This window comes from Protopterus annectens, chromosome 12.part0 (genome assembly GCF_019279795.1).
Source record: "Protopterus annectens isolate FY-2018-M chromosome 12.part0, PAN1.0, whole genome shotgun sequence".
NCBI classification, from domain to species: Eukaryota; Metazoa; Chordata; order Ceratodontiformes; family Protopteridae; genus Protopterus; species Protopterus annectens.
The window spans coordinates 555,219,408-555,291,496 of NC_056746.1; positions in this window are offsets into that span (position 1 = coordinate 555,219,408).

Below are 72,089 nucleotides of genomic sequence, written 5' to 3' on the forward strand. Positions count from 1 at the left end.
AACTTTTGGGGTCTTTCCAATTGCTGCAGGTGTCGGGTAAGATACATTCCAAATGGGGCATTGTACTCAATCATTGGTCTGATGAGTGATGAGTACAGGGGAACAATGACCTCCCTTGATCTGGATGTGATTCCCTTCATGATCAGGTGGGCAATGTAGAAGGTCTTCCTAACTACCTTGGCAACGTGAGTGTCGAAGGAGAGGCTACTGTCAACCTGGGTCCCCAGATCCCTGATGACCTCTTCTGTGCTCAGCGGGTTGCCAACTATATGGTAGCTAGGGGTAACCTTGTTTTTCCCAAAGGGTATGACTATGCATTTTTTGGCGTTTAACTTTAGGCCATGGCTCTGGCACCAGTTTTCCATTTCTATAAGACCCTTCTGAAGGATATCTGTGTCTGAAGTGTTTTCAACTATGGCGCCCAGTTTGCAGTCATCTGCAAACTTTGTCAGCCATAATCCTCCTGTGTTTGCTTGTACTTCTGAAAAATAGATGCCGAACAAGAGGGGGCCCAGGACTGAGCCCTGTGGGACCCACTTGTGACCGGCTTGGAATCTGACATAGCGCCTGCAACTCTGACCCTGTGGGTTCTGTCACTTAGCCAGTTTGAAACCCATCTAGTGACGTATGGGTTTACATTTAAGGTGGTGAGTTTTTCAATGATACCCAAGTGGGGTATTGTGTCGAAAGCTTTTGCGAGGTCAAGGTAAGCTGTATGGACTGCCTTGCCCTCATCAATGGCCTTGGAGACCGTTTTGAAGAAGTCAACTAAGTTCAAGAGGCTTGATCTGCCCTTGACAAAGCCAAACTGGGTTGGATCCAATGTCTGTAAGTCCCCTATGTCTTTATTTATGAGATCCATTATGATCCTTTCCATAGCTTTGCAAACCAGGCTTGTTAAGCTAATGGGGCGGTAGTTTCCAGGGTCAGTGTAGGCACCACCTTTGTGAAGTGGGACAACAGTTTCCGTACGCCACTCCTTGGGTACGTATCCTGAGGTGAGGCTAAGATTAAACAGCTGCCTTAAATGCGGGTTTAATTCCTCATTGAGTTTGTGGAGCACACAGACAGGGACACCGTCAGGTCCCATAGATGCTGTGTTTTTTGCCTTGGAGAGAGCAGTTTTCACCTGGGTAATTGAGATGTTTGGGAGGCTGCAATCTGCCGGGATAGATATCTCTCCTTTTGGGGGGGGGGAGGGGGGAGAAGTTTGCACTGAACCTGTCAGCCAGTATGTTGGCAATGTCTGTTGGTACAGTGATTTTTACATTATTATGAACTAATTCTGAGCATATCTGGGAATTGCCTCCCAGGTTCCTAACATAGCTAAAAAAGGCCTTATGATTGTCTTTTGAGTTTTTGGTGATTTTTCTCTCAAAACTTTCCTTGGATGATTTTATGAGTGATCGTAGTTTTTTACTTATGATGATCAAGGGTGTCTTCTCTTTTAGGAATTTTTCTCTATCTTGTAATAACTTTCTCCTTTTATTGTAGAGCTTGTTTATGGCTGGGGTCCACCAGACTGGGCGCTTGCCTTTGGTGGAGAGGGTCTTTGTTTTGTTTGGAATTGCCTGATCCATGCAGTCCTGGAGGTGCTGGTAGAAGGCATTTGTAAGTGATTCAGCGGCTTGGGTAGTGGTTTCCACTGGCTTGGGGGCCTTGAAGGATACCACGCTGGACTTAAGAAGTGTGAAGTCAGCTTTTGAGAAGTTCTTCACTGTGGTCTTTTTTATCTGAGGTGGAGGCGGGATGTGGACTTCCAGTGAGATTAGTTTATGAACTGATCTCACGAATGAGGGGTACACCTCCGGCGCTGAGCATTGTGTCCCCATGTTTGTGATGATGAGATCCAGTATGTTTTCTCCTCTTGTGGGAACGGTGACTAGTTGTTCCATGGCATTAGAGTTTATGAACTCTAGGAACCTTTGGGCTAGAGTATTGGGGCTTAAGTAATGATCCCAGTCAATATTCGGGTAGTTGAAATCACCCAATATGATGGTGTTTGGAGATACATTTAGCCCCTCCAATGTCTTCAGGAAGGCCATGTGAGGTTCCTGAGTTTGAGAGGGTGGCCTGTAACATGCTACAAATTGCAGAGCAGTCTTGCCTATGGTTAATTGCACCTGGATGGTCTCCGATGCATCGTGCGTTGCCACCAACCTGGAGGTGTGGATATCCTTAATGAATATGGATACCCCCCCTCCTTTCTTGGTGTGGTCAGGATTTTGGGGCCAGAACGCATGATATGAGGTGAAACCTGATAGTGCCAGGGTGCTCTCAGGAGCCTTGAACCAGGTTTCTGTCACAGCACAAACATCGATGTTCTCCTTACTGAGAAGGGCCTCGAGTGCGTGCATCTTGAGATTGAGACTTCTGGCATTGAGCAGCATTACCCTTAATTTTTTTTCCTTTTTTGTGTTCTAGGGTGGTAGGTTTAGAATTTGAGCCTTGCCTAAAAAAGGCACTATGGGGGTGGCAAGAGCCTTTGCCAACATCCAGAAGCCTAAGGGTGACAGGTGCAAGCCGTCCCTTGCGAAGCAGCATGGCTTGTCCAGCATGTCATCCCAGACAGACAGACATTGGATCCCCTTTGAATGACACCAGAGGTTAAGCCAATTATTAAAGCTGATCATCTTTTCTCTGTATTGTGGCATCATTCTAGGTGAGGGTAGGATACTGCTCAAGGTCAGGGTCATACCTGCCTGGGCTACATAATCAGAGAGCTCCTCTATGTCTCTTTTCATGTAGTCCAGGGAGTGCCTCAGGTCATTCACACCAGCATGGACAATGACTGAGTCATACTTGTACCTGCTGTTGAGTGACCTGAGTGCTTGCGTTATGTGGTGGATTCTAGCGCCCGACAGGCAGCTTACTGTGACCTTCTCCTTACTCAGTCTGGTGAGTGGGACATCAGTGTGCCTGACTATGGAGTCTCCTATGACGAGTGTGTCTGGCATTGTGTTTGGCCTTAAGGGCTGTGGTTGTTTGGCACACTGACTTTGTGATCTATGTGTTGCATGTGTTGTGTCTTGCTTGGGTGTCTGCTTTGGTGGCCTCTGCTGTTTTGGTAGATTTTTGATCAGAGCCTCCGAGTATGTCTTTGTGTGTTTATGTGTATGATTGGAAGTTGTGATAGTGCTATGTGAGACTGGGTTAGTGGAGTGTGTGGTTACCTTCTCCTCCTTTCTGATCTTGTCAGTCCTGAGTTGAGAGAGCTCAGCCTCCAGTTTGGCTATATAGTTGCATCTCTCGCAAGTATTTGTGTTCTGTGGGAGGAGGAGAGGGTTGTCTGTGTACATGAAGCAATTGTAACATTGCCTCAGTATTCCCAGATTCACCAGTTGGGCAGGAGAGGACGCTAGCAACTGACCCCTCGACATGCTAGAAGGAGAAAAAAATAAAACTTTGTTGTGGGCTTGAGTGTGATAAAAAAGTGCTATATCTAAGAAAAAGAGCTTTTTTGAGCAAGTGCTAGGCTTTTCAGATAGAGAATAGACTGCTTAGGAATCAAGTGGAGCTAAACTTATCAGTTAGAGAATAGGCTGGTTGATTACAAGTAGAGTTAGAGAGGAGCTATCCAAAGGGAAAAAATGAAGAGTGGAATTTAGGTAGCCGGAATAGTTTAACCTAGTTAAACCGCCGCTGCCCGATGGTGCTCTTGTAGCAACTCCGCTCTAATCCACGCTAAACCGCGCTAAAGCTCGCTAAAGCACGCTTTAGCGTACTTTATAGCAGGTGGTTGAAAAGAGCTGGGAATTGACCCCAAATGGCCAATCGACTACTAGTTACTGGCTGATGCCACTCCAAAAATGGCAAAAAAAGACAAAAGCCCAGGGATCAGCAAGCTCTGATACTGGACTATTCTAGCTCAGAAAGGCGGGAAACAAGAGAATTATTATTATTTTTTTTTTTTTAGTAGAACAGAGCAGAAAACAGGCAATAAATGCTTTTAAATGCAGTAAATCGGCTAGCGCACTTGAGTGTGTAGCCTACAGTTATAAATTAACAAAAAACGAAACTTTAAAGTGCAACAACAATCAGATACACAGTAAAAGCTTAAAATGCAGTAGAAGATTTTAGCAAACAGTCAGAAATGCAGTCGCTAGACTGTAACTACCAGAAAAAACACAAAAAGTGTACTTTTATCCAGAAAGATTCACTCTTTCGCTCTCTGCTGCTTGAATCACTCTGCAGGACACCACGCGGAGCTGTGCTGAGTTGATAACAAGCTCAAAAGCACGCTTTAGCGTACTTTATAGCAGGGGGTTGAAAAGAGCTGGGAATTGACCCCAAATGGCCAATCGACTACTAGTTACTGGCTGATGCCACTCCAAAAATGGCAAAAAAAGACAAAAGCCCAGGGATCAGCAAGCTCTGATACTGGACTATTCTAGCTCAGAAAGGCGGGAAACAAGAGAATTATTATTATTTTTTTTTTTTTTAGTAGAACAGAGCAGAAAACAGGCAATAAATGCTTTTAAATGCAGTAAATCGGCTAGCGCACTTGAGTGTGTAGCCTACAGTTATAAATTAACAAAAAACGAAACTTTAAAGTGCAACAACAATCAGATACACAGTAAAAGCTTAAAATGCAGTAGAAGATTTTAGCAAACAGTCAGAAACGCAGTCGCTAGACTGTAACTACCAGAAAAAACACAAAAAGTGTACTTTTATCCAGAAAGATTCACTCTTTCGCTCTCTGCTGCTTGAATCACTCTGCAGGACACCACGCGGAGCTGTGCTGAGTTGATAACAAGCTCAAAAGCACGCTTTAGCGTACTTTATAGCAGGGGGTTGAAAAGAGCTGGGAATTGACCCCAAATGGCCAATTGACTACTAGTTACTGGCTGATGCCACTCCAAAAATGGACAACTAGGCTGCTCAGTGCTCCCCACTCCCACTGGTGAACAAAGAAGCTTCCTCCTTGCCAAAAAAGGATATGGGACAGTTACAGGAACCAAGACAAAAGCCCAGGGATCAGCAAGCTCTGATACTGGACTATTCTAGCTCAGAAAGGCGGGAAACAAGAGAATTATTATTTTTTTTTTTTAGTAGAACAGAGCAGAAAACAGGCAATAAATGCTTTTAAATGCTGTAAATCGGCTAGCGCACTTGAGTGTGTAGCCTACAGTTATAAATTAACAAAAAACAAAACTTTAAAGTGCAACAACAATCAGATACACAGTAACAGCTTAAAATGCAGTAGAAGATTTTAGCAAACAGTCAGAAACGCAGTCGCTAGACTGTAACTACCAGAAAAAACACAAAAAGTGTACTTTTATCCAGAAAGATTCACTCTTTCCCTCTCTGCTGCTTGAATCACTCTGCAGGACACCACGCGGAGCTGTGCTGAGTTGATAACAAGCTCAAAAGCACGCTTTAGCGTACTTTATAGCAGGGGGTTGAAAAGAGCTGGGAATTGACCCCAAATGGCCAATCGACTACTAGTTACTGGCTGATGCCACTCCAAAAATGGACAACTAGGCTGCTCAGTGCTCCCCACTCCCACTGGTGAACAAAGAAGCTTCCTCCTTGCCAAAAAAGGATATGGGACAGTTACAGGAACCAAGACAAAAGCCCAGAGTTCAGCAAGCTCTGATACTGGACTATTCTAGCTCAGAAAGGCGGGAAACATGAGAATTATTTTTTTTTTTTTTTTTTTTTTTTTAGTAGAACAGAGCAGAAAACAGGCAATAAATGCTTTTAAATGCTGTAAATCGGCTAGCGCACTTGAGTGTGTAGCCTACAGTTATAAATTAACAAAAAATGAAACTTTAAAGTGCAACAACAATCAGATACACAGTAACAGCTTAAAATGCAGTAGAAGATTTTTGCAAACAGTCAGAAACGCAGTCGCTAGACTGTATTTAGATGGCATCCTGGGATATTTCCTGGGCCCATTGATGCAGTGTTCTTCGCCTTACAGAGTTGTTACACTAGATGCATGTGTGCTATCTGTTCAGCTTATGCACACACTGCATACATAAGTGTTTGGCTACATTAATTGCATGTACATTATTCATGGCAGTGTGGGTTGTGCCATTGATGCATGCCATGCACACAAGGCAACTAGCCTTTAATGACCATACTATCACATACAGATATAGCAGTGTCCCTCCTAACACCTCCTGCAAACATTAAAGTTCCAGGACAGTGTGTGTGGTTACCCTCATAGACTGTGGATGTATCATGCTAGTTGTCAAGTGTGTATGTGCAGGCTTATCTGTTATCACTCCACGTCACATATGTTATGTCAGAGGTGGTTTATTATCAAAATGTCAAACGGAAAAATAAACCCCATTCAGAACACTGAAAAAAAAATGAAAGTAAAAATATATAAAACGACACAACGTCAAATCTGCTGAATGAAGTCAACAGATTCGACATTGTCGCCGAACACATTACATGATGTCTGTATAGAAGCTCAGGTAAATGAAACTGCTATACCTCACATCAATTTTTTTCAGGGGGGTAAGCCCCTGCTGCACCCCCCCCTCCTGTGGAGGGCTGCATCCCCACATCCCCTGCTAACTATATATTCCAAATATGAGATCATGCTACAGTGAGAAAAGGGATGAATGTCCCAAATCACACTGTACCTCAGTCTCTGTGCAGTACTTCAAGTTCATATCAGCGAATGCACTGCGCATTTGCTGATATGAACCTTCGAACATGATGTTCAGCAACAGAGAAAATAGAACATCCATCTTCTGATTTACCATCTGCAGAGCATCTCCATTCATCAATTCGATAGTAAACTGTCAGAGGCATGGAATTAGTGGTGGCATTATTCTGATATTGTCCATAATTGTGGTTGGTTCTTGTATTGTTTGCCACAATCCTTACCTGTGACCACCTTGCTGGAGGCCTCTGCTAGCAGTACACTCATATTCAGGTATATTTTTCCACAGCTTCTCAATATGCACCCTACCCCAGTTGTCTTTTAGATACCTGATAGATGTCCTCTGCATTATTCATGTAAGGATGCTTATCTCACACAGGCATCCTCCCCATTGTTATGTCACCTTGTGTGACACTCACAGAGAACACATTTTCACAGTACAGTCCACAGTGTACCATATAGATATCTACTTGTTGCTGCTACAACCATCATCCATTGACATGCTCCCCTCTGCTGTACATACGGGAGATTCACCTGTACTATTTCCCTCTTTTCATCCTACAGTTCATCTGTGTGTCCCTATTCAATACACACAATTCACCTGACTGATCATTTTACATGGCAGTCCCATGTCCTGTTACAGATCATTAACACGGCTTCACTACAGAATGCCAGGAATGGGATATCACAATACTCTGCGTGGTAGGTACACTGTTTTGTACTATGTTTGGACCATATACTTCACATTCATAATTCTCAACTGTCCAGATATTCCCAGGATGTCCAGATGTTTTCCTTAAATATGTGGCTTTCTGCCATATTTCTGGAATGATCTCTGGACTGATGCGACTAAATATTACATACATTTGAGTGGATATCTCTCTACTGTCCTGATCTGTGCAGGATGTCCTTTTTGTGTCTCAGATTTGTGATCTCTTCCTCATAACATTTAAAATGAGAGGACTAGGTAGTTTAAGAGGATTGGATGTAAAGACAAGTGCAGTTTGCAGAGCCAAGCGGTAAGATTTTAGATGTTGTTGGAATGCTTCTAGGTCATGCTGTTACTTGATTGCCAGGGTGGATTACATTCCAGAGTTTAGATACATGATGAGAGAAGAAGGAAATTCCAATGATATTTTTTGACTTGGTTATATTTAGTAAGAGTTCTTCATCTGAGAGCAAAGATCTTGAGGGATTGTATATTTTTATCCGATTGTATAGGGATGGACAATCTTTGGGATTATTGATGCAGTTGGGAGTGTAAGTAATCTGGTAGTTCAAGACAATAAAGCTGTCTGTGATGGTGGGCTCTATAAGGGAAATTAGTACAAATTTTCCACTTTGTTGTAACATTGCTTTAGGTTCATAGGTTTATAGGTAGGTACTAGGCTAACTGCCCGAAGGCATTTATAAGCCTAGCCAGAATGTGTTGGTTTTCGCCGCCCCTTAGATTAGTTCCCTGTGCCTCTGTTCAGCAGAGCCATTGAAGTGATCCCTGGGGTAAACTTTCTGTTTCCCATCCACTCGTCAAGGTTTCTCTTGAAGAGGGTTAGTGAGGAGCTCTGCCTAATGTAGATTGGAATCTTGTTCCAGAGCATGGGAAGTCTCTGGGACAGCAATCTATCCCTCCAGCACATCCTATTTATTGTTGTGGTGAGCAAGGGAGCCCGCAGGATTTTTTGCAGGGGGGTGCAAACCCAGAGCCCCACCCACATAGCTCTCCCCGTCCCCGCCAACACAGCCCCGCCCAAGTCCACCCACCCCAAGCCCCGCCCACACAGCCATTCCAGAGTCCCATTACTTCTATTTCTCCCCATTTGCCACAGACACTGTTCAAATCTCTGTGTGCATACTGTTTTATGCTTTAGTTCTACAATGGTTACAGGCAGTTGGATTTAATTTACAACTTTTATTTCAAACATTATCGCCCAAACACTGATAGACATTTACTAAACCTAAACAAAGCAATAGTCTTACAACAAAAACAGTGATAGACATTTACTAAACCTAAACAAAGCAATAGTCTTACAACAAAAACAGACTTGGCATTAAAGCTTCTCTACTTTTGAAACTCACATTCAATGAAACAGCATTGAAACCCACATTCAAAGAAAATGCATCTGGCCAGTGGCAGGTTATTTACCTTTGAACTGTTTTCAAGCAATAGGCTCCTTGCACACTGTTAGGGCCATGTAAAAGTTATTTGATTTACCTGATTGTATTAATTATAATATATAATTGAATTATATCCCTTGCATTATACAGCAACACTTGAGTGTGTTTTAAATTTTTAGTTTTGAACATTTTTCCAGTAAGCAATGAAACAAAATATACAAACCAATAACGACAAACTACCCAATTCAGAACATTTCAACCATAAAAGGCCACTCAATACAATCCACCAATATCAGTCAATACACACAATCTCTGCCGAAGTAAAAGTAATCTGAATAATTCCACATTAAAGATATCTGAAACTAATGAAGAGGTTGTTGCTAGAAAACAACTGTATATTTCAGGGTTTAATCTACAAATTCAGTGCCTGCTTCCGTCAAAAAATAAATTGCCTATGTTAAATTAATAAAAAATGGTAAGCTGGTATATTGCAATAGAAAATGGATGGCAAGCTGAAAAACAGGTTCATAGTTATTAGGCATCTCATCCAAAGGAGGACATCCTCAGGACTGCAGCATACAAATGTACATGCTGTAGGAATAAAACCTCAAGCCTCTACATTAAGATGAAAGTATTCTACTTGTGGTGCTACTAACATAGCTTTAAAACTTTATACCACAATAGAGATACCATTTGCTAAACAAAACAGTTGCACATTGTAAATAGACTTGGCATGAGCAGCAGTAAACTTCACTTCCCTTAAACCTCACAGTTCCTTGAAAATGCACTGGAAAATAAATTCCACCTGCTAACTCTAACTTGGGCATTTCACTGTCTCTCTCTCACACACACACAAACATACCACACCCCTCAAGGCCTCAACCTTAGTGCAAGAAATCTGGACAAAGCCTAAAATAAATAGGGACAGATTATAAATATGGCTCTCAAACTTAGAAAATTGCAAGAATAACAGGATTTGTGTTAGTATGCATTTTTCTAAATGATATGATGTCTAAAACTGAAATGTCTCTCATTATTTAGCAACTTCAATCCTTTTTAGGAGGAATATGGGGCAAAAATCTGGACATTCTGCAAAACCTGGACAGCCGAGGGTATGCTACCTCCGTCTTACACACACACACACACACACACACACACACACACACACACACACACACACACACACACACACACACACACACACACAAATAATTCTGGTCAAACTTGAATTAGTTCTGGGAAGGTTGCATTGAACGGCACCGTGCTTGATCCGAAGTGGGTGAAATCCTGGTAGCCAGTGATAACTGATCTGCAGCTCAGCAATGTAGTGCATTAAAGCATTTTTAGCAGAGCATTGTTTCATCACTACCTATTGTGTTTGCACATAAGCTGTAGTTATTTCAAACATTTGCCTTTTTTGATTACTACAGAGTACATTTACTCACCAGAGCTATTGTGTTTTGACTTCAGTGTGGAGCTTACCTAGTTGTTGCAGGGCTTGGCTTTTAAGTAAGGTAGCAATGCTTATTTACCATATACCATTAAAGCCACCCAACTACAAGTGTACTAACACACAGACACTGCTATAAGACACTGGTCTCCAATAAAATGTAATGAGCTTCTGAAAATACTGTAATCCTGTCCTTTTATTACAAATACTGTCATATGCATTTCAATACCCAAGGCTTAAGCATTATCTAGTTATGTAAATATTCTCTGCATGGCAACAACGAAAAGGCTTTCAATGCTGGTAATTCTTTAACAGTATGCTTACTAAAGCTTACTTGCATCTTACAATCTCCGACAAGCTTACCTGATGTTCATTAAACCATGGCTACTTAAACAGAGCAACAGGGCACTGTGACAGCATGCAGTACCTTGTTGACTAGGCTTACATAGGCCCTTGGGCTGATAGCCTAGTACCTACTTATGAACCTATGAACCTGGCATTTTCCATTTGGGAGACTTTCTTTACTTCATCTCTTTCTCAGTAGCAGTTACTTCATTCCAATCCAAACCTTCATTCCAATCCATATCTTCTACATCACAGTCTCTTAATTGTTGTTTTACTTCTTTTATCCACTCAGCCTCCTTATTGTGCTTATCTGGGTTCTCATATATTTCTCCAGAATATATTGATTTCCTCTGTTCTTGATGGTGTCTCAAGTATTGCTGTTTTCATTCCTAGCTCCCTGTATAATTTATTTGGGTCATCCATAAACTGTTTGTTTTGTATCCTTTCTTTAGCTTTCTCAGTGTATCTCCTAAGTTTTTCAGTCTGTGCAGAGATTTCTAATTTATTGCTAGAGATAATATAACTCAAATCTGGATCAGTTTTGTTAGTGTATTTTTGCTTTAGCTCATTTACTTTTCTATAATTTTAGATTGATATCCTTGTCTGTATTCTTCCAATAATGATACTTTTTTAAAAAATTTTCACAAGTGTTTCTAGTCAGTGCTTCCATGGTGGGGATCTATTTGCCTTTTTATTTTCCTTTACTAATTTATGCTTTCTTCATAATACCATGTCTGTTATTAGTTTTGTTGCACAATAATGTATTCTGTTAATTTCTGTTACATCATGTGGATCTGTCTTTATAGTTCCAATTACTTTATTAATTTGACTTATTAATTTTTGACAATCCTTGCAAAGTCTGAAAACACAATGTAGAATTGCCACATATGATGACAAACAAGATATATATATATATATATATATATATATATATATATACACACATACATACATATATATATATGTGTGTGTCGTGAAATAAGTAAAGGTAATTGAATAGCAGCCCTATAGTTATTCTAGAAAGTAATTAAAAAAGCTGTTTGAATATCTCATTCTCAGTAGTTCCAAACAATTGAAAAACCCAGGCCAGATCTTGTTAATGCTGTCACAGATCACCTGATGTCATTAGAAACTGTTGCTGATACATCTGAAATCGGTCCATCCCAGCTGTACCTTGACACCCAAGTTGCTATCTACTCACAACTGTGTTTCTGCTTTAGGGGAAAATACCCTTTAAAATAGTTCACAAAGATGTCCGAGTCCCCGGGATGACTTTAGGATCCACAACTGGAAAAAGTAATTTTGGAGTAATTCTGGGGGCTAGGAAACTAGCTTGTAGAACAAGCATGGGTTTGGAGCACTGCTGGCTGGGCCGGTAAGAACGATGTGGAAGGGGAGCACCAAAACTAAATAAAGAAAGAAAGAAAGAAATGCAGTTTATTCTATGATATAATAATGGCCTGACTTAACCACTTTGATCTTAAACAGGTTCTGTATATTGCAATTTGGAATGTCTAAATGGTACCATGTGATTTTCTACTTGATTGTGTAACATTTCAATATTTAACAAAATTCTCAGTTCTTCATCACTGAGAGCTTGATAAATGAAACAAATTCTTTCCCACAGCCAATGGTAACTAATAGAAAATAAATAATTTTTTCTACATGTTCTTAATAAGTAAGGATTTGACAACCAATATTTCTCCTTGCAAATTTCCTTTGGATGCTCCTAAGCATTGTGAGATCTCCCTTTGAAAATCATTAGAATAAAGAGATAAATTCCATTATCAACCTTATATAAATAGTATATAATTTTACAAGAACAACATGAAAAATGCACATTAGTCCTGAGGCACTGACTAAAAGTGTGAAGCTCTCAGGGACATTCTGTGAAACCAGGGACAGTTTCAACTATGTTTCACACAGTCACCCAGGAATATATATTCCATTGTATTTGGTACAAATATACACTAGTCCTATAAAGAAAGATTTAAAAATAAGCAAACAACAAGAGGATAGGTTGCTTTCACCCACAGCCACTCCCTTACTTAGTGACTACACTTATCAAGGATTTGCCAGAAAACTACATAATTTGTGAGGCACAGACCAACAACATAAAGCAAAGTCAGGGACATTCTGTGAAATCAGGGACATTTTCAACTATGTCACTTACAGTCACTAGATAATAAATATTCCAATGTAATTCATACAAATGCAAGCTATTCATATTGTCAGACATTAAAATGATCAATCAACATGCAGCCAGACTTTAAACTGAGCAAACAAGTTGTTTTCATCCAGATTTAAAAAAACAATCAAATAACAAGAGATTAAGTTGCTTTCGTCCACAGTATGACCCCCCCCTCTAATTAGTTGCTGTAATCCTCAATGATTTGCCAGAAAAAAATGTGGCATAGACCAAAATAAGAGACAAAGTCAAGGACAGTCTATAAAATCAGGAAGAGTTTCAACTTCATTTTACACGCAAGCTGTGACCACAAAGCAATGTATTCAGACTTTAAACTGAGTCAATCAGAAGAATTAGAAGTTGCCCTCATCCACAGCCAGCCTGCATCCCCCTTATTTACTGACTGCAACTATCATTGCTACATCTGGTTGCCTGCCAGGATAAAAAATACCCTCATGTTACTATGACCCTCTAGAGTAGTTAGTTTCTGGTTGTCTCAGGCCTGTTCTATTCAAATGTATATACCATTAGAATTGAGGTTCCACAGCATTGTCTTTAGGGATGATCCTCTTCTCCTTGCTTACTACTGACCTAACATTTCATCTTTCAAAAATGGAGGTGACCATGAATGCAAATACCCTTCTCATTAAGCCAGGCAAAAACAACTTCAGCCCTCCAAAGAGTTGCAAAAAAGATTTTAGCAATGTCTGATAGTGGATGAATCAGAATAAATTAAGCCAGCTCTAGAAAGATTTAAATAACTAGCAGTAGTTTGAATCTATCACTAATTTAACTTTACCATTTCCAGACTCAACAGTAAAGATACCTGGGGTCTGAATCAACCTAACCATTTCTTTTTAAGTTTCATGTTGGGATATTTACAGACTATGTGCTAAGAGATAGTAACACTAACACACACACACACACACACACACACACACACACACACACACACACACACACACACACACACACACACACACACACACACACAGTCCCATCTTCCGTCCAACTACTCACTCTGAAAGTGTCCCATCTTCCGTCCGTTTCAGTTTCCGCTCGCTCCTAAGTATCCGTCCATCCCGCTTGCGAACCCGAAACCGTCCGTGTCCCGCCTCCATCTTCAGTGAAGTCCGTCTCAGTTCCCGCTTGCGAACCCGAAACCGTCCGTGTAAGTTCCCGCTCGCAAACTTGAAAATATGAGCACTGCGCGATGAGCGATGATGTCAGCACACCCGCGACTGGACTTCTTTCTTCTTAAAGAAGAACGCGCCCAAAAAAAAAAAAAAAAAAAAAAACTTTTTTTAAAACTAACTAGTCAGCCGATTCCAGGGGGGTGCAAGTGCACCCCCTTGCACCTGCCTGCGGGCACCCTTGGTGGTGAGGTTTAGATCCCTGGAGCGTGTGGTTCAAGGGGATATGGTTTTCTTTAGGTGGAGCAAGTTCATCAATTCTGGGTTGGACATGGCCTTGTATGTCAGGCAGAGATCACCTCTGAGTAGGCAGTATGCAACCGAGTACAGCTGGAGTTTCTTCAGTTGAGCTGCATTGGGCATATGCTTGAGGCCAGTGATCCTCTTGGTGAGGTACTTCTGTGGTCTTTCCAGTTGTTGCAGGTGTTTTGTAAGGTACATCCCAAATGGGGCATTGTACTCTATGATGGGTCTGATGAATGATGCATAGAGGGGCCCAATGACCTCTTTCGATCTGGATGCAAACCCTTTTGTGATTAGGTGGGCCACATAGAAGGATTTTCTAACACTTTGGCAATGTGATTATCAAAGGAGAGGTTACTATCTACTTGGGTCCCCAGATCCCTTATTACATCTTCCGTATTTAGGGGGCTACCACCTATGTGGTAGTTTGTGGGTACTTTGTTTTTTCCAAAGGGGATGACTATGCACTTTTTGGCATTTAGCTTGAGGCCATGGTTTTGACACCAGGTATCTGTCTCAGTGAGACCCTTTTAGAGGATGTCTGTGTCAGCTGGAAAGTCAATTATAGCCCCTAGTTTGCAGTCATCTGTGAACTTGGTCAGCCATAGTCCTCCTGTGCTTGCCTGTACCTCTGAGAAGTATATGCCGAACAGGAGGGGTTCTAGGACTGAGCCCTGTGGAATGCCACTTGTAACTGGTTTAGAGTCAGACCTAGCTCCCGCAACTCTTACCATGTGGGTTCTGTCCATGAGCCAGTTGGCAACCCATCTCGTGACGTAGGGGTTTATGTTCAGGCTGGTGAGCTTGTCTATAATACCTGAGTGGGGAATGGTGTTGAAGGCCTTTGCAAGGTCTAGGTAGGCTGTGTGGACCACCTTTCCCTCATCTATAGCCTTGGTAACTGTCTCAAAGAAGTCCACCAGGTTTAGGAGGCATGATCTGCCCTTAACAAAGCCGAACTGGGTAGGGTCCAGTGTTTGGAGGTTTCCAATGTCTCTGTAATGAGATCCATGATGATGTGCTCCATAGCTTTGCAGACCAAGCTAGTCAGGCTTATAGGGTGATAGTTCCCAGGATCCGTTGTGGCTCCACCTTTGTGGAATGGAATAACCATTGCTGTACACCACTCTGTGGGCACATAGCCTGTGGAGAGGATGAGTTTAAACACTGTGTTTAGGTGAGGGGTTAGTTCATCTTTGAGCTCATGTAGGATGCAGCCTGGGACACCATCTGGTCCCATTGATGCTGTGTTTTTGGCTTTGGAGAGGGCTGTTTTAGCCTGAGTGTCTGTGATTTCAGGGGCACTATATTCTTCTGATATAGTTATGGGCCTTTTGGGGGTAAAAGGGGGGTGAAGTTTGCACTGAACCTGCTTGCCAGGATGTTGGCTATAGCGGTTGGTTCAGTGTATTTTGTGCCATTCTGCACTAACTCCAAGCAGATCTGAGAATTGCCACTTAGATTCTTGACATAACTAAAGAATGCCTTGTGGTTATCTTTGGAGTCCATGGCAATTTTTCTTTCGAAGCTCGCCTTGGATGATTTTATGAGGGAACGTAGTTTCTTGCTGATACTGATCAGGGATGTCTCCCTTCTTGGGATTTTACTCTTCTCTATACTAGTTTCCTCCTTCTATTATATAGCTTGTTTATGGCAGGGGTCCACCAGACTAGTTTCCTTTTCTTGGAGGAGCGAGTCTTGGCTTTGTTTGGGATAGCATGATCCATACATTCTTGTAGGTGCCCGTAGAGTGCATACGTAAAGGATTTTGCAGCTTGGACAGCATTATCCTTTAGCATGGGGGCTTTGAAACTTCCCACCTCTGTCTTAAGCAATGTGAAGTTTGCTTTTGAAAAGTTTTTCACAGTGGTTTCTTTGACCGGGGGTAGCGGCGGAATGTGGATATCCAGAGTGATTAGTTTATGGTCAGATCTAACCAGCAAGGGGATGACCTCCGGTGTGGAACACTGATCGCCCATGTTGGTGATGACCAGATCCAACATGTTGTCACCTCTGGTGGGGGTGTTGACCAGTTGATCCAGGGCATTTGAGTTTATAAATTCTAGGAAATGTTGGGCAAGGGAGTTTGTACTTGAGTAGTTCTCCCAGTTAATGTTTGGGTAATTGAAATCACCCAATATCAGGGTGTTTGGTAGGAACTTTATGTTTCCCAGTGTTTCCAGGAATGCGGAGTGGGGGTCCTGGGACAATGGTGGGTGATCTGTTGCAAGCTATAATTTGAATAGCAGTTTTGCTCATTGCTAGTTGCATGTGGATGATCTCTGAAGCATCGTGCTGTGCCACTAACCTGGAGGTGTGGGTATCCTTGATGAATATGGATACTCCCCCACCTTTTGTATTTTGGTCCAGGTTTTGTGGCCGAAATGTATGGTATGAGTTGTAGCCTGGTAGTGCTGGGGTGTTCTCTGGAGCCTTAAACCAGGTTTCTGTTACTGCACATATATCGATTTTCTCCATACTGATGAGTGCCTCGAGTGTGTGCATTTTGAGGTTTAGACTTCTGGCATTGAGTAGCATTCCCCTCAGTATTTTGTTACTTGTGCTATTTATGGTGGTGGGTTTGTCTTTTGAGCCTTGCCTAAAAAAGGCACTATGGGGGTGGCAAGAGCCTTGGCCAGTATTTGAAAGCCTAAGGGTGACAGGTGCAAGCCATCTCTAGCGAAGCAGCGTGGCTTCTTGAGCATGTCATCCCAGGCTGACAGACACTGGATCCCCTTTGAATGACACCAGAAGCTTAGCCAATTGTTGAAATTGAGAATTTTTTCTCTATACCGTGGTATCATTCTTGGTGAGGGCAGGATGCTACTCAGAGTCAGGGTCATACCAGCCTGGGCTATGTGATCAGAGAGCTCCTCCATATCTCTTTTCAAGTAGTCCAGGGAGGTACGGCTCAGGTCATTCACACCAACATGGACAATGACAGAGTCATATTTGTACTTGTTCTGGAGTGACCTGAGTGCTTGTGTTATGTGGCAGATCCTGGCACTTGACAGGCAGCTAAGAGTAACCTTCTCCTTGTTCAGCCTAGTGAGTGAGACGTCAATGTACCTGACTATAGAGTCACCTATTACTAGTGTGTCATGTATGTTATTTTGCCTTAAGGGCTGTGATTGTGTGGCACACTGGTTTTGTGAAGTATGTGTTTCATGGTTTGTGTTGGGGGGTGGAGGTTGCTTGGATGTCTGCTTTGGAGGTCTCTGTTGCTTCTGAAGATTTTTATTTAGAGCCTCCATGTATGTTTTTATGTATTTATGTGTGTTTTTTGACGGTGCTGGTTTCATAGGTCTGTGTGAGACTAGTGGTGTGATGCAAATAATTCCCTTCTCCTCTTGACTGCCTGATCCAGTCTTTGGTTGAGAGAGCTTAGCCTTCAGTTTGGCTGTATAATTGCATCTCTCGCATGTATTAGTGTTTGGTGGAAGGAAGAGAGGGTTGTCTGTGTACATGAGGCAATTGTAACATTGCCTCAAAATGCCCAGATTCACCAGTTGGACCAGAGAGTACACCTGAAACTGCCCTATGGACATGCCTGGATAGGTACAGTGAACTGTTTTACTGATGGGCTGGTAAGGTCAAATAGAGAGCCTTGTCCTTCTCCACAGTATAGTGGGGGTCTAGTGCTAAGGTTTATTAGTGCTTGCTATGGGTTTTTAGCAAGTGCCAGTATGAGAAGTGAATGGTTTGAGTGCTTAGGTTGAAAGTTTGTCTAGTTCCAAGGGAAAAATTGAAGAGTAGACTATGTGGAGCCAGGAATAGTTATACCCTAGCTAACCGGCACTGCCTGGCTCGCAAAACCATGCAAATGCGGGTTTTATAGCTGGGAAATGAAAGAGATAGAAATTAGCCCAAAATGGCCAAAAAAACTACTAAGTTCTGTGCTGAAACCATTCCTCCAGGGACAGATAGGCTGCTCAAAGCTCCCTCTCTCACAGTGAACAGAGAAACTTCCTTCTATCCAAGTAAGGTATGGGCAAACACAGAAACTGGTAACACAGCCCTGAATTCAGCACTAACCTGAAAAATGGACTATATTAGCTTAGAAAGGTGGGAAAACAAGTATATTTTTCTTTGTTTTTTTTTCAGAAAATAAAGCAGATACAATCAAAAAAACACTTTAAACGCACAGAAATGGATATCACACTTGAGTGTGTAGCCTACAACAGTTACACAGGTAATTCAAACACAAAAATGACTTTGTTAAAGTGCAGGCAGTAAAATAAGTGCAATATGTAGCTGAAACAAGCTTTTTAAATCACAGAAACTCTAGAAAATCTGTGTTTTAGGCAGAATTGGCTAAAGGCAGCAAGAAAATGCAGAAAAATGATACTTAATCACTCCAAAGTCTCTCTTTTGTCTCTCTGCTGATGTAGAATTCTGCAGGGCACCAGACAGAAGCTTGCTGAGCTGTATACTAGCATAAAAACCTTGCAAATGTGGGTTTTATAGCAGGGAAATGAAAGAGATAGAAAGTAGCCCAAAATTGCCAATAAACTTCTAATTTCTGGGCTGAAACCACTCCTCCAGGGACAGATAGGCTGCTCAAAGCTCCCTCTCTCACAGTGAACAGAGAAACTTCCTTCTATCCAAGTAAGGTATGGGCAAACACAGACACTTGTAACACAGCCCTGAATTCAGCACTAACCTGAAAACTGGACTATACTAGCTTAGAAAGGCGGAAAAACAAGTATTTTTTTTTTCAGAAAATAAAGCAGATACAATCAAAAAAACACTTTAAATGCACAGAAATGGCTATCACACTTGAGTGTGTAGCCTACAACAGTTATATATTTTGCTGAGTCATTTGTAAGTTGATATGAATATGTGCTGGGCTAGAAGAGAAGGGAGTAAAAGGAATGTAGCAATGTGCTTTCTTGTGTTGTCAGAAATAAATGCATTGACTCTGTAGAGGGAACAGAGTTTTTGGTCTGTTTTCTTTATGATGTGTTGAATACAGTTGTCAAATTTGAGGTCTATGTATTCACCTAGTAATTTTGTTTGTTGGACTTGTTTAATTTTGGTTTTGTTAGAGGAGGTGATGGAGAGAGTATTATTGCTAATGGATTGTTAATGGATGATGTTTTGGCACAAAAAGGATATGTTTGGACTTATTTAGGTTTTGGAATTACTGGAAGGAAGATAGCCAGGTTTCTATAGAGATGAAGGTGTCCTGAGTTAGTCTTTGGATGGGGTCGACATTATCAGCTGAACAGATGATTGTCAAATCATCTGTATATTGTATCAGAGGCACTTTTACATGCCTAATTTTACGTTATTGATAATGATGTTCAACAGGATGACTCCCAGAATGTAACCTTGTGGGACACTTACTGTGACAGGGAAGAAAGAAAATATGTTATCAAACTATTTCACAGCTTGGGATCTAATCAAGTGATAGGTCAGGAACCATTATAGAGATTTTTTATAAATGCCTACAATGCAGACTTTTTACAGCAGGAAGGAGTGTGAGACATTGTTGAAGGCTTTAGAAATGTCAAGAAAAAGGGCTAATGCTAACTGACCTTCATTTCTGTTTGTGTTTACCATAATAATGAAATTTAATGGGGCAGTGGAAATACTATGGTGAGGGGCAGAGACCATGTTGTGATGGGGAGAGTAGTATGTTTTTTGTAATAAATTTTAATAGTTGAGATTGTACACATTTCTCAAGTATTTTTGATAAGGGGTAGTTAATGGTAATGAGCTGACTTCTAGAGATGGATCCCTTTTTGTAGGGGTAGTATATAACATGTTTACCAAAGTAGTGGGATGTAGGATTCTTTGAGGGACTGCATAATGAGTATTGATACTGGATAAGCAACAGCTTTAGCTGGTATTTTAAGGTTTTCACTGGGTAGATTATCAGGGGCTAGAAAAGCAGATCTTAGTTTCGTTAGCATTTTTTCTGCAGCATGGGCTTGTTGAAATATTAGTTTATTGGGAGGATTTATTAGGTATTTCTGTGGGTTGGATTTTGTGTTGTGGTGATTGCTTTAATAATTTTGCAACAGAGTAGATAAAGTGACAATTACAGGCATCAGCGATGGTTGTATGGTTGTTGGGTATAATTATTGAAGAGGGTTGAGAGGTTTGACCTGGACCGATGAGATGGTTTATAGAGGTCCACTTTTATTTTGAAGGGTTGTGAAGTATTTTTTTCATTTTTTGTCAAGGTTGATTTGGGATTTTTAGTTTGGTGTTTGAGTTTCTTAAATTCTTGCAAGTTTGTTTGTATTTCATTTTTTTGCAAGGTTTTTCGTGTATTGGCCCTTTGCCTCGTGTGTTGTTTCATTTCTCATGATAGCCAAGAGTCTGGGTTTGCTTTAACTCATTTCTTTCTAAGTGGACTAATTCATTCATGATTTTTAAAAAAGGTATTGTTAAAATGTGCCATGGATTCATCTAGGTGTAAAACATTTAGGCTGTTCCAGTTAAAAAACTTAAGGTAGGAGATAATGTTATCTTTTTTGAAACCAGAAAAGATATGTACCATGTTGTAGTGATCACATTTATTTATAAAAGTGTGCTTTCTTTTCAAAAAATGACTAGTTGATCACTTAGAGAGTATACCATCTAAGAAAATATATTTTTTGGTTAGAAGCTAGAATCCAGTCAAGTAGAGTTGCCTTGTTATTTTTATTATTTGGGCAGGTGGGAGAGGTAATCATCTGAGTTAGTCCATGCATATTTATGGACAAGGTTGGAGTTTCAGAGGAGACTCTTAACCAGTCAGTATTGAAATCACCTAGTATGATTTTTTCATTGGGGATATTGGATGATGGCCAGCAGAAGTCTTCAGCTATATTGTGCTTTTTACCAAGAGGTACTTACAGTATAATGGTGTATATGGTTTTGTACAGATTTAGTATATGGTTATGCGAATTTCTGTTTTGCTGAACTGTGGAGGAAGTATATGGCTTTATTCATTTTCAGGGAGTTTTTATACAGAACTGCTATTCCCTCAGCATGTTTCTACTGCCTGTCTGTCCTAATTACATTATAGTTTGATAGGAGAATTTCATTATCCCTGATTTCCTTTTTAAGTCATGTTTTACTTATTATTAAAATAGCAAGTGAGTAGTGGGGTTTCCAGGAATAGAGTTCTGACAATTTGTAACACATACTTATTACAATATTTATGTGAACTATAGTAAGAGAAGCTAATGTAAATGACTGTTGACAGGGAGACTTTTTTTTTTAATTGGAATGGTTAGAGATTGGCCCAGGGTTTGTGTATATGTTGCCACTTGGTTGTAAGTTGGAAAATGAGTGGTTGCTATGTTTGGTCAGTTTTGGTATAGCTATGTTTTTGGTTGCAGTATATTGAGGGAAGATTCATGGAAAAAGTATTTTATATTTGGAAAGGAGTGTGAGATTAAAAGTAAATAAGGGCATATTATGATTATTATTTCACAGGATTTAATGGCAAGGATGAGCAGTATTGGTTGAATGATGTCAATGGTTTATTTGTGGAGTAAGCTGGAGTAGCGAGACAGATAAGCATGGGCAGTAAGATAAGTTGGGAAAATAGTTTGATGAATTATTTGTTTTGTCAGAGTTAGTGGTGTTTTATAATGGTACAGAAAGAAAAACAGCAAAAATTGATTAACTGGGATTGTCAATTAAAGGAGAAAGATATATACTGAGTGCAGATATATGGTAGAGGTATGTTTAAAAGGGGGATGAAGTATTAGTAGTGGTGGGATGGGGTGGAGAGAGAGAGAGAGATGTGGTTTAATGGTAGTGTATAGATTAACAATGATAGGTTGGAGTAATCAGGTGGCAGGAGTTAGAGGGTTGAAATTTAACTGCAGTGAGGGTTAGTGAGATTTGACAGTAGGGTAAGGGAATGGAGTGAGCCTCAGCGAAGTGAGAGTGAATGGAGTGGGGCCCACATAAGAAACAGGAGAACTATGTGGTACATGTAGCTCAAAAACCAATCTATTGTTTTTTCCTATTTAGTTTCAATCTTCTGGGTGGCTAATGTATATGTAGTTTATAGTGAAATCTTATGGTAAAAGCAGACAGTAAAGTAGCAGAGGTGCACTTATTTCAGTCTTTGTATTGTTTTAGATCCAAGGAAATGGAGAGAGTTTCCCAAGAAAGTAAAGGTTTGTGGATTTGTTACTGTGGGGGAGTCAAGAAATATCTTTAGCCCATGTGCAGATATCACTGTTAAAGCAGAGCAAGGAATGACACTTCACTGCTTTCTGTTTAGAAAATGGAATTATATTAACATAACCTACACTTGGTATATTAGGTTACTGCTTGTAACATTGATCATAGGTTATTCTCTCTACAAGGATCAGCTTGCTGTTAGCAGATCATTTGGCCATTCTAAAAAGAAACTTGACTATAACTCAGCTGTAAGCACTAAGGGATGAAATGAGAAAAAACAGTAAATATATTAAAAGAAAACAGTGAGACAGTACTCAGATATAGACTAGAAACAAAACAACTTCAGCATGCTCTTTGTTTTGCTTATGTGCATAGAAACATTTTTGTAGTATGAACATTAGTTAATATAGAAAAAAGAAAAATAAACTACAGTCCTCAAAGCAGAACTTTCAAGTATACGTATACATTTCTACAAAACAAAACATTTGTGTGAGCTAATGGAGGTAGTAAATGTGGTGCCCGGTTCCTATTGCTTCAGATGCTCATCTGGCAGAGATATTTTAAAAATCCAAAGCATGATTTCTGAAAGAAGAGTCTGTTTAATTGCATGTCAAATAAAAATAGTATAGTACAGCGTTACAAAGTTAATGACTTACTTATTAGAAATTGGGGCACCTAAACCAGAAAATACTGATTTTCTATTAGGAGTAACCATGGACAATAAGCTTTGTTTTGATCAACATATTCAAAATGCAATCAAGAAAACCCACTGCAAACTCGGAATGCTATATCACCACAAAAAGTTCATGAGCTCAGCCACAACAACCACCTTGGCTACTACCTACCTGCTCCCCTGTGTCCTCTCTGCTGCTCCCATTCTGACAAACATCCAGACTACACTAAAAAACAAATTGGAATCCTGCTATAATAAGATCGCCAAATATGCTATAAATGACTACATTCACCACTGTACAGTTCTCCAAACCCTTAACTGGCTCCAACTACCATACCACTTACACCACCAACAGCTTAATATGGCACACAAAATAATATATCAACCCCACACTTGCCCATCACTTAACTCTCTCCTCCAAACCTACTTACCCAGCAGCACCCTCCGATCTGAAAATAAATAACTAGTAACCCTTCATAGGCCAAAAAAAAAAGCTGGACAATGTCTATATTCCTACACACTAGCTAAACTTTGGAATGACTTACCATCAGACATTAGGACAATATCTAACCACAAACATTTCAAACTCACACTAAAAAAAACACCTCCTAGAAACAAACATCTGCACCTGCTTCAAATAAACCTAGAAACGCTGTTTCCAGTCCACCTCACCTCCACCCCTCCTTCCACTCCCTAAATCCTTATTTTTCTTCCTCCTTCCTCCTCTATACTCCCCTCTTCCCCACTTTAAACTACCCCTTTCTTTTCCCTGACTAACTCCAATTCCCAATAATTACTCATTCCAATTTGATCTTTGCATTCATTTATCTTTACTCTACAAAGGTCTACCTACAGATTACCTAAATAACATTGCAAACATCCACCTCAACTAGACTAACTCTTTAAAACCATACCACTAGCCTGCCCACCTTTCAGATTAGATATGCTACCCAACTCTGCCTTCTATAGGCTGCCAATGATTTCAGACATTGAACTCTATCTGCTTTTATGCCATTCAAGCTATCTTGTAGCACTGCAAACTATTCTCACATGTAAATGAAATGACCATGTTACCTACACTTGTCAGATGTTTACTTTGTAATTGTCAAATGTAAATGAAATGTTTTACTTTGTATTTTTAAGTCAAAATATTTACTTTGTATTTCGCAAATGTAAATTCAATGTTTTACTTTGTATTTTTAAGTCAAACTATTTACTTTGTGTTTCTCTAATGTAAATGTAAGTCAAATGACCATTGTACCTATGCTTTGTCAAATGTTTTACCTTATATTTTGTTAACTGTACTAGTTTGTGGAGTTTTTCTCCCCGGGCCTCCACTGAAAATGGGTTCCTGACCCAGATGGACTTTCCTGGTCAACAAATGCCAAATAAATAAAAATAAATAAATAAATGATATTAGAAAGTACAAGAGGTAGTGACTTAATACAAAGCTATCATTTTTATGTTCATCTAAACAAATCTCAGATAATCATAGCATTTGAGTCTTACAATTTAATCAAGAATTGCGATTTGCTGATGTGGACTTAATTTTTCCTTAACTGAGATTTTTTACACCCAAGACACACCATCATAAGTACAGCAGAGTATATGAACTGCAACTAGGATTGCATCCAAAAGACATTACAACTAAATTGAAACTATGTTAAAAATCAAAGAAATATTATAATGCAGTAGCCAACAAACAGATAAAAGTATTATCTTATCTGCAGTGTAATGCTGTATGCGATCACTAGGGAGAAAATACCACTAGGGATACACTACCACCATGATAGCATGCTAAAGATAGTTTAAGAAACATGGTGCCCTACCAGATAGTCATACAGTAATGGCTATATAAAGGGAGTGTGCAAGATGAGAACAAAAGTGACTATCTACACCCACCCAAGAAACTGGAGAACTGTGTGGTACATGTAGTTCCAAAACACAATATAATCTGATGTTTTCTCTGTTTACTTTTCATTCTTCTGGGTGGCTAATGAATATATAGTTAATACTTAAACCTTATGGTAAAAGTGGGCAGAAAAGAAGCAGAGATGCACTTATTTTACTCTTTTCATTGTTTTAGATCCGACAAAATGGAGGGAGTTTGCCAAGAAAGTAAGGGCCTCTGGATTTGTTACTGCATGGGTTAGGCAATATCTTCAGCCCATGTGCAGCTATCACTGTTATAGCAGAGCAAGGAATAACACTACACAGTTTTCTATTTAGAAAATAAAATTATATTAAAATAACCTACACTTAGTATGTTATGTTACTACTTGCACCATCTATCATAGGCCATTGCCTTCTAAGACCATCAGTTTGAGGTTGGGAGAGCTTTCTTAACACTTTAAAGGGAAACTTGACTACATTGAGCCCATAAGCAACTTAATATATTATGTTACTGCTTTTCGCTTCACAGATTACTACTTTCTATGAGTGTTAGTTTGCTGTCGGGATAGCATTTTAGCAGTTTAAAAGGAAGCTTGACTATAACACAGCCATAAGCAACTTAGTATATTCTGTTACTGCTTGCAGCATCTATCACAGGTTATTGCCTTATACAAGGGTCAGTTTGCTGCTGGCTGACCATTTTAGCAGTTTAAAAGTAAACTTCACTATAACTCAGGCATAAGCATTGTAGAGTAGTACTCCATGTGGTCGATGGGGAGTAAATACCTCCGCCCTGAGGGATGTGCTACCTGATGACATGCTAAAGATAGTTTGGCTTCTTTTCTGAGGCTAAGGAAGGACTGATGCAGATGTATAATCTGTGCTCTATCTTTGGAATGCTGCTGGTCCTTGCCACAATTAATAGTCAGAATGAATTGTAATAAATGGCAGTAACAGCTTCTGTGAATGGTGTACAGATATGCTTGTTACACCCCTGGATACTACATACACTGGCATTTCAGACATGGTGAGAGGAGTGAGCAGAAATCTCCACATAGTATAACAGTACTTCATAGTGCAAAAGAGAATCACTACTTAGAATGCTATATTATACCTTACTAAATAGCTGCTACTTGTTGTGTTGTGAATCCCCAATCATGTTTATATAAGAGTCATAAAAAATTAATTCATTAGACATGGCAGTGGAGTGAGATGATGCCACTGTGTGGAGGTGTTAAAGCGTGTGGCCGTCAAAGTAGGGTTGCATACATCACATAGAATTCCACTGGATTTTTTAATTTACTTTCAAGTGTCACTAATGTGTTACTCAGGTCTAGTACCTGAGCAATACATCAGCAGGAAAGAGGGACCGGTGTCACCAAAAGCAATATATTTTCTGCAGTTATAGGTTCATAGGTTGGTACTAGGCTATTGGCCCTAGGGCCTATACAAGTCTAGCTGTAACAATTCCCTGCCTATTAATTCCCAGAATATTTACTGCGCTGGTCACCTGTCTAGCAGGGTGACTGACATGATCCCCGGCATGAATTTCCTATCTCCCATCCAATCGTCAAGGTTCCTTTTGAAGAGGGCCAGAGAGGCGCTCAACTTGACATGTATGGGCAGTCTATTCCAGAGTATGGGGAGTCTCTGGGTCAGGAACCTATCCCTCCAGCATGTTTTGTTCATTGTGATGACCAGGTTTAGATCCCTGGAGCATGTATCTCTGAGGGACTGGGATTTCTTTAAGTGTAGCATGTCCAACAGCACTGGGTTTGACATGGCCTTGTATGTTAAGCAGAGATTGCCTCTGAGTAGGCGATATGCGACAGAGTATAGCTGGAGTTTTTTTAGACAGTCAGCATAGGGCATCTGCTTTAGGCCTGTGATTCTTTTAGTGAGGTATTTCTGTGGCCTTTCCAATTGTTGAAGATGTCTTGTGAGGTACATACCAAACAGGGCGTTGTACTCTATAATGGGTCTAATGAGGGATGAGTACAGTGGGACAATGACCTCCTTTTTTTCAGGATGAAAAGCCCTTAGTGATGAGGTGTGCCACATAGAAGGATTTCCTGACTGTTGTGGCTATGTAGTTATCGAAGGTGAGACCACTGTCCACCTGTGTCCCTAAGTCCCTTATCACACTTTCGGTATTTAGTGTACTGCCACTTATGTGGTAATTCATGGGTACATGTTTTTTCCTGAAGGGGATTACTATACATTTCTTGGCATTGAGCTTGAGCCCATGTCTCTGGCACCAAGCATCTGTTTCTGTAAGGCCATTTTGTAGAATATCCACATCATTCGGGGATTCAATAATGGCTCCCAGTTTGCAGTCATCTATGAACTTTGTTAGCTAGAGTCCCTTAGTGCTGGCCTGTACTTCAGAGAAGTAGATGCCAAACAAGAGTGTTCCCAGGACTGAACCCTGAGGTACTCCGCTTATGACTTGTCTGGAGCTGGATTTTGAGTCGGCTACTTTTACAGTGTGGATTCTGTCAGTAAGCCATTTGGCAACCCATCGAGTTATGTAGGGATTAATACCCAGCTTAGTAAGTTTATCTATGATTCTAGAGTGGAGAATGGTGTCAAAGGCCTTGGTGAGGTCCAGATAGGCTGTGTGGATGGCCCTACCCTCATCCACGGCTCTGGAGACTGATTCAAAGAAGTCAATCAGGTTGAGGATACAAGATTGGCCCTTTACGAAACCAAGACACAGTTCATGTTCCATAGGTTACACAACTGGGACCAATCCATGCATAAAAGTTGTGTCTGTAAATCACATACAGCCCTAGTGGGTCATCTGTGTATGTACTCCATGCACAGAGTACTGTGGCTACACAGTAGGGTAACACTGTATACATGGCTTATGAATTGTGCAGGGCTTCGGTATCCACTTCTGCTGCATAACAACACCACATCATGACACAATGTTTATGAACATTACCCAAAAGATGAAAGTGTATGGGAAGTCATCTGGTCCTTTCAGAAATCTATAATGTAGATTATAATCAAAGAGAATATTTTTTTCTGACTGCATAAACTTGCACCTCATCTATCAAAAGAGATAACAGAGTAGCTTCTGGCAAGTTGGCTGCCAGAGCAATACTTGAAAAAAGTGCTTTGATCTCTCCAAATTACTTTGGGTCTGGTATGTATTTATGTATTTGTTTCTTTGTCTATTATTTGTTTATTCAATTATTTGGTTATTGTAGTTTGATAATTGAGTTAGTTGGCTGGTCAGAAGCCCCTTTTCAGAAAACAACCCAAGCCAAGTGACAAGTCAATGGGCAGGATTCACGAAACCTCTGTGTAAGAGTTAATATGTCTTACATGGAGGCTGCAATTAAACGGTGTGACGTCAGCATGCCATGCATATTCATGAGGGCATACTGAATCACACCCTAGGCTAACACGGTCCATGTAGGAAAGTAGGGGGCGTGTCCGCACAGTGAGTTCTGCAAAGGGACACGCCCCCAGAAGAGTCAGAGTCCTGAAAGTAAACTCCCACGAGCAAGTCCGCGGAAATGTCAAGAAACACAACAGCACACATGCCCCCACAGACTATAAACCCAACTGTAATGTAAAATGTAAAAATCAACAGTTTAATTTTTTTTTTTATAATTTCAGAAATGTTTGCCCGTAATTGCGCTCGTTTGTGCGGGTGTGCCCTTCGCTCAGCCACAGTTAGCAGTCATTGGAAAAGCATATAAGATCTAAATATGCAAATTAAGCCAAGTAGCAATAGCGTAGCAGTAGAGATGTCGGCCAAAGAGGAGGCAGTCACAGTTCGAGCCACAACAACATCATTTTCTATTTTTAGTGAAATAAACATGAAACAATCCGCTGACATATATGTATATATATATATATATATATATAACTATAATTTAAGTAAAATGTAATGAAATGGGCCATGTATTTTTGAAGAAATCTGACACAATAAAAAAAAAAAAAAATTTATAAGTGCCCATAGCTGAGCAGCGCTCTAACAAGCTGAGTATGACTGCCCGCAGGTGAGCAGTGGTTTAACAGGTGTAATATGAGTGCCCGGAGTTGAGCAGCGCTTTAACATGCTGAAACTGTGTGCCCGTAGTTGAGCAACATTTCACACAGCGTAATATGCGTGCTCATAGTCAAATAACTCGTTAACCAGTGTAAGCCGTTTGCGTGGAGCTGCACAACGTGCCAACTGGCTTACCGGCGGGCAACATTGAGCAAGCTGTATCAAAGCCGCCTTTACACAGACACACCTCCTAGCCAGTCTCGACAGTAGTAAAATAAAAAAGCAATGCCCAGGCTCAAACCCAGGATACTGTACATCATAGTCAAAGTACTGAACCACTAAGCCATGACAGTTGTACTGAGAAATGCAGTATTAGCATATATATAGGAATGAATGGAAATAGAAGCATGACAAAGCAGGTTTTCTTAAGCTGATACATTTCCAAAATGGCCAATCACAGATAAGTGCGGGAAAAACGGCATATATAAGCCCCATAGGCAGGGATACACAGCATAACTGATTGCGGAACCTATTTGGAGTCAGGATGGCAGGTGTAGGAGAGGTCAGTCGCTTCCGAGCACAGAGGTGGGGTGTTGAGGAGTCCAAATATATGGTTTGGCTCCTAGTCCACGATCATGAGGCTCAACTCATGCAGGGCCAGGTTCCCTGGGGTGCATACAAGGCAGAGGCATGGAACCGGTTGGCACATGATCTCACCAGTGCCACAGGCATACCAAGGACTGGTAAACAGGTCCGTCACCACCATGCGGACCTGAAGAGACGTAAGCAGGACTAACTGAACCGTTGGATCCAGGAGGCCCGGCAAATGCCCAACGCCCCACTACTGAGTAAGTATCCATGTAATTAAGTATGTAAGAAATTATCCTAGCAGATATTATGGAGATGTATGTTCCAATACTACTTCATTTATATTACAGCTGCAGGTGTGCGTTCCGCGAATCGGCAAGCCTATGGTGATAGGCTGGTGTGGTTGTGCCACCAGGCAGGTTGGTAATTATTTTGTTGTAATTGTTATAGAATATAAATGAGACAGCTTGTAAAAGAGTTCAGTGTTGTTACATATTAATAAAGTTCAAATAACACTAGAAGAAAGATTCTGCTAGTACTGTATGATTAGATAAGTGATGCAGCCTGTAATCCAGAAATAAAAATTAAACAAGTCTGAAATAGAGATTTTCCACCTGTATTGTAATATCAGATAACTTGCTTCAGCCTAAAAATTACTGATAAACAAGCTAAACACGATAGACATGTGTCAAATACATCCCCTTTTAAAATCTGCCATGTGAAACAAGTGAGTCTGTTGGAAAGGATTGTTGTAGCCAAGTAAGAAATGTTAATAACGCCTAGAATTAAGTACCATCTTGAATTGTAAAAATAAAACAAGTGAGAGTGTGAGAAAGAGGTATGAATCGACCAAGAAAGCTGTAATAAGTCTTGAATAAAGTTATACTGCAGTCTGTACATAATGAAATGAATGAGACAGCCACAACCAAAGAGTGAAATGTTTGTAATAAAATACTGAAGCTGGAATGTGTCTGTCCCACAATTTGGATATGTTGCTGTACCCCTGCAATATGGAGATAGTATGGTTGTATGAAATACTGAACATCCACAGTTGTGTAGAGCCATATAAATCAAATGTAGCAGGATGCTGTACCTGAACACAGACAGATATGAACGTGTATGAATAAAAATGCAATGTATATTAATGTAGCAGTAACATTCCCATCACCAACATTCCTAAGGTTACATATAGGAAACTGTACTAAGACCTGTAGGGTATATATATCTGCAGCTACTAGAAATGTACAGCATATGTATAGGTAGTTGAAGTTGTTAATGAAATATTTCTTCACCCTACCCTATTTTCACAAATAATGCCATTCCACACCAAACTGGGTATGTGTATACACAATTAATTCCCATGGACATTTGTCCTGTTGGTTCATACATATTTGCATGTACGTTGATGCATGTGCCCTGTTCACATATCCAAACCTGATGGCCTGTTGCCATCAATCAACCCTGCATGCTGTTGGATTGTGTACTGTTGTTCAAAATATGCACGTGTTATGCTTGCTGTTCAATGTTTGGAATTCATGGGTGTTTGGTTAATGGGAATAGTGATGCGTGCTGTTACAACTAATTTTGATTGGTATTGTTTGTTACTAACCCAAAATGTCATAAAATATTGCTAAACATAGGACAACAGGGAAGGCAGGTTCCAGCAGACCCACCTCTCCCACCTCAGCTGGCGAGTGCACCTGGCACTAGTGCCCAGGCTGGAACCTCCTCTGGTGGCCCTGTGCCACCTTCGGGTGGAAGCGCTGCAGGGGATGGGGCTCGTCCCCCCTCTGCAAGCGTGGCTGGAGGAGAACGTCCATTCACCCTCCAAAGGGTCTGTGGTGCGTAGTGAGATCAGGCATTCTGTGCTTGAACCCTTACGCCAGCTTGTGGCACGGGTGGTGCAACTCACGGGTGTGCAAGCCAGTCCTACACAGCCCCCAGCACAGCCCCGTTCTGGGCAGTGAAGGCACAGTGGCAACTGCCCATGGGTGGGGATCTCAGTTCCACTGTTGCCATCTGTGGACTCATGGGCTTGTGATATCCAAACATCCATCCCCGTCAATTGTGTTCACCCCCCACATGTGTCATACTCCGCCCCTGTATGAATCTTGTTTGTCTTGTCTGTTAACCTCCCCAACCTACCTCCCCAAATATACCTACTTCCTGTACCTCACATTCCACTCTCACCTGAAAAAAAATAAAAAAAGGGAACTCGTTCCCACAAAAAAATTATGCCCCATACATAGCTGCCCATTTTTCAGACATGTCTGCTGGACATGTCAACTGGTAATTACAATTGGCCGTACAACAGATTTTGTTGTCCTCACCCCTCTCTCAGGGGTGGAAGGTTTCAAATTTCACACCAAATTACACACATATGCACAGCTGTTGCTGATAAAGAAATGGGCAGCTATGGGCCTTTCCTACATCCTTCCTGCAAATCCTGAGCTTGTTTTCCTACTGTCCTACCCTCTTTGTGCCCCCTTTTTCACCACTTTCCTATCTCCCCATTTTCTTTTCTTTCAAAGAAATTAGCACGGGTGTGCGCGAGAGTAAGCACTTTTAAGCAGTAGTAAGCGGTTGTGCGCTTGTGTGCGCTTAGCTAAGCGTGTGTGCGCGAAGCTAAGCAGCACTGCGCATGCGTGAGCTCCACGCAAACCAGCGCTAACCCGCTTACAACTGCTTAAAAGTGCCTTAGTCACTCTGAATGACAAAGCCTGTAGTCTGCTCAGCAACAAAATAAAATTCCTCTGTCAGTATTGAACCCAGGACCTTGGAAACACTAGTCTGTATGACTTACCACTAAGCCATGACTGACATACAAGAACTTTGTGCTGAAAGCAATATATCATGAAATAGTAGGACTGAATGTAAAGGGAATATAGGAAGGCTATTACACAAAGCTTTTCTTGTATATTTACTGGCAAATCTTGTAGAATTGCATGACATTAGTGTGATAAAAGAAACAGCCATGCTAGTAGGTAATAATGTGACAGTAGCACCTTGCAAATCACACACACTATCAGAGCAGAATAAACACCACCATATTTGAATGGGTAAGAGGCCAGACCTCGCAACTGTGACTGATTTACAGGGATGTTCCTGATTTGCAAACAAATGTTAACTGTGCCCCACTGACTCCCTGTGAAATGTACTAACAGTAGGCAGAAAGGTGTGGAGTCCCACATAATGGTAACTCTCAATTAGTTAAAGTACACACTACTTGCATGTCAGAAATGGTGTAGTAATACATATGCTCAAAATACCCCACAGTCACAACTGCAGAATATCTGAAATATATCACGGGTGTATCCCACTGATATGTACCATTCCCTGAGGCTGCTAAAATATACACCTGGGAGTATCAGAGGCCTGCAAGTGTCGGAAACTCACAGGCACATCATTCTGTCTGCTGTCACACACTCTGTGAATAGCTGTACAATTGCTTCCACAAGCACACCCTCATGTAGGAGTACAACCCAGAAATATCAAAGGATGTAGCCATCTAATAAAATAAGGACAGTATAGCAGTTTACAAGCACTGCATGTGCCTGATATTCATAACTGTTAGTACAAAGTACAAGGCCCCACTACTGCTCAGCAGCAAAATAAGATACCCTTGTAGGTGTCAAACCCCACACCTTGGCCTTACCAGACTGCATGCAGTACCACCAAACCACACCAAACATATAAGGAATTGCGGCTGAAAGAAATATATCATGCATTACAAGGAGTGAATGTAAATGGAAAATAGGAAAGCCATAGCAACACATTCCAGTAAAGACACTTAGCAGGTCTTCAAGGAGTGAATGTAAAGGCTAAATAGTGAAGCCATAGCAAGAAATTGCAAGAGCTACTGTTGTATACCAGTTAATCCACAAGTCCTACAGGAAAGCACATACTCCCATGTAAACAGTATTAGTATTATTAGGTGTCAGTTAACATACACACGGAGAAGAATGAACTGGAAGAAGCAACAGTCAGGTTTCAGTACAACATGCATTTCAGTGCCTACAACACAGCCTTAGATATGAGAGACATACCAACCTTTACACTCTCAGTGTCCACAGCAAGCCAGCATGGTCCCCACCTTGAAAAACTGAAAGGGCTATGCCTACCTAACCTAACATTTTATAGCACTGTTCTGAAATCACAGTGAGAACTGCAATTACCACACAGCAGGCTGCATGCAATTAGTAAATGCTGGCTAACAATTGGTGCAGAGGCCATCACATGCACATGTGCAGATACCTACAAAAGCAGTCTGTACTCCCAGTCCACACATGCAATAATATCATTGCAGCAACTGGAGGAAGAGAGAGAGACAGAGAGAGAGAGAGAGAGAGACAGAGACAGAGACAGAGACAGAGAGAGAGAGAGACCAAAAAAAAAATAATAAAAAGGAAAAACCATCAGCAAGCCAACCAGCAGCAAGCCAGCCAGCAGCAAGCCATCCAAAACAGCAGTCAGAAAGAAAGGTAATGTAAAGTACGTAATCTAATAATCTACATACTGTGAACCCTCCATATGTGTTAGCAGTCTGTATCTATATTTATATGAAGATGTGCATAGGGCAAGGGACATACTGCAACTGTTAGTGAAGGCTGGACATACATATGTAGTTGAAGGTTGCTAACAGTATGCTGCCGTGGGCACAGGACCTATAGCATACTACCTATGTATGACACAATGCACACACACACATGTACTCATTGCAATACCAACTATGTGAGGTGGAATGAGTGTGCCACTGACTGTATGCAAGGTCTGTAATGGTGTGATTGCTCAGCATGACTTTGTGTCTGTCATGGTAGTGTGTGTCCTTGCTGTGAGGCCAGAGAAAGATGTGTCAGTTAATGGGATACAAACATACTACATTGCCATTTGTTGTGCTGTGGTTCCGTGTATATGACTGTGGTGTAGGTAGGGGTATGGCCGCAAAGACTAGGGTGCATTACCATTGAAATTGTAACTGTGCATTGCATGGAATGACAATATTCCCCATCCATTACCTTAATACATACCCCCAGTGTGAGGTTGTGCATTGGACCTCAAACAGTGTGTTGAGTGCTGGTGTATACTAGTTTGTTGTAAGGAGTGTGGCAGGCACTGTCACACAGTTGTTGGCTGAGCACTGATATGTGGTAATTTACATGTGTGTCCGCTGATAGACAGACAGATGCTATATATGGCAGTTCAGTGATATCAGTACAGTAGAGTATTATGTGTGCCATGTTACTTGCTCACATATTTTCCTTTTCCTTCCAGGGCAATGGTGCATCAGCGCAACCCCTGCTATTTGGCAGCAGCGGATGAGGAGATACACCAGAGCCTGGTGCGGGATTTTTCAAGACTCTTTTCCCGGACCAGCCAGAACCAGCAGGAGAAGGCTGCACTGTGGCAAGACCTTGTCCGTCGGGTAAATGATATAGGCATGCATAACCGGACGTATGAACAGGTACACCATCACTGCAGTGACTTAATTAGAAATGTCCGTCAGCGTGCGTCTGATATCCACAGGCAACAGCTTGCCACAGGTGGTGGGGCACCTATACACCCCCCCTCACCAGACTGGAGGAGCTCCTCCTAAGTGTTGTGGCTCCAGCCCAACAACAACAACATCCACAGACATGTGTAATGATGGAGGCTGGAGCTACCCAGCATGTGGACATGGAGTGTGCAGGTAACATGCCATATCTGTAGTTGACTGTTTTCTGCACTGGTAGTTTATGCATGTGTGAGATGATACTGTGTTTGTAGCTGTTATCCTGGACATTATTGTGCAAAATTTATATTCTCAATATCAGCAGTACACCTGTGAAAGCCAGCTGTTGTACTACTGTACTGTATCATACTCACAGTATCAATGGCACAGTTGTGCCCACTGACAATAACTGTCTTATTTGTGCAGGTCCCTATGGAGTAACAGCAAGGCAGCCAATCCATGTTGGTGAGTGTGTAATAATGATAATAATAGTAATAATACCCTCAAACAGTATTGTTATATGTTGGATTGCAGGTGTGTTTGTGTGTGTGTGTTTGTATCTCATGTACTGAGGAGTGTGCATGTGTGCATGCGTGCATGTGTGCATGTGTGCATGTGCCCATGTGTGCATGTGTGCATGTGTGCATGTGTGCATGTGCCCATGTATGCATGTGCGCATGTGTGCATGTGTGCATGTGCCCATGTGTGCATGTGCCCATGTGTGCATGTGCCCGTGTGCATCTGTGGTAACATTGTGTACATATTGTAAACTGTGTTTCCTGTCTTCCTCTCACATGTTCTGGTGTTGCTCTGGTGGTGTGCAGCAGGGAACCTAGAGCCACTGCTGGGGATAGTGATAATGATGATACATGTGTAATGGCACAGGGAGGTGTGTCAGGGTCTGTTGTTGGTCAGCCAATCGACAGTACACAGCAGTCAACCCCATCAATGCGCACAGTCATCCTGCCGATACATCCATTGTCACCAATGTCCTTAGCTGAGGGACAGCATACAGTGGGCATTGACCAGGGTAATGTGGTATCAGTGGCACATGCATCCCCTCACAGCAGCCATGGCCAGAGTCCTGACATGGTACCACACAGGCAGATGTCCAGGGGTTCTCGTGGGAGCATCCGTGGTCGTACTGCCCCTGTCAGATGTGCCCACCGAGGTCTTTAAACCTCAGCTATGTTCCGGGCTGTAATGCAGGCACAGGCACGTATGGAACGGTACACCAGACAGGGTCTGAAGGAGCTTAGAGCACATCGCACTGCTATGAATGACACTATGCGTGACATTGCGGCTGCCATCCATACTGTCGGCGAGGTCATTGACAGACGTTAGGGGGACACATTAGATCTGTTCCACAACTACATGTCCATGAGCCAGGGCAATGCAGGATGGTTGAGGAGTCGATGTGGATGTATGCCAGCAACATCAACAGCTGGCAGTCATCGCAGATGACAACAAACCTGCAGCTGCTCCCATAGTGCCAGTACCAGTCCCAGCAATGCTGGGTCTGTGCTGTCATCAGACCGCCCTAGGAGACCACGTGCACGTGGCTCTGGACAGTCCCAGCAGGGACATGTCTCCAGTCATCAACCAACTGCTTCTAATGACAGTACCCAGTCTGGTTTAGTACCTGATACTGTCCGTAGCACCCCTGCCAGGCACAGGTACCGTGTCCATGGCCAGAGACAGTGATCTGTATGACCTGGCAGGTACAGTCTGTGGCTGTCCACAAACACCCGTATATGGCAGCCATGAGGTGGAACTGTGTGCATGCATACACACATGCATAATGCTAACACCTAGGGCTAACACATACACACACACACACCGCATCAACATTGCCCCATGTTGTACTGTTGTCCCTCACTAACACGCACACACACATACATGTCGATTGGATGTATCAGTGGCAGACTCAGGCATACCAAGTACACACCCTGTGCATATGATGAAACTGTGCCACCTCCTGCAATCTGTCACATTGATGCAGGTACAGGATAACGTGGTGCTGATGCACAGGGTGACTACATAGAACTGTAGTAATATTATCATGTTTCACTTGAAAGAAAGTTACTGTTTGTCATTTTTGCATTTAAGTTACCTGTAACACATTGCATTTAAGTTACCTGGCACTTGCTCACTAAAGCAATTATATAAGTCAGCACTAAAATATTAAAAGCACTACACCCTCACAAACTCCCCTTGAGTACCTCGTTCCCATTGGCCCTTTTTTCAATTATAAAGGAATTCCCAATACTATTCTAGCATGTCCAAAGATCAGTTGTCAATCTCCTCTCCAGTCCAGCTGGTGAATCTGGTAATCTTGAGGCAATGTTATAACTGCCTCATCTACACAGACAACCCTCTCCTCCTCCCAACAAATTCCAACACATGTGAGAGATGCAACCATATAGCCATACTGGAGGCTAAGCTCTCTCAACTCAGTATTGGCGAAACCAGTCAGGAGGAGAAGGAAACCACACTTGCTACAATTCCAGTCTCACATAGACCTACCACGACAGCAAACCAAACACATAAACACACAAAAACATACTCGGAGGCTCTAAATAAAAATCTGCCTAAGCAGCAGAGACCTCCAAAGCAGACACCCAAGCAACCGCTACCCCAAAACAAAACACGTGCAACACATAGCTCACAAAGCCAGTGTGCCGAACAGTCACAGCCCTTTAGGCTAAACAACACACCTGATACACTTGTAATAGGTGACACTATCATCAGGCACACTGACATCCCACTCACCAGGCTGAACAAGGAGAAGGTCACGGTGAGCTGCCTGTCAGGCGCTAGGATCCGCCACATAACACAAGCACTCAAGTCACTCCAAGGCAAGTACAAATATGACTCAGTCATTGTCCATGCTGGTGTGAATGACCTGAGACATACCTCCCTGGATTACTTGAAAAGAGACATAGAGGAGCTCTCTGAGCATGTAGCCCAGGCCGGTATGACCCTGACCTTGAGTAGCATCTTGCCCTCACCAAGAATGATGCCACAATATGAAGACAAGATGATCAATTTCAACAATTGGCTTAAGTATTGGTGTCATTCAAAGGGATCAATGCCTGTCAGCCTGGGATGACATGCTCGACAAGCCACGATGCTTCGCTAGGGATGGCTTGCACCTGTCACCCCTGGGCTTTCAGATATTGGCAAAGGCTCTTGCTACCCCTATAGTGCTCTTTTTAGGCAAGGCTCAAAAGACAAACCCACCTCCATAGGTATCACAAGGGATAAGAAACTAAGAGTAATGCTACTCAATGCCAGAAGTCTAAACCTCAAGATGCACGCATGCAAAACTCTCCTTAGCATGGAGAACATCGATATCTGTGCAGTAACAGAAACCTGGTTCAAGGCTCCCGAGAGCACCCCAGCACTATCAGGTTATACCTCATACCATGCTTTTCGGCCCCAAAACTTGGACCGAACCACAAAAGGAGGGGGAGTATCAATATTCATCAAAGATACCCACACCTCCAGGTTGTTGGCACAGCACGAAGCATCAGAGACTATCCATGTGCAACTAACAGTGGGTAAAACTGCCTTCCAGTTTATAGCCTGCTGCAGACCACCCTCCCAAACCCAGGAACCCCACTCGGCCTTCCTGAGAACACTGGAAAATATGAAGGTCTCTCCAAACACCATTATATTGGGTGACTTCAACTACCCAAACATAGACTGGGAGCATTACTGTAGCTCCAACACCCTAGCCCAAAGGTTCCTAGAATTTATAAACTCAAATGCTATGGAACAACTTGTTACCACTCCCACAAGAGGGGAAAACATACTGGACCTGATCATCACCAACATGGGGACTCTATGCTCCAGAACAGAAGTGTATCCCTCACTGGTAAGATCAGACCATAAACTAATCTCACTGGATATTCACATCCCGACTCCAACCCCTGCCCTGAAAACCACAGTGAAAAACTTCTCTAAAGCAAATTTCACACTCCTCAAAACTGAGGTGTAATCCTTCAAAGCCCCCGGGCCTGTGGAAAATATGGCCCAGACCACAAAATACTTTATAAATGCATTCTATGAACACCTTCAGGAATGCATGGATCATGCAATCCCAAATAAAACCAAGACCCAATCCTCCAAAGGCAGACGTCCTGTCTGGTGGACCCCAGCCATAAACAAACTATACAATAGAAGGAGGAAGCTACTACATGATAGAGCAAAATCCCAAAAAGGGAAGGCATCTCTGATCAGTATTAGCAAAACACTACGGGCACTCATAAAATCATCTAAGGTCAGCTTCGAGAGAAAACTTGCACAGGACAATAAGGATAATCACAAGGCTTTCTTTAGTTATGTTAGGAACCTGGGTGGGAATTCCCAGATATGCTCAGAATTAGTCCAAACTGACAAAGAATACACAAACCCACCGACATTGCCAACATCCTAGCTGACAGGTTCAGTGCAAACTCCCCTCCCCGCCAAAAGGGCAAATATCTATCCCAGCAGAGTGCTGCCCCCCTGGCATCTCAGATGCTCAGGTAAGAGCTGCCCTCTCCAAAGCAAAAAACACAGCATCAATGGGACCAGACCGTGTCCCGGGCTGTGTCCTACATGAACTCCAAGAAGAGCTAAACCCAAACATAAAACTACTGTTCAATCTCAGCCTTACTACAGGATATGTACCCAAAGAGTGGCGTACAGTAACTGTGGTCCCTCTCCACAAAGGTGGTGCCTCAACGGATCCTGGAAACTATCGCCCCATAAGCCTGATTAGCTTGGTCTGCAAAGCTATGGAAAGGATCATCATGGACCTCATAAATAAAGATATTGGGGACCTACAGACACTGGATCCTACCCAGTTCAGCTTTGTTAAGGGCAGATCCTGCCTCTTAAACCTGGTTGATTTCTTTAAAACAGTCACCAAGGCCATTGACGAGGGGAAGGTGGTCCACACAGCCTACCTGGACCTTGCAAAAGCCTTTCATACAATACCCCACTCGGGCATTATAGATAAGCTCACCAGCTTAAATATAAACCCCTATGTCACTAGATGGGTTGAAAACTGGCTCAAGGGCAGAACCCATATGGTTAGAATTGCTCGAGCCATGTCAGACTCCAAACCAGTTACAAGTGGCATCCCACAAGGCTCAGTCCTGGGACCTCTCTTGTTCGGTATATATTTCTCGGAGGTACAGGCCAACACAGAAGGACTGTGGCTGACCAAGTTTGCAGATGACTGCAAACTGGGTGCCATAATCGACTCTCCAGCTGACACAAGCATCCTCCAAAAGGGCCTCATAGAAACAGACAACTGGTGCCAGAGCCATGGCCTCAAGCTAAATGCCAAAAAGTGTATAGTCATCCCCTTTGGCAAAAACAAAGTGCCCACAAATTACCACATAGGTGGTAATCCATTAAGTACGGAAGAAGTAATTAGGGACCTGGGGACCCAAGTTGATAGCAATCTCTCATTTGACAACCACGTGGCCAAAGTGGTTAGAAAAACATTTTATATAGCCCACCTAATCATGAAGGGATTCACATTTAGATCAGGGGAGGTCATCGTGCCTCTTTACCCATCCCTCATCAGGCCCATAATTGAGTACAATGCCCCTTTTGCGATGTACCTTACCAGACACCTGCAGCAACTGGAAATACCCCAAAAGTACCTCACCAAGAGGATCAAAGCACTCAAACAGATGCCATATGCTGCCCAGTTAAAGAAACTCCAGCTCTACTCAGTGGCATACCGCCTGCTCAGAGGCGATCTGTACCTGATGTATAAAGCCATGTCCAACCCGGAATTAATGGACATGCTGCACCTCAGAAAATCCAAATCCCATCGAGCTACGCACTCGAGAGACTTGAACCACAGCACTGAAATAAATAGGACATGCTGGAGGGAGAGATTCATAACCCAGAGGCTCCCTTCACTCTGGAATAAAATCCCAGTCCAGGTTAGGCAGAGTCCCTCATTGACTCTCTTCAAGAGGAATCTTGATGAGTGGATGGGAGATTGTAGGTTTACCCTGGGTATCACTTCTGTGTCACTGTTAGACAGAGGCACAGTATACTAACCTCGAAAAAGGGCATAGCAAAATTAATTTAAAATGGGTGATGAAAGCCAAACACACTCTGTCTAGGCTTATAAATGCCCTAGGGCAATAGCCTAGTATGAACCTATGAACCTATGTTGTTAACAGTACAGTGTAATGATACCATTGTGGGTATATCCCAGCATGCCTGATGCATTAACAGTGTGATTGTCATTGTAGTATTTTATACACTACTATTAATTACAGAAGTGTAATGTCTGCACATCTTTGCATTCTGGTGGTAAGGCTGAAAACACAAACTCACCTACATGGGTAGCACAGGGGATAAGAAAATGGAACTAATGATACTCAATGTCAGACATGTAAACTGCAAAATGCATGCAGTCCAAACTCTACTCAGCATGGAGAATGTTGATATCTGTGCAGTAATAGAAAACAGGTTCAAGGCTCCCAAGAGCACCCTAGCACTACCAGGTTATACCTCATACCATGCTTGACAGCCCCAAAACACGGAACTAACTATGAAAGGAGGGTGAGTCTCAATAAATGTCAAGGATACCCACACCCCCAGGTTGTTGCCACAGCATGAAGCATCACAGACTATCCACGTGCAACTAACAGTGGGTTAAACTGCCTTCCAGTTCATAGCCTGCTACAGACCACCCTCCTAAACACAGGTAACCCAGTTGGCCTACTTAAGAACACATGAATATATGAAGGTGTCTCCAAACAACATTATATTGGCCAGCTGCATCTACCCACACATAGACTGGGAGCATTACTGTAGCTCCAACACCCTAGGCAAAAGGTTCCTAGAATCCATACACTCAAATGCTATGGAACAACTTGTTACCACTCCCACAAGAGTGGAAAACATACTGCACCTGATCATCACCAACATGTGGACTCTATGCACCAGACCAGAAGTGTATCCCTCAATGGTAAGATGACACCATAGAGTAATCTCACTATATTCACATACCAACCCCAGCCCCTGCACAGAAAACCACAGTGAAAAAGTTGTGTAATGCAAATTCCATGTATTCACATGAGGCAGGCTTCAGACATAGGAACTATTTAAGGTCACAGGTACATATCTCTATGTGGCACACACATACCTCATGTGTGCATTCAAATTACTGCTATAATATATGTCATACAATAATAAAAGCAACAGCCACCACACATTGACAAACTGTGTGACAAAAACACACATGGCATTTGAAGGATTCAAACCCCTACTTAACTATGTTATGACACTTGAGAGAGATGCATTAGCGGAGCATGTTATTCGCATTACTGGGAGGTTTTTCTTCTCCTGCTATACTTATAGGGTGCTGACATCATCGGTCTTTCTAAAGAGGAATGTACATTATGTAGTGTGTTCTTCCAGTTTCCAAAAGGGCCATTTCTTTGCAAGAAAATTGCACACACCCTGCCCCCCCCCAAAACACACGCACACACTGAACATTTGCAGGATTCAAACCCCTACCTAACTATGTTATGACATTTGGAAGAGACACATTAGCGGAGCACGCTATTTAAATTGCTGGGTGTCTTTTCTTCTCCTGCAGTATTTATAGGGTGCTGACATCATTATTTAGAAAGAGGTATGTACATCTATTACTATCCGTCAATATGGGGGATAGCATATATATGCATTAACAGACGCCTACTTCAGGGTCACATGTGCACATCAGCACTGCCAGGTTATGTTTTATACCATGCTTCGTGACCACAGGACTTGTAACACACAACACAACCAGTTCAGACCTCCCCTCCCATATCCAGGAACCACACTTGGCTTCCCAGGAACAGTGTAGGATATGAAGGTGTTCACATACACCATTACAGTGGTTAACCTCAGGTACAGGAATATTGAGTGGGGGAAGTACTCAGGCCTCAACAACATCACCCTACAGCCACTACAATTTGTGAATCCATGTGCTATGGCAGGACCAATCACCACAGCCACAAGGGGGAATACATATTGGACCTGACCATCAGCAACATGGGGACTCTATGTTCCACAAAGATATCACACCTTAAAAAGTTTAATGAATAAAGCTTTCGGGTCTACACCCTTCATCAGTATACCACTACAACAATACTATTACATTTAAATAGGAGACATCATCAAATCACATGCTTTGTATTTTTGTATCTTTGTATTATTTGTACATATCTTGCATTTGGCAGTAACACCATTGTTACTTTAGACTCTATGTTCCACACCAGAGGTAGACCACCATTGTTAATATCTGACCATAACCAACTTTCCCTGGACATCCATATCCCATCCCCACCCCCAGGCAAGGAAATCACTGCAAACAAAGTATTTATCAAAAGCAGACTTTGCACTTGTGAAGACTGGGGTGGAATACTTCAAAGGACCCATGCTGGAGGATTATACTGGCCAATCTGCAGAATCCTTGACAAATGCATTCGATGAGCATCCGGAAGGTTTGCATTGATCATGCTATCCCAAATAAAACCAAGACTCCTCCACAACAGGAGACCTGTCTGGTTTACACCAGCCATATATAAGCTGTACAACAGAAGGAGGGAGCTAATACATTAGAGAGCAATATCCCACAGAGGGAGGACATTTCTGAACAGTATTGGCAAGACACTTCAATCCCTCAAAATCATCACTTGCAAGTGTTGACAGTGAAATTGTCCAGACACTGCAGATAAGGCTCCCCTCAGTCTGGAATTGAATCCCAATTAATGTTATAACTCCTCGCCAACCGTCTTCCAGCAAACTCCAGCCACATGGATGTGACATTGCAAATTCAACCCCTATCTCCACTGTGTCCCTGCTTGATGGAGGCACAGCACACTAGCCTTAAACGGTGCCTTCTGTGACCTACTTTACAGAGGCACAGTAGCCTACTGTACTGGGGAGGCAGACACCAAATACACTCTGGCTAAGCTTATGTATTCCCTAGGGCAAACAGCCTAGTATTGACCTCTACACCCATATGTTTAAGTTTCAGATGCACAATATTTGTTGCTGATAAACTGTTTGCAGGTCTTATTGCCATAGCTTTCCCTGTTTCTATGAACAACTTGTGTATCTGTGGAAGATGTTTGAATATGAGAGGGATCCACTATATTACTTATGTCTCTGTTGTCATTTAACTGTGTGCACTGGGCAGATTGCTGTATTGTGAGAGTTTCCTAGCTTAACACATACTAATGCCAGATATGTGTGGCCAACTGCTATACTGAGACATGGCCTAAGTGTGTGAGCATGCCCAGTTCAGGCTTTCCATGGCTTGTTGCCTGACATATGTCTCATTTATCAAAGTGTGCGAGCATGCCCAGTGTGAGCTTTCCATATGATGAAATCTGAGGTCCACCACATTTGTGGTTGTGTGTGAACTTCAACAATATTTCACATTTATAGTTGTGTGTTGGAAGTCATGTTGTGTTCTTACTGCCCAACTGCTTTGTGTCTGAACCCAACAGGGATTATGCTGTGCCTGCAGGGTTTCCATGGGTTTGCATACATTTGTCAACATTCTTTCATACTGACCAAACACTGTAATATCGTATAGTGTACTGGTTCAGTACTTTCACTGTGGTGGACAGTATCCTGGGTTTCAGTCCTATCACTGCTTTAAATATTCATACTGAGCACACCAGACTGGTTAAGGGCCAGTTGTGCAAATATGACCATGTTGCATTTTGTTCAGCTATGGACTACTTAAACCAGGCTTGTCCAACATTAGTAGTGTATTCTGCAACTTGGGTGGACATTGACAAACACTAGCTATGTGCCCTAGGCCATTTCTAATGCTAGTCAGTGTGTTTGTCCTTCAACTCACATTTTAACTGGAGTTTGCCATGACATTTTTCAAGGTTAGTATACTGTGCCTCTGTCTACCCGCGACATAAAAGTGATACCCAGGGTAAATCTACCATCTCCCATCCACTCATCAAGATTCCTCTTGAAGAGAGTCAATGAGGGACGGTCTGGCTAACCTGGACTGGGAGTTTACTCAAGAGTGGAGGGAGCTTCTGGGTTATGGATCAATCACTACAGCATGTCCTATTTATGTCAGTGCTGAGGTTCAGGTCTCTCATGTGCATAGCTCACTGGCATTCAGATTTTACAAGGTGCAGCATGTGCATTGATTCCAGCTTGGACATGGCTTTATACATCAGGCACAGATCACCTCTGGGCAGGCAGTATGGCACTGTGTGGAGCTGCAGTTTGTTTAATCAGGCAACACATGGCATCTGTTAGAGCCCTGTGATCCTCCTGGTGAGGTACTTTTGGGGTCTTTCCAGTTGCTGGAGGTGTCTGCTAAGGTACATCCCACAAGGGCCATTGCACTCAATTGTGAGGCTGATGAAGGATGACTGAAGAGGCATGGTGACCTCCCCTGATCTAGATGTGAATACCTTCATGATTAGGTGGGTATATGATATGTTTCTCTAACCACTATGGCCACATGGTTGTCAAATGCAAGATTTCTATCAACTTGTGTCCCCAGGTCTCTTATTACTTCTAAAGTACTTAATGGGTTAACACCTATGTGGTAATTGGTGGGCACTTACTGTTTTTCCAAAGGGGATGACTATACACTTTTCTGCATTTAGCTTGATGACATGACTCTGGCACGAGTTGTCTGTTTCTATGAGGCCGTTTTGTAGGATGCTTGTGTCAGCTGGAGGGTCAGATATGGTGCCCAGTTTGTAGTCATCTGCAAATTTGTTCAGACACAGTCCTTCCACATTGGCCTGTACCTCTGGGAAATATATACCAAACAAGGGAGGTCCCAGGACTGAGCCTTATGGGATGCCAGTTGTAGCTGGTTTGTAGTCTGACATGGCTGCAGCATTTCTGACCATGTCAGTTCTGTCCTTGAGTTGGTTTGCAACCCATGTACTTGAATAGGGGTTTATATTTAAGCTGGTGAGCTTATCTATAATGAACAAGTGGGGTATTGTATGGAAGGCTTTTGCAAGGTCCAGATAGGCTGTGTGGACCACATTCCCCTCATCAATGGCCTTGGTGACTGTTTCAAATGAGTCAACCATGTTTAAGGGGCAGTATCTGCCCTTAAGAAGGCCACACGGGGTAGGGTCCAGTGTCTGTAGGTCCCCAATATCTTTATTTCTGAGTTCCATGATGATCCTTTCCATAGCTTTGCAGACAAAGTGGGGTGATAGTTTTCAGTATCCATTCAGGCACCACCTTTGTGGAGAGGGACCACTGTTGCTGTACACTGCTCTTTGGGTACATATCTTGTGGTAAGGCTGAGATTGAGCAGTAGTTTTATTTGGTGTTCCATTCTTCTTGGAGTTCATGTTAGATGCAGCCCAGGACACCATCTGGTACCATTGATGCTGTGTGTTTTGCTTTGGAGACGCTGGCTGTTACCTCAGCATCTGCAATGTCAGGGGGCCAGCACTCTGCTGGGATAGATATTTGGCATTTTGGTGGGGATTTTGCACTGAACCTGTCAGGTTGGATGTTGGCAATGTGTGTGGGTTTGGTGTATTGTTTGTAATTTTGGAGTAATTCTGAGCATATCTGTGAATTTCCACCAAGGTTCCTACCATCAGTTAAGAAAGCCTTGTGATTATCTTTAGTGTCCTGTACAATTTGTATCTCCATAGGTTCATAGGTTCATACTAGGCTATTTGCCCTAGGGCATTTATAAGCCTAGCCAGAGTGTGTGTGGCTTTCGCCACCCCTTGGAATGTGAATATTATGCCCATTTAGGGTTTAGTTCACTGTGCCTCTGTCTAGTAGTGACACAGAGATGACCCCCGGTGTAAACCTACAATCTCCCATCCACTCGTCAAGATTTCTCTTGAAGAGAGTCAGTGAGGGCCTCTGCCTACATGGACTGGGATTCTGTTCCAGAGTGTAGGGAGCCTCTGGGTTATGAATCTGTTCCTCCAGCACATCCTATTTATTTCTGTGTTGAGGTTCAAATCTCTCACTCTCGTGGCTCTGATGGATTTGGATTTTCTAAGGTGGAGCATGTCCATTAATTCTGGATTGGACATGGCCTTGTATGTCAGGCATAGATCGCCTCTGAGTAGGCGGTATGCGACTGAATAGAGCTGGAGTTTCTTCAGCCGGGCAGCATATGACAAATGTTTGAGACCCTTTATCCTCTTGGTGAGGTACTTTTGGGGTCTTTCTAACTGCTGCAGGTGTCAGGTAAGGTACATCCCAAATGGGGCATTGTACTGAATTATGGGCCTGATAAGAGAAGAGTATAGGGAAACAATGACCTCTCTTGATCTAGATGTGAATGCTTCATGATAAGGTGGCCAATATGGAAGGTCTTCCTAGCCACCTTGGCAATGTGAGTGTCAAATGAGAGGTTACTGTCAACTTGTGTCCCTAGGTCCCTGATTACTTCTTCCATACTTAATGGATTACCACCTATGTGGTAATTTGTGGGTACCTTGTTTTTCCCAAAGGGTTTGACTATACATTTTTTGCCATTCAGTTTAAGGCCATGGCTCTGGCACCAGTTATCCATTTCTATGAGGCCTTTCTGAAGGATGCTTGTGTCCGCTGGAGTATCAATTTTGGCACCCAGTTTGCAGTCATCTACAAACTTTTTCTGCAACAATCCTCCTATGTTTGCTTGCACCTCGGAAAAATAAATGCCGAATAAGAGGGGTCCCAGGACAGAGCCCTGTGGGACACCGCTTGTGACTGGCTTAGAGTCTGACATGGCTCCAGCAATTCTGACCTTGTGGGTTCTGTCCTTGAGCCAGTTTGCAACCCATCTTATGACATATGGGTTTACATTTGAGCTGGTGAGCTTGTCTATGATGCCCAAGTGGGGTATTGTGTCAAAAGCTTTTGCAAGGTCAAGGTAGGCAGTGTGAACTGCCTTACCCTCATCAATGGCCTTAGTGACTGTTTCAAAAAAGTCGACCAGGTTCAAAAGGCAGGATCTGCCCTTGACAAAGCCAAATTGGGTAGGATCCAGTGTCTGTAGGTCCCCAATGTCTTTGTTTATGAGTTCCATAATGATCCTCTCCATAGCTTTGCAGACCAGGCTTGTCAAGCTTATGGGGCATTAATTCCCAGGGTCTGTAGAAGCACCTCCTTTGTGGAGTGGGACCACTGTTGCTGTACGCCATTCTTTGGGTATGTATCCTGTAGTAAGGCTGAGATTAAACAGCAGCCTTATGTGCGGGTTTAGTTCCGCTTGGAGTTCATGTAGCACGAAACCCGGGACACCGTCTGGTCCCATTAATGCTGTGTTTTTAGCTTTGGAGAGGGTGGCTCTCACCTGGGCATCTGAGATGTTAGGGAGGCTACGCTCTGCTGGGATAGATATTTCTCCTTTTGGGGGGGAGTGGGGAAGAAATTTGCACTGAACCTGTCTGCCAGAATGTTGGCAATGTCTGTGGGTTCAGTGTATTTTGTGTCATTTTGGACTAACCCTGAGCATATCTGGGAGTTTCCACCCAGGTTTCTAACATAAGTAAAGAAGTCTTTGTGATTGTCTTTTGTGTCCTTTGCGATTTTTCTGTCAAAGTTGGCCTTGGATGATTTTATGAGTGATCGTGGTTTTTTGCTAGTACTGATCAGAGATGCCTTCCCTTTTAGGGATTTTGCTCTGTCATGTAGTAGCTTCCTCCTCCTGTTGTAAAGTTTGTTAATGGCTGGGGTCCACCAGACAGGACGCCTGCCTTTGGGGGAATGGGTCTTGGTTTTATTTGGGATTGCATGATCCATGCATTCTTGAAGGTGTCCATTGAAAGTGTTTATAAAGGATTCAGCGGTGTGGTCTGTGGTTTCCAGTGGCCCAGGGACCTTGAAGGATACCACTTCAGTCTTAAGAAGTGTGAAGTTGGCTTTTGATAAATTCTTCACTGTGGTCTTTTGTGCAGGGAGTGGGGGCAGGATGTGGATTTCCAGTGAGATTAATTTATGGTCTGATCTCAGCAATGACAGGTATACTTCTGGTGTGGAGCATTGTGTCCCCATGTTTGTGATGATCAGGTCTAGTATATTATCTCCTCTTGTGGGAGTGGTGACTAGTTGTTCCATTGCATTTGAGTTTATGAATTCTAGGAACCTTTGGGCTAGGGTGTTGGGGCTTGAGTAATGCTCCCAGTCTATGTTTGGGTAGTTGACGTCTCTCAATATGATGGTATTTGGAGAGACATTCATACTTTCCAGTGTCTTCAAGAAGGCTGAGTGGGGTTCCTGAGTTTGAGAGAGTGGACTGTAGCATGCTACAAACTGTATGGCAGTTTTGCCTATGGTTAGTTGCACATGGATGGTCTCCGATGCTTTGTGCGTTGCCAGTAACCTGGAGGTGTGGGTATCTTTGATGAATATAGCTACTCCCCCTCATTTTGTGGTTCGGTTCAAGTTTTGGGTCCGATAAGCATGATATGAGGTATAACCTGGTAGTGCTGGGGTGCTCTCAGGAGCCTTGAACCAGGTTTCCATCACTGCACAGACATCGATGTTCTCCATACTGAGGTGGGCCTCGAGAGCATGCATCTTGAGGTTTAGACTTCTGGTGTTGAGCAGCATTACCCTTAGTTTTTTTCCACTTGTGTTTTCTAGGGAGGTGGGTTTGTCTTTTGAGCCTTGCCTAAAAAAGGCACTATGGAGGTGGCAAGAGCCTTGGCCAATATCCAGAAGCCTATGGGTGACAGGTGCAAGTCATCCCTTGTGAAGCAGCGTGGCTTGTCAAGCATGTCATCCAGAGCAGACAGACATTGGATTCTCTTAGAATGACACCAGTAATTGAGCCAATTGTTAAAGCTGATCATTCTGTGTTTGTACTGTGGCATCATTCTTGGTGATGGTAAGATACTGCTCAGGGTCAGGGTCATACCAGCCTGGGCTACATAATCACAGAGCTCCTCTATGTCTCTTTTCATGTACTCCAGGGAGGTACGTCTCAGGTCATTCACACCGGCATGGACAATGACTGAGTCATATTTGTACTTGCTTTGGAGTGACCTGAGTGCTTGTGTTATGTGGCGGATTCTAGCACCCAACAGACAGCGTAGTGTAACCCTTTCCTTGTTCAGTCTGGTGAGCGGGACATCAGTGTGTCTGACTATGTAGTCACCTATTACAAGTGTATCAGGCATGTTGTTTGGCCTTAAGGGCTGTGACTGTTTGGCACACTGACTTTGTGAACTATGTGTTGCATGTGCTATGTTTTGAGGTAGTGGTTGCTTGGGTGTCTGCTTTGGAGGCCTCTGTTGTTTTGGTAGGTTTTAATTAGAGCCTCTGGGAATGTTTTTGTGTCTTTATGTGTTTGGTTTGCAGTTGTGATAGGTCTACGTGAGACTGGGTTTGTGGTGTGTGTGGTTACCTTCTCCTCCTGATTGTTTTTTCCAGTACTGAGTTCAGAGAGCTCAGCCTCCAGTTTGGCTAAATAGTTGCATCTCTCACATATATTTGTATTTGTTGGGGGGAGGAGGGTGTTGTCTGTGTACATGAGGTAGGTGTAACATTGCCTCAAGATTCCCAGATTCAACATGTTGTAGCTGGCCTTAGAGGATTTTATGTGTGGCCATATTTTTTACCATAATACTGATCAGTGATTACTTCCCTTTTTGGGTTTTGCTCTATCATGTAGTAGCTTCCTCCTTCTCTTGCATGGTTTGGTAATGGCTGTGGTCCACCAGGCCAGATGCCTGCATGTATGGGATTGGGTCTTGGTTTTATTTGGGATTGCATAATCCATGCATTCCTGAATGTGTTCATAGAATGCATTTATAAAGGGTTCTGAGGTCTGGCCCATATTTTCCACAGGCACAAGGCCTTTAATGGATTCCACCTCAGTTTAGAGGAGTGCAACATTTGCTTTACACATGTTTTTCACTGTGGTTTTCTGCCCAGGGACTGCAGTCAGGATGTGAATATCCAGTGAGATTACTCTATGGTCTGATCTTACCAGTGAGGGATACACTTCTCATCTTGGGCATAGAGTACCCATGTTGCTGATTATCACATCCAGTATGCTTACCCCTCTTGTGGGAGTGGTAAGTTGTTCCATAGCATTTTGGTTTATGAATTCTAGGAACCTTTGGCCTAGGGTGTTGGAGCTAAAATAATGCTTCCAGTCTATGTTTGAGTATTTTCAGTCGCCCAATATAATGTTGTTTAGAGAGACCTTGATATTTTCATGTGTTCTGAGGTAGGCCAAGTGCGGTTCCTGGAGTTAGGAGGCTGGTCTGTAGCAGGTTACTAACTGGGAGGCAGTTTTAGCCACTGTTACTTGTCTGTGGATAGTCCATGCTGCTTCTTGCTGTGGCACCAACCTGGGGGTGTGGTTATCCTTGACAATTATTGATAGTCACCCTCCTTTTGAAGTTTGTTCCATGTTTTGGGGCTGTAAAGCATGGTATGAGGTGTAACCCGGTAGTGTTAGGGTGCTCTTGTGAGCCTTGACCCAGGTTTCTGTTACAGAACAGATATCAACATTCTCCATGCTGAGGAGAGTTTGGACTGCATGCATCTTGCAGTTTAGACTTCTGGCATTGGGTAGCATTACTTCTAGGTTCTTATCCCTTGTGATACCTATGGAGGTGGGTTTGTGTTTTGAGCCTTACCTATTCAAGGGACGGTGGGGGTGACAACAGCCTTTGCCAGTATCCAAAAGGCCAGGAGTGATAGGTGCAAGTCATCCATAGCAGGTGGAGCATCGTGTCTTGCTCAGCATGTCATCCCAGGCTGACAGGCATTGTATCCCCTTTGACTAAAAGCAATACTTAAGCCAATTATTGTAATTGATCATCTTGTCTTCATATTGTGGCATCATGCTTGGTGAGGGTAGGATGTTAGTCAGGGTCATCAAGTTTGCATATACTACATGGTGTTACATTGCTTAACACCTGGTAATCATGCCTCAGGTGGTGCTGCAGGGCTGTCTATGTTGGATGCACATACTACACTCCCTGTACATATTTGAAAGCAGGTTGTGTCAACTTAGGCATCCCTTTTATTATATGTGTGAGTCGGAGAGAGGTATTATTTCCAGGGTTCCTACTGAGCCAGTGTATGTGCTATGCGTTGCCTCTTTGCCAAGGCCAAGGCATACTGGGCATGCCTCCTTCGGCCTACTGGGGCAGGCTCAGGTTGTTCCTCCTCCGAGTCACCGTCTGCCTGAGATGGCCTTGGCAATGATGAGGGGCTGTTTGGCCCAGCCCTATGCTGGTCCTGCTGCAGCTGTTTTCACAGAATCATATTATGTAGCATAGTACATACCATGACAATTTGGGTACATGTAGTTGGTGAGTACTGCAAGGCTCCACCAGATGTGTCCAGGCACCGGAACCGTGACTTAAGCAACCCAAACACACACTCGATTACATTTCGTGTTTGTGCATGTGCCTCATTATGGCATTCTTGTTCAGGTGTGTGTGCATTTCTGATGGGTGTCATCAGCCACGGCTCGAGTGCGTAGCCAGCATCCCCCACTAAGTGACCATGTGGGATGTCCCCACTGGCAAATGTCTGGTACAGCTGCGTCAAATGCCAGATATGGGAATCATGGTAGCTTCCAGGGCAGCCAGCACACACATTCATTATTATGCCCTGGGCAACACACACAACCTGGCAGTTGAAGGGGAAGCCCTTGCGGTTAATGTAGGCCCTACCCCACTCATCAGCTGGTGCTTTGATGCATATATGCGTGCAGTCTATTGCACCCACTACCTCAGGGTATTTCGCTATTTGCTGGAAGAGACGCATATTGCTGGCCAATACCTCATGGGAATTGGGGAAATATACATGATCACCGACCTGTGCTGACATGGCATCCAGGAACTGGTGCAGTACCCTGGATGCTGATGCCTGTGATATCCCCATCATATCACCAGTTGGTCTCTGGAAGGTACCAGTTGCTAGTATTCTTAGGCCAACACATACCTTGGTTTCCACTGGGATGGGTTCCCCTCTGTTGGTTCTGTGTGTGAGGCGTGGCCTGCACAGCTCAACATGTAACCCCTGGTAGGTGATCCTGGGCCTGTACACTCTTCTCCATCTCCTCACTGTGGGTTGTCCAGCAGCATTTGCATAGTCATCACCCTCAGCATGTTGCATATGTCTCCTTATAACAGCTATGGCAGCCCCTAGCATTTTTGGTCTGAGTGAAGCTTTTTCAGTTTTCACTTCTAATAGCTTACTTCTCTGTTGCAGTGTCTCTTGAGAGAAACATACTGCACTGTTGTTTGCAGAGTTTTAAGTGCTGGGCTGGGCTACTGTTCTGCCTGTGTAATTGCCTGCTTCTGATTGTTTTCACCTGCTAGCTCTGCCAGTATTCCCTGCTAGCTTCCTACTATTTCTTCTGCTTCCTTTTTCCTTTCTGTTTCCTCAGGGGGGGAGCGACGAGCATACAAGTGTAAACATGCTCACAGCGGCTAACACGCGCACACATATGCTTAGACGGACTACAATCTGCTTATTCTGGTTAAACCACGCACACACCAGCGCAAACAAGCTTACAGGTCTTTATACAGGCTCCTACATGCTTACTCCAGCTTAAACGTGCGCACTCACGTTTACACGCGCGCACTCTATCTTACTCGCGCCTCCCAGCGCACATACGTGCGCATGCATGCCCAGCAAGAAACTTTGGTGTTATCCATAGTGTACATCTTCCATTTCTTGGCTTTCCCATGCCTACATGTTGACACTCCTCTTTCCATGATGTGTGACTGACATCTTTCACATGCCACTGTGCTCCAATGAGCTTCATTTCTTTCATACATACCCCCCTGTGATGTCACTTATCTCCTACTCTGTTACTTCCTCTTATCCTACTCCTACACTCCAGGGAATGTGCTCATTTGCTATGTGACAGTGTGATTCACTATCCTACCACTCATTTACATAGGATTGCCTACTAATGCTTAGTTACATGTCTTACACTCAGCTTCCCCCCTTAGCAACCCCTACTCGGTGGCCATGTTGTTTTCAGCCCTGCTATTCCCTTACATTGTAAATTCAATTTTTATTTTTCTGTTTTTTATAGCGCAGCCCGTTTGCGCATTTTTATTTCATTTTTGCATCGGGGTACGTTGCCAGTGGCCACATATTTGGCCATTGGCATGCTGCCTGGAACATATGCAACCTTTATTTGGAGCTGACAAGGCTCCATTGTGTTATTTGCAGAACGGTACTCAGTTGTCAACTGAGTACATTTCTGCAGATAACACGGCTCTTACACGGGCAGGTTTCTGCTTCCTGGATCGTGAAATTACCTCATTTACATGCCTTTCGGCTGCAAGTGAGGTAATTAGCATATCCACACCCTGTCCGTGTAAGAGCTGTTTTAGGTGCTGTCTTACACACAAACACAGGCTGTTCCTGGATAGCGATGGCTACATGGAGTCTTACACTACTCTTAGACTCTGTGCAAGCCATTGTGAATCCTGCCCAATAATTATATTAAACATGGAGAACACAGTAAATATCAGACACATACAAAATGGAAGCATGCATAATCAGAGAAGCATAAAGAAAGCAGAAAAAATACTAAAACTAATACATGTTTTTAACATATGAACAAATTTTAAGACTAAGTTAGAAATTAAACAATGTAACCTACTAACTAATGTTGCAGAGTCTGTGGGTGATGGCACTTGGCTGGTTAAAATGCAACCATTGTCATGAATGCAGAAACAGGCTGTGTCTTTTGCTAGGTGCTCCTTTAATTTTGTTTTGAAGAGCTGCAAGGTTCTTTGCTTTTTGACTTTAAGAGAGAGACCATTCCATATGGATGGACATATTTTAGAGAAGGCTGTTTCACCAATAGTGGTTTTAAAATGTGTCCCGACAAAGCAGATAATTTTTTCATTAGTCTCCTTGAGGGTGTTTGTTTGCTACCTTATTTGTAGCTTTGATTTCAAGGGTGTAAACTGGCCCTGCCTTACAATGTTGAAAATAAGGGATCCATGAAGAAGAGTGGCTCTCCTATTGATAGGTATCCATTTAAAGCTTTTTTAAGTAAATCACAGTCATGGCTGAGAGGATCAGCAAATAAATCTGCAAATTTTGTTAATAGTAGTCTGTAGTTGTGTATTGCAGCTGGAATGTAAGGATAACAGTGGGAGGCCCAAATACAATTCTGGGGATTATTATGTTTCTGGTCAGAGCATGACCACCAGTTGGTGACAGCAGATGAGCAATCCAATAGCATAGGCTGAGTGAAGAAAGGGTTTTACTAACAACCCTATCGGTATGCTTGGAGAAGGTAAGTGAGGGGCTCCAGAACTGGTCCAAGACATTTGGTTCTGTACTGTTGGATATTGCATTACCATTATTATCTGGAATTCGAAGAGGAAAGAAGTTATGTAATGTCTGACTGGTGTTGAATATCATGGCACTGGATTTTATAGGATTTACCAGAAGGCTGCAATTTTGGGTTTATCTGCATGTCTCTGAGAAAATAGCTTCTAATTTTTGCTCTGGATCTGATGAGTTTTTACTTGTTTCCATGAGGAGAATATCATCAACATACGTAACTATCTTAAGGTAGGAGAGGTCATAAGTTAAGTCGTTAATAAAGAGATAGAGAGAGAGAGAGAGAGAGAGAGAGAGAATAAGAGTGTTCATACCATGGATCCTTGTGGACATCAGTGTTGAGTGTTTCTTGTTGTGACAGAGAGCCATTACTGCAGATATCGAATACTCTGTTCCTAAGAGAGCTTTTGAACCTTTGCAACACATTAAGGTTAAAGCTGAGCTTGCCACGTTTGCTCAGCAAGAGACACTGATTTACAATCTGATAAGTCCAGCATCCAAGGAAATTTTCCTTTTTACCCTGATCTAGAAACAGTTCTAAGATATATTACCTGCATGCGGACTCTTCCATCCTTGTCTAACATTTAGGTATAAATTAAATACTCTATAATACTGCTGCAGAAGAGACAAAGAAATTATGTCTACTATCTTGATTATATATGTCTCACATATTAGTAAAATAGCATCTTATCCTTCTTCACTTTTGTTGTCCGGTATTCATATTATTCCACTGCTCAGAGTCTGCAGTGAAGTAGTTTTATCTATATTAATGTCACTGTCAGAATACTAAAAAACTATCTCACTAACGGACTATTATTAGTCAGAAGATATTCAGCCAGAAGGCCTGCAGCTTTTTTATTTGCATTCCAAATTTCATCCTATAGGCAACAAAAAATATTTTATAGAAGGATACACACAAGCTGGATTCATAAAACATTGCCAAATCATATTAAGTGAAGTTGTGCAATGAACGGGGATGAGTGTCTCTCATGTGTTATTTGAGAAAGACACCAATGCCTGGAAAACAAGTTACAGCTGAGATGTTTGCTAATGATCATTTAATGAGCTGTGCTGCATGCTGATGGAAAAAAAAGATGGTGAAGAGATTTAGAAATGTATAAATGATCAGCAGCTACACTGCACTTGTATTAGCAATGAACACAGCCATATGCCAGTATTCAAGCAAAGGAGAAATCAAAAATATGTTAGGGGTTGCAATAGTACTTATAAATCTCTATCTGAAAAAGGCTCTCTTAACAGTCATTGCTGTCAATGGTGAACAATATTGCCCCTGGAGGCAACATGTCTTCCATCCACACTTAACATTTCATGCCTTCCATGACAATGACTCAATGAACCTCCACTGTTTGGCCAGGGATACCATGCAAAAAATAGTGGACGTGTTAAAATCATCTGCAACTCCCTGCAAACCATGAAGTACCCATCCCAGTAGGTACCAAGGTATGTGTCACTTTACATATATTAGGTACAGGGACCTTTCAGTGACAAACTGGAGACACAGTAGAGGTATCTCAGACATCTGCATCAAGAATACTCCACCAGTTCCTTGGTGCCATGCATCAGAATGTGGGGAAACGTGGTTTCTGGGTAGCCCAGAGGAGAAAGCAAATCCCATGCAGGACTTCTAGGCAATAACTAATTTTCCTGAAGTAATGGGGACCATAAACTGTGCCCACATCAAAATAAAGACCCTACTGGTGAACTGGGAAGGAGGTACATGAACTGTCAATTACCAGGTGGTTTGTAATGCATAGGATATTGTCTACAATGTGTATGTAAGGCCACTCTAGCAGTTTCCATGGCTTACACATATGGTACACCTATGACCATTACCACTGGTTTGCAAATAGTGACTTACCACAGTGACATCTTGTGGGTGATGCTGGATATGCTCCCGAACCTTAGATCATGACCCTAATTAGTAATCCACATAACACAGCACAGCAAGATTACAACCACACTCTCTCAAACAAGAAACATCAGAGAGTATGTGTTTAGGCTTCTGAAGTCATGGTTCAACTGCATGGATATGTCTGGCAGGTCCCTACAGTATGATGCAGCCACATGTGCAAAATTTCTAACTGTGCCATTCTACATAATGTAATACTAAGGAGGCAAATAGAACAGGCTGACAGTGAATGGAGACCACAGTTCTCAGCACCGCAGGCAGTGACAGCTGATACAAATAAGAAGTCAGAGGAAAAGGCAGCAGCAGGGGATGACCATGCCAGATAGAGGTGAGCACAATACACCATGGCATGAACTAAGAGGCAGCAGACTGCACATAACTTTACTACATAACTATAGAAGAGCTAAGCAGATGTAGACAGTAAAAATGATCCCTACAAAAACACCAGACTGTGCTTACCCATGCATAGGATGGACATTCTCTGCATTAGAAATAAGCAGTCCAAATCAGAATGTAGAATGGACAATGTACTCTCATCATTTGCACAGGTGGGGAAGGGAGCTTCACTATACAATTTGATAGCATATACGATGTTAGCAGCCCAAGTTTCAGTGTGCAAAGGGCACAACACAGTTATCATCACCTGTACAGTTGTAGTCAGATTTCACAGGGAAGTGTGTGTTACTGTGCTGAAGGACCTGACTCACTGTGTGTATAGAGGATGTGTTATGGGTTGTGGTGGTGTGTGTGTGTGCGTCTGTGTGTGTGTGTGTGTGTGTGTGTGTGTGTGTGTGTGTGTGTGTGTGTGTGTGTGTGTGTGTGTGTGTATGTGCACACATGTGCACACATCTGTAGGGACACCACCTCAGCACATGGGGCAGCACTATGCTATGGCTTAGTGGACAGGTCTAAAACATACATGTCAGTGGGTTCAGCTTCAAATGCACACCCCCACCCATGAGATCTGGCTGAACTCATTGTCCCACACCCCTGGCTAGATGTTGATGCACTAGCTTAATGTGAACAACATCTGCTGGAGGAGGTATCAGCTTGACCATGACCATGACCACTGGGATGGCCTCCCCCAAGTTCAGACACAACCACAACTGATGAAGCAGTCACAGTGCTAGCTCTGTGGGAGTGGGATCTCACTCATTCAATTCAACTTTATTGTCATATGTACTAGAGACAGCATCATAAAATACAATGAAATTCTTATTCTGCAAATCCTCCAGCAGCATATAAAAACAATTACAGTTAACAAGAAAAAAGTAATCTAAAACAACAAATAAGGAATAATATAAATATCAATATCAGTAAATATATACAGGTGTGCAAAAGAGTGCATTTGTGCAAAATAGCTAGTTTCCCCCAAAATGTGAACCAACCTACAATACTGGAGGGAGAGGAATTATGTAAGATTTATTTAATAGTCAAATAGTTTGAGGTACAAAACTGTCTTTCAGCCTGGTTGTTCTGGCTGCCATGCTCTTATAACACCTCCCTGATGGTAGTATCATAACCAGTTTGTGTAGTGGGTGGGTAGTGTCCATGATAATGTTTTGAGCACTCCAAAAAAGTCTTTTGGTGTAGAAGTCATTCAATGCAGGGAGTTTTACTCCAATAATATTTTCTGCAGTTTTTATTACTCGATGCAGAGCCTTGCAATTCTGTGTTGTACCATTCCTGAATCATACTGTAATAGAGTGGGAGAGAATGTTCTCAAGTGTACATCTGTAGAAGTTGCTGAGGATGGTGTTGGGCATGCCAAACCTCCTCACCCTTCTCAGAAAATACATTTTCTGCCAGCTTTTCCCTACCAGGTCTGTGATATTATGAGTCCAGGTAAGGTCCTTAGAGATACCAAGGAATTTGAATGTAGCCACTCTTTCCACCTCAGACTCACCAATATTTAATGGTAAATGCTGCCCTCTGTTCTTTTGTGTATCAATAATCATCTCTTTTGTTTTGCTGGTATTAAAAGAGAGATTACTGTTCTGACACTATTTCACAAGGTTCTCCACTTCCCTCCTATACATTGAGTCATCACCCCCGAACATCAGACCAATGACTGTTGCATCATCTGCAAATTTGATAATACTATACTGGTGTCATGTTGAAAAGCAACACAATTATTATTTATTTTATTTTTTTATTTTATTTTACATTTGTTAAACGGGGTTGTCTGACTGAGCTGAAAAGGCCCTTTTTCAGCAGAGGTCCGGGGAGAAAAGCTCCACACAGAAAAATTACAGATACATTTAGATATTTAGACATGATCAGTATACACACAAATTACAATAGACATGTTTTTACAGTGGTATGCAGCACATCAGCAGTTACAGTGGAGAGAACAAACAAGAAAATATTAATTTTAAAATAAAGGTAATTCATATTTTTGTGGTGTACAGATGAAATTTAGAACATAGGTAGAATACATACATAGTACACAGGTACAGTACATACATTGTGCATTAGCCAGTGTTTGTGAGTAAGAGTGAAAACTATTATCAAGTACTCTAGGTTTAGTATGTGTACCTTATCTGCTTTCACTAGCCTAGGGAGCAATCATGCCACTGCCAACTTTACTTGAGATGTTGCCTAATGAGGTTTTTAAAGGAGGCTTTGGATGATGTGTTTTATATGCTAGTGGGGAGAGAGTTCCATTTTTTAGCCACTGAACTACTATATAGTGTGTCTCCAAAGCTATTGTAGATGTTGGTGACTTCTAGTAGTAGTTTGCTTGATGATCTAAGAAGCCTTTTGGCTGAGTGATGTTGTACCAGGTTTTTGAAGGCAGGACACTTATTGGGGAGATAATAGACTGACAGAGGCAGAGCTGATTGTAGGTTAGGAGGTTGGGTAGTTCAAGCCAGTGGAGCTGTCTCAAAGCAGTACAGTGAGGAGTTCTATATGAGCAATTTGCAGCAAAGTGGGTATTTCTGTTATATGCAGGCTTCCATTTTGCTTAGTTCAGTTTTGTTGAGATTAGTCAGAATGGGAGATGCATAGAGCAGGGTGGATAGAAGTTGGGAGCAAGCAATGGCTGATCTTGTGTTGTTGGTAAGAAATGGTTTGATACGGCAGAGTGATCCCAGTATGGCATTTACTTTTTTAATACTTAAGTTGAGATGGCTATCAAATTTTAGGTGGGAGTCTATGGTTATTCCCAATAGCTTAGCCTGTGCCACTGGAGTGATTGGAGTAGCATTTGTGGAGTAGATAGTGAACTGACTGCTATCAGTGTTTTTGTTAGAACTGGTTATAATCATAAGCTAAGTTTTCTTTGGATTGAGGATAAGCTGGCCTTTAGTAAGGTAGTTTTCAACATCAGAGAATGCTAGTTGAGTTGTTTGCAGGAGGGTGGTAATGTTTTGTGCAGCACAAATTAAGGTAGTATCATCTGCATACTGAATGATAGATGCATGCTGTGTGGAGGTATGGAGGTCATTTGTGAAGATTGTGAATAGTAGTAGTCCTAAGATTATACCCTGTGGGACTCCTATAGTTATGGACAGCTGAGGAGAGAGAGAATTTTTCCATTTCACAGCTTGGTACCTGTCAGTTAAGTAGCTTTGGAACCAGGTAAGAGTAGAATTCGATATGTGATATTGGTTTAGTTTGTTTAGCAGGATTTGATGTGAGACTGTGTCAAATGCCTTGGACATATCCAAAAAAAGAGTTGGCACCTGCAAGCCTTCATTTTTGAGATGGTTTACTGTGTCTCTGAAGCAGAGGAGGGCTGTAGTGGTACTATGGGCAGGTCTGAAACCATGCTGAGTAGGTGACAGGATGTTGCTGTCTAGGAGATATTTTAGCACCTGGGTATGGATGCATTCTTCTAGGATTTTGGCCAGGGGGGAGAGTAAAGCAATGGGTCTGTAGTTATTAAGTTCAGTGGAGGTCCCGATTTTATGTATGGCTGTAACATAGGATATTTTTCAGAGTTTGGGCACATAGTTTTCAACAATTGATTTGTTTATGAGAGTGGAGATTGGGATAGCAATAGCATCTGCTGTGAGTTTCAAAAAATAGCTGGGGAGTAGGTTGGCTGCTGTTGATGAGGTGGTGGAAACTGTTTTGAGGGCAAAGCTTGTATTAGTGTTATTTGTGTTGGGGGGGATAGTGAGGTAGGAACTGTCCTGTGATAATAAGGATAGAATTGAGTTCACAAAGTGGGAGTTGAATTGTGTTTCGATGGGAACTTCAGTGTCAGGAGTGGTTGGTTTGGGGATAGCCTTTTGGGTGGGTTTTATTAGCTGGTTTACATTTTTCCAAAATGTTTGGGGGTTGTGTTGGTATTTAGTTTGTAATGTCATGTAGTAGGATTTTTTGTCCAGCCTAATGCATTTTTTTGTACGGTTGCATAGTTTTTGGTACTTAGTTAGGCTTTGTGTTTCTTTGTGTTTTTATATAAAGCCAAGCAGTGTCTCTGGACTTGATGATTTGTTTGGTTTCTTTACTGAGCCAGGGGTTTGTAGCAGTTCTAACCTTGATTTTGCACAATGGAGCAACAGTGTCTAGGTGTTGTAGAAATGTTTATGTATAAAGAGAGTGTACAGCAGTGGACTCAGCACATAGATTTGTGGAGTTCCTGTATTTATTATTGTTTTAGAGATGTTATTCCCCAGCCTGACTGACTGTGCTCTGCCTGTTAAAAAGTCCAAGACCCAATTGCAAAGAGTTTGTGGCACACCCAATATGGACAGCTTATTGTTGAGCTTGATTGGTATCAGCATATTGAAGGCTGAACTATAGTCAATAAACAGCAATCAAGCATAACAGTCATTATTCTCCAAATGAGTAAGAACTGTATGCACTGTTGTACTGACTGCATCCTCTGTCGACCCATTTAGTCTTTATGCAAACTGCAGGGGATCCATTGTATCAGGTATAACTGACTGAATATGACTCATAATAATTCTCTCAAAGCATTTCATCAATATGAAAGTCAATGCAACCAGCCGGTAGTCATTCAGGCAGTTGGCTTTGGACTTGTCACATCCACATCCACATCTACAGCCATCCACAGATAGGTCAGCTAACATCTGAGGATATACCAGATGATTTCCACAAGGACCACCCCTCACCCCCTGACAGATGACCAAGAACACACACTGCATAGTTCTTTTTCATTCATCTTATTCAATGATTTACACAAATCGTTCATGCTGTCCTTTACATGAGGATACATTTCTTGATGACACTCATACATTAGGATGCATTTCTTGATGACACTCACAACCTCTGCTGAGGCCCAGGTGGAACTTGACTGTGCTTCTGTGATGACTCTGCACATACATTGTGTGGCGGCTACTGAGGGGTTAAACCATACCTTATGTGAGCTCTTGTACTGATCACCCCCCACTCTGTGTGGACCATTCTGACCACAATAGCTACCGGCAGATTTTGATGTGCCTGTACTTGGAACCACCACACTTCCCTGATTTGCAGTGTCCTCATTAACTTGTGCATTCCCAGATGGTAGTTTGTCATGGGTATGCACAGGCAAAAGGATTATGTCCATAATGTGAGGAGAGGATATGTAGGCCATACTCCTTGTGTCCAATACATGCCCTACAGCCCTAGACTCTGCTTTCTCATCCCCACCATCATCATCAGAGGCTGAAGATCCTCCAACATCAGACAGGGTAATTCCACCATGTTGGTGCCAGACAATGCTTTACTTGTGAATACACCAAAACAAAACTTATCCATTGTCACTATGTGTACCCCAAATACACATGCAAGTGATATCATTACAACTATTAATCAAGATAACATATTACCATGGCCATACCTTCTGAAGATGGTTGTCACACCTCAGTGCCAGATACATCTATATGCAATAGGTGAGATAAGTATAAACAGCAATGTGACTAACAGTTATAAGTGGTGCACATAGTAAAGGCAGATCTACTTCCCTTGGACATTGTCTGTAGGAATCTTTTGTGGCCTATCCATCTCTGCAATGACATCCAAATATGTGGAACTATGTTGAGGTGGTACTGCTTTTGAGGGAGGCCAGGAAATCCTCTGTATTTGTAAGGAGTGGTACAGTAGATGGCCTGCCACCTGTAGCCATCTGCTTACATGCCATGGCTTTGGTTTAAGGCTGGCATTATGGATCACATCACTGGCTCTCCTTTGGGCCATTTCATAGTTTCATCTCTGAACACCCAGAGCATTGACATCATTCACAATCTTTCACCAGGTGCAATGATGGAAGGGCTTCTTGGTGCTTTGCAATGAAATGAGCGATCTGCTGTGGTGATGGCGGACCTGTAGTACCGCCTCATTCTCAGCATAGGTGAAATGTGGCTTTTGTCTGGATGTGACCTTAGCCACTTGTATCTAAGGCATATCTATGTTGATATGGGACACACTGAAATTAACAACCATGGTCCTACCTACATATTACACACAGAAACATATTGAAAATGATATTAATAGGCCATCAGCAACAGTTTACTAGAGCCTGACAGCAACATAGTGTATCGCAAAAGTTCCATTTGTCCAGGCCCTCTTCAATAAACACATCACACCAAATGACATTTGACGACCTTTATTAAACTTCCATAACATAGCTTTGTTCACCAAATTCATTAATTACAACTAACCATAATATAGTTGATTCTAAACATACCATAACATCCTTGTAATGTTAATCAGGGCAGCGTACCTACTCACCCTACCCCAGTAAGCAGCATCTATACCTCTGCTTGCTTACTTTACTTATGAAGCACCATCCTTGTAATGTTAATCAGGGCAGTGTACCTACTCACCCTACCCAGTAAGCAGGGTCCTTAACTCTGCTCGCTTAAAGCAGCATCCCATCTCACTTCATACACCATTCATTGAATTACCTTCCACCAAATAAGCAGCATCCTTACCTCAGCTTACTTATCTGTTCAGCAAGCTTCCTCCAGCTGCTCATTTTCCTTTCCCCAGATCCTTGAAATGAACATCCAAACACCAGAAGGGGAACAGAAGAGGGCAAGCCTGTCCATCTTCTCCACCAACCAACCTGACTAGGCTCTTCCCCCTCCCTTCTACCCAAAATTGTTCAACCAACTACCTCACATAAAGGGAAGGGTTAAGCCAAACATCATTCGGTGTACCCATCATCTGTAAAGCACCTTAGAATCCCGTCATAAACCCACCCTGACATACCATGACTGAAACATGCCCTAATGAAACTAAATAAAGTAGGATTACCTGTGGCTCCACTGTACCATTGGAACATCCACTCCAAGAGAATAAATACCCTTTTAGACTGCTTCCTTCAAAGCACTAATCATGGATCAAACCAAACGGAATGACAATCTATAGCTACAACAAAAGCAACAGACTATAATACCTTGAATTCAAATCGACACCCAGTCAAAGAAAACTGGTATCAAGTCTCAAACCCAGGACCCTGTCAACCGTAGCATATCACCTTAGCCCACCAAACTACCTAGTTTTGGATGTGCAGTAACCCGATTACTGTAGAGCATATTCTAATTGCAAAACTTTAATGACCTAGCACTAAATGCCTGAAAACCAGCACCCTTTGACCTATTTCCTGAAAACTCTCCTATGCCCAGCAATGAAGTACTCTACGTGCCCAACCATAAACACCCCCAATTCATTCATTACCAAATGACAATCCAGACTAGAACCCCACGCCACCCCACTCATAACCTCAACCCCTCACTCACTTCTTCCTAGCAACCGTCCTAACTAGAACACTCAAACTACTAACCATCCTTAACCATTGCTTGTCCTTGGCCTTTCCCCTCGAAGGCTGTTCACTTATGTTACCTATACCTCTAATAAGGAATTAAGACCTGACCTATGGCAACCATATTCTGCAACAAAGCTTCCTTTAAACCTTCTTGCTCCCATGTAAACAGTGCACCCAGTTCCTAAATTACCCCAACACAGCCACCTACCTACCCTACCTCCTAAAACCCTACTTACAAAATTCACCCAAACCACAAGTGAAATGATCCTTGTGCTACTCTGTAAAACCTTAACCTGTTATGTGACATTACCACCACCTACTCAAGGGACAAATTTCTCACCCCAAAGATACCACCCATTAGGAGCAAAGTCCAGCATCCTGTCAAACACGTCATTGGCCCTTCCCCCAACTACAGTTTAACAACTAGATGAGTAACTATAATCATCCAAGGTTACAAGCTCCTGAATTGGAACTCCACTGGCTTGCAAGAGCCATAAGGCTTTAGCCTAATAAGTTCCTGTGTTCTTGTGAATGTTGTGACTTTACTCCTCCTATGGGATCCCCACACTCTCCATAAACCATCCCCAACAGTTTTACCTTGACCCCCCACCAACTTCTTCTTTACTTGCTCCCCATACCAATGCAATGCTCAGCTCCCACACTACTTGAACGCTATGCTCTAACATGCCTTAATAAGGTGATTACTCAGACCCTCATTGTTCCCCATTCCAGTGGCAAGAACATCCTTCCTATCAAAAAGCATCACCATTCAAATCCACTTTTCAGGCCACTGGATGATGTCTTCTGCACTTCAGCAATCTGCAAAGAAAAGAAAAACAATAAATTCTATGTGCACACATACCAAGAATTACTTAACAGGGAGGCAATGACAAAACCCCTGTCACCCCCATAAAGCGTTTGCCAAAACTCTGTACCAAAGTATGGGACTAGCCCCCCCCCCTTTTTTTAAATGTTATGAATCATATCCCCTTGGACAAGAGTGATGGGTGCTACCCACAGAAATAAAAGCCGAACTTGTCTAGCTTGTAATCACCCCCAGAGCCAGTAGTCTAATAACTTCCTATGATCCTAAGATTGATGTGACTCCATCCCACCTACCTGAACTCCATCCACAGTGATGTGCCTTAATGAGCACTAAATAAAATAAATTACCTGTAACTTCATCAATCCCACTGTAGGAATCCAAACTCTTACCTATAGCCAAATGGCTGTTGCTCCCTTTACTATTGAATGCAAACACTCAAAAGCAGGGACAACTTTCCAACATTGATCTAACATACTGAAATGGTTAGTAAAACAGATTGTACAACCAATTAACCTTGAAATCACAAAGTCAAACACCTATCCTTCTCTGACTACCAATATAAATCCTCTACCAAAACTCAACTTTGAAAATCGCTTACTTCAGCCAATAACTGTTGCCCACTTGAGCTCTCCGTGTGTAACCTCCTCGCTCGCCACTACTTCCATCGTCTGTGAACTCACTGTGTAGTGCCACAACTGGCACTCATGACACCACCATCTACAAAGAAAAATAACAAAAGTAAATCCTCTAAAATGTAAAGAGAAGGTTCCAACGTATACCCACCTATTCCAAATTATAGCAGCAGCGTTCCAAAATCCCCATCTGCAAGAAAGAAAAAAGGACATATAAATCATGCAAAATATATAACGCACATTCCAAGACATCTTCAAAGACAGCCTATCCTGCCAACCCGGGAAGGAATGTACCACCACCAAACACACTTATGACAAAGCAGCCATAACTGAAGCTATGCTTCTAATAACCCTATCAAATATCTAATGTAAATTTTACTACCATTCGAATATGTTACAACTAAACCCCACACATGAAGGGACATATCAATATCCACAAACCAGGGTAACCTTGTGATTCAATACCACATCCATTAGCACACTGTATAGGCCAAGCTAACTTATATTGTAAAACCCTCTGCCTAACTCTCAACCTTCCATCTCCAAATAAGGAACACAAGCCACCATAATGTAGAACGACAACCACGGCCATTCCACCCCCTGCCAATGGTCCCCATTCAATCTTGCAGCAAAACGGAACCCCATTACCAAGTGGTGAAAGTGCTTCCACATATAACACTGCAGCGCAGTACACCATCCTCTAGCCAGCATGCCAATATACTTCCCACAAAGTTAGAAAGCTGATGTAATTCTGAACTGGCCTGGTCCCATACCTCTCAAAGCAATCATAACCTCCCCTAATGCAGTCAATGCTTGGCATCTGCAGCTCCACAAACACAAACCGTGGACCACTAGTACAAATCAAACACTGAAAACCCTGCCCAAGTCAACAGCTGGAAGCCCAAATGAGGGACAGATTTTAAAATATTGCTAAACTCCAAAAGATCTGAATAGCCAAACTCAAATGCCTGACACCACCCAGTGACTTCAACCCTAGGATCATCCGGTAGAGAGCTACCAATTTTCATGAGCAGCAAACCACTGGATTAAGTAGAGCCTAAAATAAAATGCATGACTCTTTCCAGTGGATAATGTTTTATTATGATCCATTCAAGAGAAAACTTACTGTATTTTCACAAAATTATACTTTTAAATTACAACCCACCTTTGTGTTTCAGAACTTCCAAAGACAGTCCTTATTACCCTGTTTAACCCAATAAAAATCTTTGAAGATAAGTACCTGTATAACTTCTACCACCTGGCTCCAGGACTGAAAGCAAAACATCAGACAGTAGCCACAACCTACAAACGTTCAAGCTCCCTCCCTCGACAACGACTTCCATCATCACCACACATGCACAGACCACCCACCAGCTCAGGAGCCCAAAGCCCATGAAAACATCATTGCGGATCTCACCACAAACCCACTGCTGAAACCGCAACAACATCTGAACCCATGCAAATCTTAAACACCATGGAATGACTCCAGTCACAAAACAACCCTGAAACGAGCGCAACCCACTCCCCACCATGCCTGAAATTCATGGAAACCATGCGACATCGGCACTCAACTGGCAAACACTCCACCAGCCACACCATGCATGCGCAAAACCATAATGACACCCAGCACGAAAATTCCACTGAAGAGCCCCCAGCAAGGAAATCACCACACGGCCAAACACGTACAACTGACCTTAAACATTGCTCTTCTGAACTTCAACACTGCCAGAACCACAAAACTCGCCCCCAACATGCATATGAAGATGGCTTGCTCAAACCTTTTCTAACATTCACATACTTTAATAAATGCTGTAAATTCATTTTCCTAGTATAAAACTTTAATTCTAAAAGTGTCTTTGTTAGATTAGCTCTATAACTAGGGATAAAGCTAAACCCAAGTTCCAGAATTCTGTCAAGAAAGTCACTGAGATCAAATTCTGACAAGCTAAAGATTTGGATATTGTTAGAACTCACTGTCTTTTCACACTTGTTTACCAATTTCTTCCCCTGCTTCTTCCTGTGCTCTCATTCAAATAATTATTTGACCCCCCCCCCCCACCCGATTGGAGTTTTTTGAAATGCCTTCTCTGTTGGAATTATTACTTGAGGAAAAACTGGCATTAGGGGAATAGAAAGGGAGCTCAGCAAAATCCACATTAAAGTTGTTAGTTCCAAGGGGAAACACCATCCTAAGCCCTTACCTGCTCAGATCGAGAATCCGCCAATGTAACTTTACTTCTTGTATAACATTCAGATGGATCCAAAGGGCCAGATGCATTAGAACTAGTCTACTTTACAAACACAGTCCTGCCGACAAGAAAATTCCCCATAATTACCAGAACCAGGAGCTCTGTTTACCTTTGGCTGTGAAACATAAGCCATTTGTGACTCTGTAACTTATAAGCTCCCAAATCACCAACAACCTTTTCCTGCCCCCACTGCACAGCAGTTTTTTCATACCTGTCAATGACCATGAAAATCTGTTCACAACCAGAAGACAACAAGGATGAACCATCATTCGCGTCATACACATGTGCAATCACCACCTTTGATGGCAACATCATCTCACCCACGAAACAGAGCACAGCTGAAGCATAAACAAGGCCACCCCACTTCAGATATCACTCTGATGACTCTCCAGCCACCTGCGTCATCAAACTATCCAACTCAGCACCAGGTTGTGACAACGTATGCCTGCCGCGACCACTCACCACTTTCTGCTCCTAAACGAAACCAAAACCCCAAATTTGTCCACACAACCTGCGGGCAACATGATAACAGCCAGCAAATGACCATCACAACTCAACACTTGCTCCTCCTATCCAACCATGACACCACCAACCCACACAAGCCCACAACTGAGACCTGCATGCAGCGTGCAAGGGACAGGGGAAACCAGTTTGCAAAAAAAAAAAAAACAATTGGTATCCAAGCTGTTCATACAGCTCCACTGCCACCCACCAGCACCAACAGGCATACCTTTCTCACAGGACACCCACAAGTCATCATGGGCATGTCTTGCCTTAGCAAGGTCACGCCAAATGTGATTGCTTACCCAGCTACACTTGTTTAAACATCTTAAGCCCCTCCCTATCCTTATCTCATTTCCTCCCAACCATTCCTGCCTCCACTTAACCCTTTCACGTCCCCAACCCACTTAACTCCCACTAATGTCAATCTAACCCCTCATGAAGATGTCCCGGGACAACTTAGTTTGTTGCCAAACTTCATTTGTCTTACCTCCCCAACAAAAGAATAACAGGTGCATGAGTGCAAGTTATCAAGCACACAACCTTACAAGCATAGATACAATATACATGACAGCCTATCCTGCCAACCCGGGAAGGAATGTACCACCACCAAACACACTTATGACAAAGCAGCCATAACTGAAGCTATGCTTCTAATAACCCTATCAAATATCTAATGTAAATTTTACTACCATTCGAATATGTTACAACTAAACCCCACACATGAAGGGACATATCAATATCCACAAACCAGGGTAACCTTGTGATTCAATACCACATCCATTAGCACACTGTATAGGCCAAGCTAACTTATATTGTAAAACCCTCTGCCTAACTCTCAACCTTCCATCTCCAAATAAGGAACACAAGCCACCATAATGTAGAACGACAACCACGGCCATTCCACCCCCTGCCAATGGTCCCCATTCAATCTTGCAGCAAAACGGAACCCCATTACCAAGTGGTGAAAGTGCTTCCACATATAACACTGCAGCGCAGTACACCATCCTCTAGCCAGCATGCCAATATACTTCCCACAAAGTTAGAAAGCTGATGTAATTCTGAACTGGCCTGGTCCCATACCTCTCAAAGCAATCGTAACCTCCCCTAATGCAGTCAATGCTTGGCATCTGCAGCTCCACAAACACAAACCGTGGACCACTAGTACAAATCAAACACTGAAAACCCTGCCCAAGTCAACAGCTGGAAGCCCAAATGAGGGACAGATTTTAAAATATTGCTAAACTCCAAAAGATCTGAATAGCCAAACTCAAATGCCTGACACCACCCAGTGACTTCAACCCTAGGATCATCCCGGTAATTTGGTAGAGAGCTACCAATTTTCATGAGCAGCAAACCACTGGATTAAGTAGAGCCTAAAATAAAATGCATGACTCTTTCCAGTGGATAATGTTTTATTATGATCCATTCAAGAGAAAACTTACTGTATTTTCACAAAATTATACTTTTAAATTACAACCCACCTTTGTGTTTCAGAACTTCCAAAGACAGTCCTTATTACCCTGTTTAACCCAATAAAAATCTTTGAAGATAAGTACCTGTATAACTTCTACCACCTGGCTCCAGGACTGAAAGCAAAACATCAGACAGTAGCCACAACCTACAAACGTTCAAGCTCCCTCCCTCGACAACGACTTCCATCATCACCACACATGCACAGACCACCCACCAGCTCAGGAGCCCAAAGCCCATGAAAACATCATTGCGGATCTCACCACAAACCCACTGCTGAAACCGCAACAACATCTGAACCCATGCAAATCTTAAACACCATGGAATGACTCCAGTCACAAAACCACCCTGAAACGAGCGCAACCCACTCCCCACCATGCCTGAAATTCATGGAAACCATGCGACATCGGCACTCAACTGGCAAACACTCCACCAGCCACACCATGCATGCGCAAAACCATAATGACACCCAGCACGAAAATTCCACTGAAGATCCCCCAGCAAGGAAATCACCACACGGCCAAACACGTACAACTGACCTTAAACATTGCTCTTCTGAACTTCAACACTGCCAGAACCACAAAACTCGCCCCCAACATGCATATGAAGATGGCTTGCTCAAACCTTTTCTAACATTCACATACTTTAATAAATGCTGTAAATTCATTTTCCTAGTGTAAAACTTTAATTCTAAAAGTGTCTTTGTTAGATTAGCTCTATAACTAGGGATAAAGCTAAACCCAAGTTCCAGAATTCTGTCAAGAAAGTCACTGAGATCAAATTCTGACAAGCTAAAGATTTGGATATTGTTAGAACTCACTGTATTTTCACACTTGTTTACCAATTTCTTCCCCTGCTTCTTCCTGTGCTCCCATTCAAATAATTATTTGACCCCCCCCCCACCCGATTGGAGTTTTTTGAAATGCCTTCTCTGTTGGAATTATTACTTGAGGAAAAACTGGCATTAGGGGAATAGAAAGGGAGCTCAGCAAAATCCACATTAAAGTTGTTAGTTCCAAGGGGAAACACCATCCTAAGCCCTTACCTGCTCAGATCGAGAATCCGCCAATGTAACTTTACTTCTTGTATAACATTCAGATGGATCCAAAGGGCCAGATGCATTAGAACTAGTCTACTTTACAAACACAGTCCTGCCGACAAGAAAATTCCCCATAATTACCAGAACCAGGAGCTCTGTTTACCTTTGGCTGTGAAACATAAGCCATTTGTGACTCTGTAACTTATAAGCTCCCAAATCACCAACAACCTTTTCCTGCCCCCACTGCACAGCAGTTTTTTCATACCTGTCAATGACCATGAAAATCTGTTCACAACCAGAAGACAACAAGGATGAACCATCATTCGCGTCATACACATGTGCAATCACCACCTTTGATGGCAACATCATCTCACCCACGAAACAGAGCACAGCTGAAGCATAAACAAGGCCACCCCACTTCAGATATCACTCTGATGACTCTCCAGCC